At 40.6% G+C, this 72,089-nt stretch overlaps 1 long non-coding RNA gene across 1 annotated transcript; it reads right to left on the minus strand.

The window, feature by feature from the left end:
• Window positions 1–2,404: 2,404 nt before the first annotated feature.
• LOC125630603 (uncharacterized) lies at window positions 2,405–17,867 on the minus strand. The gene is made up of 3 exons (XR_007354717.2): window positions 17,668–17,867; window positions 17,335–17,490; window positions 2,405–2,532 (listed from the first exon to the last, which is right to left on the minus strand). It is a non-coding gene; the product is annotated as an uncharacterized LOC125630603 (long non-coding RNA).
• Window positions 17,868–72,089: the final 54,222 nt, after the last annotated feature.

Raw genomic sequence — 72,089 nt, forward strand, 5'->3', positions numbered from 1 at the left:
AATACCCCGCTGTAATCAAAGATGAAAAGGCTATACAGCTGCAATTTCCCCTCCCATGGACAACGCGCTCTTAAGTGGTAATCTGTTGTTAAAGTGCTCAAAAAAACTCCATAAGGTTCACTTCATGGGGCTCCTACTACATTTTCCCCCGAGAGATGGGAGCTTTCACAGGGAGTTGTGACTTCTTCAATCCATGCAACCCACGGACCCCTGACACCCACTTCTGCACTACTCCCTGCATCACGGTTCACTCACAAGTAGAGCTGACACTGCCTCTCCCACCACCATTCCACTGTCCCTCTGGGTGATGGACCAGGAGGAGGAGAGGAGATAGAAGTCGTAGGGGTAATCATGCAGCTAAGAGCAGTATGAGTTTCCAGATAGGTGTATGGATTCCATCCTTGATATATATATATGCTGATCTGAGTTCCATACATGGCATATAGAGCAGCTTACTCCAGTTCTAACAACTCCCATCTCCAAATCTCACAGAGTACAAATTGTGTGGTGCTCACACTGAGGGGCTTCCAATGCTCAAGAGGTGGTAGTGAAGAATCAGGCAGCCTGGTCAGACATTCTACTCACTAAGTAGAATACTTAAGGCCCCTTTCTGAATCAATGACCACTTTTTTTCTGAAATCTGTTGTGTGTGGCAGAGGGGAGACTATAGTCCAAAGTCAGTAATTACCTGAAAGTTAAAAGGGCACTCAAGGTGGGAGGGACAAAAACTTACCACTGTCTGTAAAGTCCATATAATTCTCTGTTTCTTTCCCTCAAAAGAAATGCTTGAATATTATTTATTTATTTTAAAATCAATACAAGCAGCCCAATGTTTATGAAAAAACTCTACAGGAAGAAATCAGACTCCACATGCAATGAATGCAAAAAGTTTTATAAGGGAGCAAGTTGGGTAATTTCAAGCCCATGTTGGGTTATAAGCAAGAATAAGAAATTAATGTTTGAAAAATTACCTTTGAGCTACCAGCAATGCTGGCTGTTCAATTTTCTCTTTCAGAAGGTGTAAGAATGAATAACTATATGTCTATTTTTCAAATATAGTTTTTTCCTCCTATTGTAGTGGTGTAGTATAAAGGAAAAACAACAACAATAATAATAATAAAAAAACACAGATGCTCACGTTAGGTAAGACATAGATCAGTAGCATTCTTCTGTGCTAATAATTGTCCCCAAACAACTGAGAGTTTTCACTGAACCATTGTAGGTGTAACCCTTCTGCCCGTCAGAGTTGACAGCAACAAGGGCCAGGTTCAATATCTAGGGGATTCAGTCCCTCCATCATAACAAAAGGCCAAGTACAGTTCCAAGCACAGTTCCCATAATCAGGATAATAACAATTTATTCTTCCTGCCCCAATAACAGAGACACTGGGGATCCCACAGCAGTCAAAGTGATCATTTGGGCAGCTATGGCCTCATTCTAGGCGGGGTGGGTGTGCCTATGCAAATGAGATTGGCCCCTGAAGTTCTTTTCCACAACTTGCCACACCTCATCACCAGATGTCAGGGTGGAGCTCATCCTGACACTGCTTACATCGGCAGAAGTGTTGTGCAGATTTCTGAGCTTGGTTATTTATCTGTGAAAAGAAGCCATGGGAAATATAAAGAGAAATCCAATTAAAATTTTTCCTTGGTGGAAGTCATATATCCAATGTCAAAGTGGAAAAGGAGAACCTCAGTTTACAATTTTGACTTAAACAAATCATTTGTTACTTGTTACCGATGTAACCTTAGCTGCTATCTGGAAACATAGTCTTCCAAAGAGTTGATACTGCAAATAACAAAAACATATTTAGGGCAGAAAAATAAGCCCTGTGGTTGATGTTTGGGAAAAAAGGCATATGCAACGCCAACCTGAAAGTTACCAGCTGTAACTTTGTGTATTCATGTTTCAGTGTTGTGATATGAAGTAACACCAAGACTATTGACACTGGCATCCCTAAAAGAAAGAGAGGTGGTCGTTTAGTGTATATCCCTGTAAAGTTTCTCTCTTTCATTGCCGATGTTTACCGGGAGATCTGTCCGTATGGATCTGTGTGTGTTTTTCATTTCTCAAATTTGGTTTGCGTTAACCTTCTTTTGTAGCCACACATTCCCTTTGGTGTAAAGCTCCCTTGTAGATATATGAAAATTTAATAGAAGAGAAAATTAAAGAAAGAAAAGCTTTCGATGTGTAACCATTCAAAAGCTATATGGGAAAATGTACCATGAAGAGCAGACTAATTACTTCCACAGTTCTGGCTTGCAAACTATACTGAAAAGATTTGCCTGAAGTGCTCACTTGCCTGGCAATACCCAGAATGCTCTATCTCATTGGCCTGGCTTTGGCAACAGTCCTAAAGTTTGAATTTGAGGATGTATAGTTTGCAGGTAATGCACACCTGATACCACATAAGCGACTTTCCTTTCTTCTTCAGCCAAACCACTTCCTTCACAGATTGCAAAGGCAAGTATTATTCTCTCTCCAGCCTGTGTTTGGTTCACAAATCAGGATGTAGGAATGTTCAAGATATGCCTGGTTAACACATACACAGAGATAAAAAACTATCACCACAAAGGCAAAACAGTCAGTTTTCCATAGTTCTGCATCACAATTCTAAACTAGTCATTTAATTTGATTGTAATTAGCCCTCTCTTTGACGATTTCTCTTCAGCCTTTTACATTGCTAAAAAAAGCATGTGAACAGTTGCATTGTAGTATAATTTACATTTCATTATAAGCTGATCCAAATGATACTCTGCAAATTGCCATTCTGATCCAAATAGCATTTGAATTTAGATTTCAAGAAGCAGCAGCTATTTAAGTAATTCATGACATCATAACACAGTCCCCTCTAGAAAGACAAGGAAGTCACATGAGTATCATCCTGGAATGTTTGTTTAGACAGACAATATCTGGTGAATGCATTTTATTAAAAAGAAATCAGCCAATCTTCTTACAAAAGACAGTATGTCCTAATTAAAACTCAATTTCTGCAAACAATTCTAATTCAGTATAAGCTTAGAACTTAAACAGGCTCAAATAACTAAAAGAACACATCAGCTGGAGGTCTACAACAATTTTTTTTTCTGCAGAAAGACATATTTAAGATGTGTGCTGCTATCCTAAAACCATAAAGGTACCTGCTAAAGCAGATTAGTCATTCTACACAAAGCCACTCAGAATACTAATATATTCCCCTCCCTACTCATATGAATTTTCTTATTATCGAGAGAATGAGGCTAGAATTTTCAATTGCAGCTTACTCCAAAGAATACGATGTCCTGAAAAATTACCATTGCTCAATGACCTGATTTGTGGTGTACCAGAAATGGAAAAGCCACCACAACACAGTGTATACACAAGAGACATCACAGTAGAAACAATTACTGATTCTCACCCTATTCCATTGTGCTTGTGTCAGAACAAGCCCCTCCATTGCTCAGAATGCACAGCAACAACAATAACCATATTATATGCACCATATTACTTCCAGGCCAATGGGGGCTGCGGGAAGCGGTGGCCAGCACATCCCTCGGCCTGCGCTGCTTCCCGCAATCCCCATTGGCCTGGAATGGCGAACCACGGCCAGTGGGAGCTGTGATTGGCCGAAACTGCAGATACAGCGGGTAAACAAACTGGCCCGGCCCACCAGGGGATTTACCCTAGGGGGCCATGTGCCAAAGGTTACCAATCCCTGATCTAGACCATCCCTGACAGGTGTTTGTTAACCTGCTCTAAAAAAATCTCCAATGAGGCAATTTATTCCACTGCTTAACTATCCTGACAGTTAGGAAGTTTTTCCTAATGTCCAATTTAAACCTTGCTGCAATTTAAGACCATTGCTTCTTGTCCTATCCTGAGAGGTTAACAAGAACAATTTTTCTCCCTCCTCCTTGTAATAACCTATTATGTATTTGAAAACTATTATCATGTCCCCTCTTAGCGTTCTCTTCTCCAGACCAAACAAACCCATTTTCTTCCACTCATCCCTCATAAGTAAGACTGCGATTTACTCACAGAGGTCACGGAAGTCAGACCTCCGTGACTGCCAAAGACCTCCGTGACTTCAGCCAGCATGGGCTGAAAGATGCAGAGTCTCCACCAGGTGGACCCCCTGCAGCTCCAGGTGACTGCAGGTGGCAGGAGGGTTCCCCACAACTCCTGCCATCGCAGGCGGCAGGGGGTATCCCCGCTGCTCCCAGCAGGGGAAACCCCTGCAGCTTGAAGCCACCAGCAGAGCAGGACCCTGGAGTTCCCAGCCAGCCCACACTTGCCCATGCTCCCCATTTTGTCATGGATATTTTTACTAAAAGTCAGGGACAGCTCACTGGCTTCCATGAATTTTTCATTGTTGCCCGTGACCTGTCCATGACTTTAACTAAAAAGATCCGTGACAAAATCTTAGCCTATAATTATTTTTGTTGCTCTTCTCTGGACTTCTTCGAATTTGTCCACATCTTTCCAAGAATGTGGCATCTAGAACTGGACACAATACTCCAGTTGAGGCCTAATCAGCGAGGAATAGAGCAGAAGAATTACTTCTTGTGTCTTGCTTACAATACTCCTGCTAATACATCCCAGAATGATGTTTGGTGTTTTTGCAACAGTGTTACACTGTTGATTCATATTGTGATCCACTATGACCCCCGGATTCCTTTCTGCAGTACTCCTTCCTAGGCAGTTATTCCCCATTTTGTATGTATGCATCTGATTATTTCCTCCTAATTGGAGTACTTTGCATTTGTCCTTCTTGAATTTCATCCTATTTACTTCAGACCATTTCTCCAGTTTGTCCAGATCATTTCAAATTTTAATCCTATCCTCCAAAGCATTTGCAACCCCTCCCAGCTTAGAGACTAACCAATTTATTTGAGCATAAGCTTTCGTGAGCTACAGCTCACTTCATCGGATGCATACTGTGGAAAGTGTAGAAGATCTCTTATACACACAAAGCATGAAAAAATACCTCCCCCCACCCCACTCTCCTGCTGGCAATAGCTTATCTAAAGTGATCACTCTCCTTACAATGTGAATGATAACCAAGTTGGGCCATTTCCAGCCCAAATCCAGGTTTTCTCACCCCACCCCACCCCACTCTCCTGCTGGTAATAGCTTATCAGCAGGAGAGTGGGTTTGTGTGGGGCGGGGTGAGAAAACCTGGATTTGGGCTGGAAATGGCCCAACTTGATTATCATTCACATTGTAAGGAGAGTGATCACTTTAGATAAGCTATTGTCAGCAGGAGAGTGGAGTGGGAGGAGGTATTTTTTCATGCTTTGTGTGTATAAAAGATCTTCTACACTTTCCACAGTATGCATCCGATGAAGTGAGCTGTAGCTCACGAAAGCTTATGCTCAAATAAATTGGTTAGTCTCTAAGGTGCCACAAGTACTCCTTTTCTTTTTGCGAATACAGACTAACATGGCTGTTACTCTGAAACCCTCCCAGCTTGGTACTGTCTGCAAAATTATAAGTGTTCTCTCTATGCCATTATCTAAATCGCTGATGACAAAGTTGAACAGAACTGGACCCAGAATTGATCTCTGTGGGACCCCACTCGATATGCCCTTCCCGCTTGACTGTGAACCTAGTTTATTTATGAGAAGGTCATATGAGACAGTATCAAAAGCCTTACTAAAGTCAAGATATACCACATCTACCACTTCCCCCATCCACAAGGCTTGTTACGCTGTCAAAGTCAGCTACTAGGTTGGTTTGACGCTATTTGTTCTTGACAAATCCATGATGACTGTTACTTATCACCTTATTATCTTCTAGGTGTTTGCAAATTGATTGCTTAATTATTTGCTCCATTGTCTTTCCCTGTCCTGAAGAGCCATAAACCAAAAATGCACATATGGGCTTGTTCTGCATATTTCAGTGATTAGATAACTCCTTAAACCCAGGGAAGAAGATTTTTTGTTTTGTACCTTTCATGGGTATAGTTTTTTGGGGGATGGGGTGGGATAGGGTGGGGTGAGGAGGAGAGAGACTGAGTTTGAAAGTATTTCTTCCCAGTGTGGCCATCTGTGTGTCAGGACCAGTCTGGACTCAAGTATGATCCCAAGTCATTTAACAAATTTGACAATGGGTCATTGGATCGATGCCCTTTGTTGATAGCAAGATCAGTGTTTGAGCTAGATTTTCAGAGTGTTTCCTACTTCCTACCATCATCACTTCTATCCTCCTGGGGTTCAGAGTGACTGAGCTAGTTACATTTTATCCATCTAATTCATCATCCATATTTTTTCTAGGCACTTGGATATGTTGGTGGTAGTAGAGGTTTTACTGATGGAGAATGAGTTCTGGAGCTGAGTGTCATTTGGCATACTATGGGCATTCCTGTCCATCACATATCGCAGTTTCAGTTTCTGGCCCTTCTTTGTCTCTGTTTCCTCCTTTCCCAAATCATCTTCCCTTCTGTCTCTCCAAGAGCAAAATCAACTCGTAAAGTGGGAAAAGAATCACAAGTTGTTGGTTTTTAAAATGTAATATTAAAAGGAGCAACAGTTTTTTTTTCCCTCAGCAGTTGTACAGTCCCATGTCTTTATGTTTAGTGTTTATTTCCTTCCCTTTTTGAGTTTTGCTGTCCGCTCAAGTGAGAGGAAATTTGATGTGATTTCTTTGTTGTAGCTAAAAAGTTTGGACATTCTGTAGGTAAAAACCCTGGACATTCTGAGTAGAGGCCCAAGCAAAGCAGAAGGGTTTTTGTAGTCACAATATGTTGTTTTTTATTGTGGGAGAGGGGCACCATATAGTAATTTTGCAAAGCCCTGTTCTCCCACTGGCAAATAATGGCTGTCAAGCAATCACAGTACCATATGGTTCCATTACTAAGAAATAGCTTTGTGGAGGTAATACAAATCAGACTCCACAACAAGAACAATGCAACTGGGAAAAAATGTACATGTAGGCATAAAGCTCTGTACTGCCCCCCTGCAGTGTAACTAGATTAGGCCATTCAATTTCAGTAATAATGCTATTTAGAAGGGAGGGATAAGGTTACATTATGTTGTTTTCACAATTGTTTAAATGTAGACTCTATCTCTTATTAACTAGAAAATCAGTTCACACAATCACATATATTTGCAGATTAGATACCATGGTGACTGGCCCTTTGTTTTCTAAAAATTAGCACTATTATTTAAATTGTGGCAGGGCTTAAAGGGCTCAACCAGTTTGGGCCCCAGTGTGGCAGGCAGTGAATAATGTAAACTATATTAATTGTGTCCAGTAAAGTGCAGGCAACTTCCTCAGGCAGTGTTCTGAACATCTGCAGGGTGTGAAGCCTTTGTCAACACATCAATCCTGTGAAATATATGTGAGAAGAAAACGTAGTTAAAAATTACATTTTGAGCACATTCTTGTCAGCGGCTATTTAGCTGAAAGGTACAACATTTGTGATTAGTGGCACTAACATCCAAAATCGGAGACTAAAAATGCATTTCTGTCCTTCTTTAGTTCTTGTTTAACAGCCAGATGAGGAACAGTAAATGTTTAATAGTTTAATTTATAAACACTGGATTTATTTGTCAGCGTGTTAGACTGGCATAAAAAAAGAAGAGCAACCAATTTTTTTTCTCTGACATCTTGCTCCCATACTGTCAGTGTCACAAGTAATGCCAGCTGCCACCAAAATTAAATGGAAACAGTTGGCTCATAAAAGCAGATTTTAATTAAAACATTGCTTTCAGATCCATTTATATGTGGCAAGAAGCTCAGCGCAAAAATTTCAGGCTAGCACTTTGAAATGAGTAGCAAGACATGAAAAGAAGGTAACAAGGAGCACCTCAGTAGTTCTAGCAACTTCCCAGGGAACAAATCAAACTCTAAAATAATAAAAAGAAGGAGTGAGAGCTACACTAATAAGGAAAAAACTAGACACAATGTTTCAAGGAAGTAATGCTCTCATTTTATTACCATTTGAAGCTGAGCAGAGTAGGCTGTCTGACAATCCACCCTGCCACCCACAGGGCCACACTGACAGGTGCAAGTGGCCTGGACAATATCTTTTGGACAGTCCACAAAACATTGAGGGAATGAAGTAAGCCTTTTTGGGGGCATACCATTGTGTTCTCACCCAGGGGTATCTTCCACAGGGAAATATGGGCTTTTCACTATGACTTGATATATTCCAAAGGAAAAAGGGGGTAGGGAGGTTTACTCCTCAGAAATCTATTTTATGAGTCAGAATGGAAGTTTTCCCTGGCACAGATGGAAGGTAGTGTACTCCTTTAGGGAAATACCTGCTTCATATTGAATTTTGGTGTAGGAGTATTAATCATGTGTGTTTTACCATCATTTTGAAATTTATTAAATGGATTTAAAAAAGTTGTTTCTCTCACTTATTTTTGTCTTCTCTTTTCCCCTTGACCAATTTTTCTTTCTGTTGTATATCTGACTATCTTTTCCTCTTTCATTTTCAGTGTTCATTCTTCTTCACCTCTTTACCTTCATTCCTTCATTTGCCCACATTATTTGGTCTCCTTTCTTCCCTATGCTCTTTGAGTCCCTTCCTCCATCTTTTATCTTCTTAGCCACAACAATCTCTCTCTCTCTCTCTCTCTCTCTTTCTATTCTCTTTTTCCCCACCCCAATATCCTTCTATCTTTCCACCCTTTTGCCAACCTTTCCCTCCATCTACACCCTCCTCAGTCTCTCTCTCCCCTTCTTACTCTATTATTATTATTATTATTTGTATTACTTAGAAACCTCAACTGAGATCAGGGCCCTGTTGTGCTAGCTACTGTACAGACACATAATAAGAGACAGTTTCTGTCCCAAAGAGCTTATATTTTAAATAGACAAAGCACAGGAGGGGAAACAGAGACATGAAATGACTTCCCAGCATCACCCAGCAAGCAAAAGGTAGAGGTGGGGTAAGAATCCAAGTTGCCCATCCAATGCCTTTTCTGCAGGCCCCACTAAGATCCTAACTGCACAACCTCAACACCACAATCTTGCTACTTCCCTTTACTAACCTAGCCACAATCCAGCACAGCATGTATACCCATGCATAACTTTAAGCGTGAGAATAGTCCCATTGAAGTCAACGTTGGAGACACTTATGTAACCCTCTGCCCATCAGAGTTGGCAGCAACAAGGGCCGGGTTCAATATCTAGGGGATCCATTCCAATAACACAATACAAACTGGCTCGAGCCCCCACCCAGTGACCTGGGACAAATATATACCACCCCCACTGGGCACTTCCAAGAGGCAATACTTCCCCTCTCGCAAGCACATAGTCTGAGTGTAGCAAAAAGCCTTTTAATAACAGAGAGAAATAATGTGGCATTATGTTGGGGAAACACCACCAACAGGATTCATAACACAACCCATGAGCAAAAAAACCCACCCCAAGCAAATTGGAGCATGCCCCTTTCCCTTTGATTCTTGAGTCCAGCAACCCGAAATCACCCAAAGTCCCAAAAGTCCAATGACCCAAAAGTCTCTGGAGCGGGTCAGGGCAGCCCCAGAGTTCGAAAGTTTATCTGCGGAGCTTTACCTCCCAACCTGGGTGGAGATGGGATGGGGGTAAGAGGCACCTTACATGATCTGAAGCTGACCGCCCCACAGCTCCATAGGCCTTCGCTCAGCTCCGCTCCGCAGCCCACAAGCAGCTCCTGCCGTCCCACGAACTGCTCCACCAGCCTGTCCACAAGGCACTCCAGCCGTCCCACAAACTGCTCCATAATATATCTTCAGGCTCCCCCACTACTTAACACAAAACACTCAGTGATTTCAGCTCTTAGTCAGTTCAGCTCTTTGGTGAATTCAACTTGTAGTAGGGGAGCCTCAGTGCTGGTGCACTGTTAGCCCAAAGTGAGCTCAGCAGCCTGTAACTAGACGTCTAATGAAATCAAAATTAGCTCTGATATTCCACAGTGGAAAGAGGAGGAAGTGCAATTAGCATGTAGGGCCGTCACCAAGGGGGCCCATGCCACCAAGTATTAATACTTGTCCCCAGCCTCTCTCAATTCACAGAGTTTTGGAACCCATGACCCTTGCCTAGCGAGTGCCACTTAGTTGATGGTGAGTCCTTCCATCATAACAAAAGGCCAAGTACAGTTCCAAGCACAGTTCCCATAATCAGGGTAATAACAATTTATTCTTCCTGCCCCAATAACAGAGACACTGGGGATCCCACAGCAGCCAAAGTGACCATTTGGGCAGCTATGGCCTCATTCTAGGCGGGGTGGGTGTGCCTATGCAAATGAGATCGGCCCCTGAAGTTCTTTTCCACAACTTGCCACACCTCACCACCAGATGTCAGGGTGGAGCTCATCCTGACACTGCTTACACTTAGGAACTTACAGACGAGTGGCAGAAAGGAGTCATAGTTCTTAGAATTCAAGTCAGGTGAACATATGCACCCACAGCTCTGCATAGAGTTTCTCTCCTCATAGTATCAGTACATTGCTAGTATGCATTATTTTATGATGGTAAAAGAAAGAGCCTAGAACTCAGTGTAGAAGATTCTAGAATTTAAGAGTGTAGACACTTTCTAATGTTATTATCCATTTAGAAAAAGTAATTGGTTAACATTTTCAAAAGTGATTAGTAAGTTTGGGAGTCTCAGTTCTTGTGTCCAACTTCAGATCAGTTAAAGGGGTCTGCCTTTGAGAGGGTGGGTGTTAAATACTATCTCAAAAACCCTTTAAGGTGTCTCAAGCTGAGCACCCACAAATTGGGGTGTCCAAAAATCACTAGTGCCTTTTCATGTTGGCCATTATACAGTAACCCCTCCCCCCAAAAAAAGATGTAAAATATTTTGATAAATCTTTAAAAGGCTTTTTAAACTGTAATAAAAATAGTAACATCCTCTGGCAAAGAGTTCTACAGGTTGACTGTGCATTGTGTGAAAAAATACTTTGTTTTGTTTGTTTTAGACCTGCTGCCTATTAATTTCATTTTGTGACCCCCTCATTCATGTGTTATGAGGAGTAAATAACACTTCCTTATTTACTTTCTCCACACCAGTCATGATTTTATAAATCTCTATCATATCCCCCCACCATTAGTTGTCTCTTTTTCAAGTTGAAAAGTCCGAGTTTTATTAATCTCTCCTCATATGGAAGCTGCTCCTCATTTTTGTTGCCCTTTTCTGAAGCTTTTCCAATTCCAATATATCTTTTTTGAGACCACATCTGCATACAGTATTCAAGATGTGAGCAAACCATGGATTTATATCGAGGCAATGTGATTTTCTGTCTTATTAGCTATCCCTTTCTTAATGATGCCCAACATTCTGTTCGCTTTTAGGACTGCCACTGCACATTGAGTGGATGTTTTCAGAGAACTATCTTCAATGACTCCAAGATCTCCTTCTTGAGTGGTAACAGCTAATTTAGACCCCATCATTTTATATTGTGACCGGGCAAGGCCAGATGGCAATAGAAAAGTAGTGGGAGATAGATATATTAGCTCCAGGCTAAACAAATCCCTGGTACCAGGTTAAGTGAAATGGAAGCTGCTCCAGGTCAATTAAGACACCTGGGGCCAATTAAGAACTTTCCAGAAGGCAGGGAGAATGCTAAGTTGATTGGGACACCTGAAGCCAATCAGGGGCTGGCTGAAACTAGTTAAAAGCCTCCCAGTCAGTCAGGTGGGTGTGCATGTCAGGAGCTGTGGGAGGAAGTTGTGCTGTTGGAGAGGCTGAGTAGTACACACCATATCAGGCACAAGGAAGGAGTCCCTCAGGTAAGGGTGAAGTGGAGCTTGAGGAATTGAGGGCTGCTGTGGGGGAAGTAGCCCAGGGAATTGTACATGTCATGTTTCTAAAAGGTCAGCTACCATAGCTGATACTATTAGGGTCCCTGGGCTGGAGCCCAGAGTAGAGCGTGGGCCTGGGCTCCCCCACACACACCTTTGCCCCCTAATTAATCACTGAGACTGGGAGACAACAGAGACTGTGCAAGGAAGGATAACTTCTCCTCACCTCCCTTGCTGGCTTATGATGAAAATGGCTCAGTAGACTGTGACCCTTGTCTCTAGAGAAAGAAGGGTTACATGGAGGGTCACAGTGAGCCTCAGAGGCTCGCGAAATCCGCCAGGAAACGCGGGACCCACGGAGGCAAGGACAGAGCTTTATCACAATATGTACAGTTGGGATTATGTTTTTCAATGTGCATTACTTTGCATTTATCAACATTGCAGTTCATCTGCCATTTTGTTACCCAGTCATCCAGATTTGTAAGATCCTTTTATAGCTCTTCACAGTCTGCTTGGAACTTAACTTTCTTGAGTAGTTTTGTATCATCTGCAAATTTTGCCACCTCACTATTTACCCCCTTTTCCAGATAATTTTCCTCTCTCCATTCTGAAAACTTATCATTTATTCCTACCCATTTTTTTTCTATCTTTTAACCAGTTTTTTGCAGGAGTGGGTGGGTGAGATTCTGTGGCCTGAGTTGTGCAGGAGGTCGGACTAAATGATCATAATGGTCCCTTCTGACCTCAGTATCTATGAATCTATGAATCAGTTACCAATCCATGAGATGACCTTCCCTCTTATGCAATGAGAGCTTACTTTGCTGAAGAGCCTTTGGTGAGGAACCTTGTCAAAGGCTTTCTGAAAATCTAAGCACACTGTATCCACTGGATCCCCCTTGTCCCCATGCTTGTTGACCCCCTCAAAGAATTCTAGTAGAATTCTAGTAGATTCCATCCTTTTAAATAAATTTTCTGTACAGTGACAGATTAAAGACATTTGTTGCTTCTGCAGTAATCAGAAACAGCATTTCAGCAAACGGACTAATGTGTTTTGACCACATCACATAAGTCTGTTGAAACTATAAAGTATTTATAATAACTAACAACTTACTACTGCTCCATTTGAGGCCAGCGGTAAAGCTGAGATCAACGGCTGCAGCATCAAGTAGTTATTTCCTTTTATAAATGAGTCATTTTACATTAAATATGAAAAAATATTCTTCCATGCAGACACCAGGCAGTTCTCAAATCCAATTCATTTGTTTAGTGGTTGCTTGCTTAAGCCTTGATTTAGGAAAGCATTTAAGCACATGCTTAACCTTAATCTTATTCAGCAAATTGCTATAGATGAGTGTGTGCTTTAGTAATTTGCTGGATAGGGATAGACTGAAGTAGGTGCTAAAGTACTTGGTGACTCAGTCCTGCTCCTATTGAAGTCAATGGCAACATTCACACACGTGAGTGGAAGAAAGATTGGGCCAGTGCTGAATGAAGATGAACATCATGAAGGGTGGATCAGTATTTCAGTGTATAGTATTTTAGTGTTTCATAGGGAATGTGGGACAGCAGCTTTACACTCTGAGTAATCCTTTTTTATGTGGTTAGTCCTATTGAACTCAGAAAGACTATGCCTGCGAGTAAAGGCTATTCAAGTAGAACCTGTAGAATCTACAGTATACACCAGTGGTTCCAATTAGGGCAGTTGAGGGTAGGGGGACAAAGGTTTTTGCACTTGCACAAAGTTCCACAGGCTGTCGAGCTGGGAGCAGGGAGGCAAGCCCGGGCTACATTTTAAGCAGTGGTCCAATACTAAATCAGCACGGCTCTGACCAGACTCATCCACTGAAAATCCGTTGCCTCTCTGTACTGAAGGAAGGGCAGCCAAGCCAAATTCCTGTTAGCGGCACAGTGATCTGGTGCCCAGCGTTACAACTGAACTGAGATTTGGCCTGGCTGCCTCTCTGTTCAGATGGAAGGGCAACTGAGCCAAATGGTGTTGAGACCTGGAGCACAGGAGTCTGTTCCTGTACAATATTTTAGAGCCCAAGCCATGAGTAATCCCCTGCATGACGGGTTGTCTCCCTTTAAGGTGCCACCTGATGTACTGGGATACCACTGAGCCTGCCTGTTCCGCCAGCCTGGGCCCATTTTACCCTGTCTTGCTGAGCCAGGCTCTTATGCCTCCTCTAGCACACATACAGGTAGAGCCACACCCAGCTGCAGAAAGATACAGACACTGAGATCAGCTCTGGGAAGACTCAGTTTAAGGGATTTGTCTCAGCACTCAGGTGCCCACCTCCCTTGGAGTACAGACCGAAAGCTGTATTTTCTCACACTGTATAGAAAGATCTGCACAGCGCAAGCTCATAAAAATCCTCCCGCTCCCTCAATGTGAGGAAAGCTATGCACAACTTCTTCATCCCACCCCACCCCAGATATGGATTGCACAAACTGGGTTATGTTATAAACAAGAAATAAGCTTATTAACTACTAAAGACAGATTTTAAGTGATTGTAAGGGACAGCAAACAGAACAAAGCAGATTACCAAGCAAATAAAACAAAACATGCATAATACGCTTCAGATCTTAAAGAGACTGATTTCAAGAAATAATTTTTCACCCTAAATATCGTTTTAGGCAAGTTGCTGAGTTTCTGTAGCTTAGACTTCCAGTTATTTCTTCTTACAGACTGGACCCCTGTCTCAATCTGGACTCACCCCGCCTTTCCTCTCAGATTAGTTCCTTTTTCTTTTCAGGTACTTTCAGCAGTCTTTGTTCTTGGTAGGCAATGGAGGAGAGTCCACATTAACTCCCTCCCCAGCCTTAAAAAGGATTTATCTAAGGCGGGAAACCTTTGTTTGATCCCCATCCCACTACAGAGGAGAAGTACCAGCAGTATCCATGGTGGTATTTTGTATCAGGTAAGCTTATCACCTGACCTTGCACTGTCAAAGCAACTATGAAACCAGGTTTATTTGCAATGTCCACAGGAAGGAACTCCAGGGAGATGTGAGAGCCACATCTTCAAAGACTCATTGTCTTTTTCCAATGGCCCATTAAGTCTGATTGCTTACTGTCTTGTGGGCGTTTCCCCAAGTACACATACAGTTGTAATTGCACAGTCAATTACATAGTCAATACTCTTAACTTCAGATACAGAAATGACACATGCATACAAATTGGATAATCACACTCAGTAAATCATAACCTTTCCAACGATATCTTACATGAGCCATCTGGCATAAAGTATATCTTAGTTACGCGATATTCATATCATAACCATATTTCTATAAAGAATATGGGGTGTAACATCACACCCTGCACGAGTCATCAACTGAGTTCAGGAGAGAGTTCCAACTGCATAAGGACTGCAGAATCAGCAATATCTTGTGCCGGGACAGGCTTAATGACAGCTCTAAAATATGACAGACAAGCTATACAAGTTATATGGAGGTAAACTGACTTAAATAATGTTAAATGACAAATCTAATTAACTGTCCGGTATTCACCTGCCATTTGGTACTACTGTTTCCAACTTGTTAGCTGTTCAGGTTTCAGCAGTTGCTAGGATGTCCTTGTTTGTTTCCATCCAGCCAGGAGATTACAAACTTTTCTTTCCAAGGCAGACTTTATAGCCATGACTCACTTCTCCCAGCCAAATGTGTTAAACTTTAGAACACAACACTCAGCTGCTGCCTTTTCAGGAGAAATGTATAGCCCAGCAACCAATTTCAACTTTTCTAACCACTCAATTGAGAATCATGAACAGCCCTAGATTAATTTTTTAAACTGACTTGCGAGTGTCTGTAACCAAAAAGGCCATTCATTGCAGCCTGTCACTTTGAGGATGGGAGGAGGGGGGGAGATGGTTTATAACTCACTTTTTCTTCTTTGCCCCTCATCCTTACCGCAACCTCAAAACACTGTGTAGATAAACCCCCAATTCCCAAACGGAGGGTCATTGTCTTTCCTTTCCCCCATCAGTGTTCCCCTGAACCAGATGAAAGCATGTGAAGAGATATTTATATTGTGTGTTTCAGTAATGAGTTCTTATCTATGCACTTCTGTCAGTAGGTGCATGGCTTTTAGGCACAACCCGCCAGTCACAAAGGCCCAGATCCTCAAAGGGACTAAGGTGTTGCTCAGCTCAGTGTTGCAATACCTGACCCCTAGGTAGCCTGCCCCCTTGTGGAATCCTCAGTCCTGAGCTAGACAACCAGGCTTCTCATACAATGCATGGGGAGAGTTATATGCCTAAGAAAGGGATCTTAGAAGTCACTAAGGTGAGCAGTAAGCTGCCTAAACCAGCTAGGAATAAAATGCCAAAGAGAAGGGCAGGAAGAGGAGAGGGGCTTAGGTGCCTGGTTGATGTACTAGAGATAGATACATCCCTCTGCTCAGGAACCTCAGTTGCAATCCCTCTCCTAGGGGTAGGTGCTTCAGCCAGGTCAGCCACTTAGGTAGCCTATGCCCTAGCAGCCAAAACCATGTATCTCTCTCTCTCTCTCTCTTTCTTATTCACACTCAAGACCGCTCTCATGCTCAGCCTACATTTCCCTGTGCCCTGGCTTTCTTTTGTGTAGGTGTTGTCCTCCCCCTCAACAGCGGCCTGCATCTGGCCCTCTGCTATGGTGTCCAACTGATATCAGGTTTTAGGCATGCTCAGAGAATGCCCCTAGAGGACTGGGCCCCACTGGTGGAGTACGGATTCTGCCACTTCATTTGAGGATCCCACTTCAGGGCCTCTGGGGCTCCAGCTTGACACAGCTACAAGCTGTGCATTAGCTTTGGGGCAGCATCAGGGCTCAGGTGGCTGTCTGAATGCCAATTGACAGAGACTTAGGCACTCTGTGATTAGAAGGCAGCTGAGTGACAGTTTTGAAAATGTTAGAGGTGCCTAAAATGGCAGACGTAAGTACCTAAAGAGGCAGACAGACTCCTAAATGTCTGGGTATTTGAGTATCTGGGCCAAAGTGCCTTTGGATAATCATTAAATATTCATCTTGCTCTTGTTTTAAAATATTCAGCCATCCAATCAAGAGGCAGATGTGATTCAAGTGATCAGACATACACCATTAAGGGCAAAGGGCAAATTATCAAAGCAAACTGTTAGGAAAAAAAACAGCATAATCCCCTCATTTCCTTCCTGAATTCTCGAGAGCAGGCAACATTCACCTGTGTGCCCAGATGCCTGATGTTGTTGACAGTAAAGGAGATTCTGAGTATCCCAGTGGTGATGTTGGATTCGTGGGAATCCTCTATCCATTGCTCTGCTGCTGCCCTTTTACTTATAAAAGAAATCAATCTTGGCAGAACCTCCACCTTGCTTGGCATGTACATGCTCACTGGCATGCCTTGAGAGCTTCCAGAAATAAACCTGAGCTAATCTATGCAATGGCTCTAACCCAAAAGTACCAATATACAAGCAATACACTCTTAGACTACAGTTAACACACCTTTATTTAACAATTTATGCAAACACGATATAAGACTGAGATTAATTAAAATGTCACAGCCACTTTGAATCAATAGGAGGCTCTTCAATAAATCAATTAATAAATGAAGTTTACAGTAGTAAATGAAAACCGACTTCCATATACACTGGCACCATTTACCTCACCTCTGAGTATGCACTCCTCATATTTCAGAGATCTAGATGCTTGCATGGGCACACTTGAAGATCCTGAAACCAGGACATCACTCTGTTGGTCCAGTAAAGTAGTCCAGCCTGAGCCAAGGCAATAAGGGGCAGAGCAATTCTAAGTTGGGATCATTTCTGAAGACAAGAGTAGTTATAACCAGAGGTCAGTAACCGTAGATCCTGATTAGCCGATAAGACCACTTTATCTATTCTCAGACTGAGGGAAAGCCCTTAAAGTCTCTTTGTTATCCCTGTTTCCCTAAAAGCATTTCCCCAAATAACAAACTCTTGCTGCCTTCAGTGCATACCAACCTCAGTCAGTTCCAGTCACCACAACAGTCTCAGCCCTGGTTCCAGTGAAGCCCGCAACAACAGCCTTCTTGATTCCCTGCTTGGTCAAGTCCCAGCAGTTTCTCAGTAGCACCTTCTGGCTTGGAGAGAGCTCCACAAAGCAATCTCCAGTCCCCTGACCAGGATCTCAGCTCCTCACAAAAATGGAGCCCATTGCATGCTGCCTCTGAATCCAAAACAAGGCTCTCCTCATCCCTGGAAGCAGAAATCTCTTTCTTCTCCAAGGCATCATGGGAGTTGTAGTCTCCAAGGTTGTATTGCAGCGCTCAGGATTCTCCCATCTGGAACATTCCTGAATAAAATCAGAGACCCCTCTAATAGAGGAGGCCTGTAATAGTCTAAAATTTATTTGCATAATCTATTTGGTGAACAATGTTATTAATAAAAAATAAGGTTGTAGAAATCATGGCTGGTTCATGAATGATTCAGAAACACAAAAAAGGGGTTAAATTTATAGGATTCTTTATTGACAACAAATAATCCAACCAGCTTTGTAGGAAATGATACATGTCTAAGATAAAAATCATGTATTTTGCCTGCTCTGGAAATGTTCAATGCAGGAACTGAAATTCCCAGGGAAAGAGCCCTTGTCACCATTGAAAGTTAAATAGATTTATATTTTTAAAAACAAAATCAGCTTAGAATTTGGGTTGCTTTCAAATGTAAATCAGTTTAAGTATTGAATTCATTATAAAAAACAAATAAGCAAGCACAAGAGAAAACCCTGCTTGAAATACTGAATTAATTTTTAAGTTGAATGAAATTACATATTGAACTGCTTTCAAATTGAGGGCTGTCTAAATTTCACTAAGTGAAAATGTATATTGCAAAAGAATAAGTTTAGGAAAAACAATATAGAAAACAAGAATGAATTACATAAATGACACCATAAAAACTGGATAATTTTGAGTTGATACTGTCAGTTGATCGTATGGCACCAGGCAAACACAGGCAAAACAAATATTGCAATGTGGTGTTCGATATTCTTGAAAAACCTCCCCATCAGTGTCAGTATCGAAATGTAAACTCTGGCCTAGTATAAGACAACTACACTGTTAATTTTCTTGGAGTAGATTTGACTTGTTTTTCAGGATTCCTTTAAACAACACATTGTCTTGATTTGTTAGAATCATCATTTTACTTCATTTATCATATTCAGACATGGGAAATACATTGAATGCAGAGTTCTCCAATACAACATTCATTTTGTTTAGATTCAACTAAGTCATTGTGGACTACTTTAATGCTTGCTAGCAGAAAACTTCAACAATTTCTGGGCCTGGTTCTAAATTTACCTAAAACAGGGTATATCCAGAAGTAAATATTGAAGCCAATAGTGTTACACTGAGAGTGTAAGTGAAATCAGGATTAGGGCCATTGAGTTTTAGCAGCTATTTAATACAAACATATATTTTACATAGAGCTTGTTCCTGCAAGGTGCTGAGCATCTGCCGCAGCAATGCACGTAAGAACATAGATTCATAGATATTAAGGTCAGAAGGGACCGTTATGATCATCTAGTCTGACCTCCTGCACAACGCAGGCCACAATCTCACCCACCCACTCCTGCGATAAACCTCTCACCCATGTCTGAGCTATTGAAGTCCTCAAATCATCGTTTAAAGACTTCAAGGAGCAGAGAATTCTCCAGCTAGTGATCTGTGCCCCATGCTGCAGAGGACGGCGAAAAACCTCCAGAGCCTCTTCCAATCTGCCCTGGAGGAAAATTCCTTCCTGACCCCAAATATGGCGATCAGCTGAACCCTGAGCATATAGGCAAGATTCGCCAGCCAGATACCCAAGAAAGAATTCTCTGTAGTAACTCAGATCCCACCCCATCTAACATCCCATCACAGGCCATTGGGCCTATTTACCATGAATATTTAAAGATCAATTAATTGCCAAAATCATGTTAGTAGTCTCATTGATTACTCATATACTTAGCATTATGCACATGCTTTACTGCTTTTCTGGATGAGGACCAAAAGCACCAAAAGGTGCTTTTCTGGACCAGCACTTTGCAGGATCAAGCTCACGGTCCCTAAGTTTCAGTAATGGCTTGTGTGGATGAACAGGTAGCACAAGGCAAGCTGGGCTGTGAATCTACAGTGCATTGGCCAGCTGCACACTAACTGTCCCAAGGGACCCTGCTACCATGCAGTAAAAGTTCCCTAGTGAGCACTGACGTGCTGCCATTCAAAGTGAAGTAGGTCAATGAACACAAAGGATTTTTTTGTGAGTGGTAGCAAGGTCCACAGGAACAGTTAATGCACAGCAAGATAGTGCAGGATAGATTTCCAACCCTACCCTCACCCTCAGATTGCCATGCACTAACTAACTCTTCATCTAGACAAGCCCCAAAGAGGTTGTAATATTCAATTATGTGAATATGGGCCCAAATGAAAACCTCAGGTTTTGGAAAATCTCTGACCAGGATTTGGAACCCAATATCCGTCCCCTTCTATCATTATACCCCTACCAAAACAACCCAAAACAAAACCCTGCCCCAAGCAGAATTTTTACCATGAAAAGAGAGAAGGGCCAGAGACACCGTGAAGTCCTCTGTGACCAGAGACTTCACTATTGTTATGGATTTAAGGTGGAAGGTGCTCAGATACTGCAGAGATGGGCAGCAGTATAAAACCCTAGATAAGTTAGCTTTTGATGAGGCTGACTGTTGATGAGATATGCCATTATCATCTAGAGGTAAAATTGTCAGAAGGCCAACCTCCATTTTACAAGTGACATTTGTGTAACGGGACTGTTGCTCCCTTACTAACATTCAGTGGGGGTGTTTTGGTTGGCTAGCTCTCAGTACTAAAAGGGGAAGGGTCATGGGAATCAGGACCCTGAGACTGACAGTCCCCAGGAACAATGGGGAGAGGCCGATGCTCCAGGTCAGCCTGAATGTCAGGGCGGGCAGGCTAATCAGGGAGTCAGGACTCCAGGGAGGTCCCATCCTCCCTGTGAGATGGATTTGCCTGGGTCAGACAGAGTGGGGTGGAGCTAAGGAGAAAGCAGGGGCCCAAGCTGAGCTGGGGAGCAGAGCTGGGCCAGATCCAGAGAGAGCAGGCCCTGTCCTGGGAGCAGAGTTGCAGCAACCAGAGCCAGAGGGGCTAGAAAAGCAGCCCAGGAAGCAGGTCAGTGCTGGGAGCAGAGTCACAGAAGCAGCCTGCAGAGCAGACCTGTCCTGGGAGCAGAGCTGCAGCAACCAGAGGCAGAGGGGCCAAAGAAGCAGCCCAGAGAGCTGGAGGCAGAGCAGCAGCAGCAGTGCAGAGACAGAGTGGTGGAGCTGGGGCTGGAGCAGTCCAGAGCTGGGTGCGGTGAGCAGCTGGGGAGAGCGAGAGGGACCCTGGGCAGCAGGCCCAGCACAGGGAGACGCCTCAGCCAAGAGGCTCTGCAGGCCAGGCTTGGATCGTAACCCCGACAGGGCGGGGGCGACACTGGGAAGAAGGGTCCTACCACTTAGAGCCTGAGAGCATGTGGCCACCACCAGAGCAAGTGTCCAACCCACAGCATCACTGCAGCACAGCCAGGGCCTGAGAAGAAGGCCTGGGACTTACAAGGAACAGGCTGGGAACTGCCCGGACATTCCAGAGACACTGTTTGTGATGTTCCCTGCCACAGAGCGGAGTGATGTGTTTCTTTAACCTTTCCCATTACTCCTTATTCTTTTTAAAATTTATTGTTGATTAAATAACTTGCATTTGCTTTAACTTGTATGTAATGGTCAGTGGGTCAGAGAAGTGCACAGTGCAGAGAGAGTACCCCAGAGTGGGGACACCCTAGCCCCTGTCCTAGGTGAGCGCAGCAGGGTTGGGGGTTGAGCCCCCCAGGAATCCTGGGCCTAGCCTTGTTGAGGTTATGAGGACTCTGCCCAACAGGAGAGTGGAAGGGGAGTCCTCAAGGGCAGGGAGGCCACTGAGTAAAGGAAGTGGGAGCGAGGACTCAGATCCTTTCACTAGCCCACTTCACCGGGGTAGTGCAGAAGCCAGGAAAGTTCCCCACAATAGCGGGACTACTCCCCCGCTTACATTTGCACTCATAATCTAATTGTAAGGCACAAATCTACAAGGTTTGCTTTCCTCAGTCTGGTAAGTAGGGGGCGTTGCAATTACCCTGATTTGTGTCTGGAACTCATTTTGAAGGCACAGACGTATGGGTATGTCTTCTCTAGCAACGTTAAAAGTGCTGCTGCGGCAGCAGTGCCCCAGCGCTTTACCGTGGCTGTTTGGTCGCGGCCCCAGCTCTGGGAGAGAGCTCTCCCAGCGCTGTAAAAAAATCTCCCCCACGAGGGGAGTAGCTACCAGTGCACTGTCTACACAGCCACTTTACAGCGCTGAAACTTGCAGCGCTCCAGGTTGTGTTTTTTCACACCCCTGAGCAAGCAAGTTGCAGTGCTGTCAAGTGGCGGTGTAGACAAGGCCTTAATCTCAAAGAGGGAAGAGGCAAGGACATTGATGTGTTGGCAAACACAATTAGAAATCAGGGCAAGGACTTTAGCTGCTCTCTCCAGCTTCAAATCTTCTCCACGAGACTTTGACTATAAGAAGCCAGACAATGTGAATGACTAGACTTAGGATCCAGTCAAGGTATTTGGCACTCTGTTCATAACAAAAACAAACAAACAAAAGTTAGCCCCTGTAGATTGATCTTCAAGATAAAGATTGTTGCTGGTTTTGTCCTAATGTTTGAAAATGGTTTTCAATAATGATGGGTTGCTACGGTTTGTGATAGGTGCTAATTTTGTCTGTTTTTATCAATCTGTACAAATAACGCTGAATTTAATGCTTCACAGATCACCTGTATTGGATACCCCCCATGCAAATCTTGGACCCATAAAGGCAATGTAGTTGGGACCTCATGCTCTTCCACTCACAAAAGTAGAAGGTGCTATTTAGCTCTTAAATTTAAAAAAACATTGTTGAGATAAAACAAAGGTGGTGATTGTTGTTACTAATTTTGCATCTTCAGTCCCAATATTCTGGACTGTTTTCATTATTTGAATTATAGTAGGAACCAGAGGCCTCAACTGAGATCAGGACAGCAATGTACTAAATGCAATACCTGTACTCAGAAGGCCTAATCCAGTGCTCAATGAACTCAGTGAGTCATTCCATTGACTTTAATGGGCATTGGCTCATGGCCAGAAAGAGGCAGTCCCTGCTCTGAGGACTTAAATGCTAAATAGACAAGACAGACAAAGAGAGAGTGGAAAAAAGATAAGTGCAGTATTATTATTTCCATTTACAGCTGTAACACTGAGGCACAGAGAGTTAAGATGACTTGCCCAAGATCACAGAAGAAGTCTGAGGCAGAGCCAGAAGTATATTCCAGTGCAATGCCTTAACCACAAAACCACACCACTGCCGCTTTTAACAAAAGGAAAAAAGTTTTCTTTACTAGGTCACCAAAAGAGCATTCTCATAAGTTCTGTTCTAACGGCTGTCAGTATAAAGAAATCGAAATCAAGTAGAGTGAATCCCTATGCCTTCTATACGGCAAACAGAACTAGAGTGTGACCTCATTGTTTCCCTTTCTTCCATTTTTTATTTCTGAATATCCAAGACGTTTCTGTTCTATCCATTTAATTTCACAATCAAAATCCTGTGTATTTAGATAGAAAGAGATTCAATTATTTCTCTACTAAGGACATGTTTTGAATGTCCTTCTGTTCATGCTCCTCTGCTATCTCTACTCCACTACTTATCCTGAAGTATTCCAGGTGGGAATACAAGGTGGGACGGTCCCAGAGCTCAGGCTGTAGCCAAACCCAAACGTCGATACTGCAATAAAACAGCCCCACAGCCTGAGCCCTGGGAGCTCAAGTCAACTGCCATAGGCCGGCTGCGGGTGTATAATTGCCATTTAGACACACTGTATATGTACAAGGTGCCTTCACCACACCACCAAGCACAGTGGTATCCATTTAGGTTTTTTTTAAATGGTGGGGGAGAGGGAAAGAGGAAAATCAATTACATTTTTTCCACTTTTGCCTGGTGTTTTACAACCAGTTTTCTGGCTGTTTCTGTGAACCAGCATCTCTCATAGCCAGCTGCTTGACAGCTCCTGATGGATACTGGGAATAATGATCTTTCCGGCCCATTGGGGTGTAACTCCTTCCTCCTCATTTTACTACAGCATCATGAGTAACACACTGCAGCAGCCCTCCTGGTAACACAGTGCTATTCTGAGACTACTCTTTTTTCATGGTCCCAGTTGCCTGAAATGTACCAGGGTTACAAAAGGTTATTTCAATCTTATGACAACAGTCCGTAGCCGTTGCCTCCAATGGCTACGTTTATAGGGGAAGGGCAAAACAGGTATGGGAGCTCCCACAGTCCTGAAACCACAGTAGAAGGGAGGAATGGGAAGATAAGCTATCCTCAACTTCCACCTTCTGTGCTATGTCCCAAGTTCATGAGGATCTCCTTAAATCATGGCAACTCCGTAATGAGGTAGGTAAGTTATGAGATAATTGTTTATGTTTGCCCTGTGTGAAAATTCATGCAACACTGGCTAGAACTACTACCAAAATCGTCTCCTCACAAACAGTGGGCAAAACCTGGGACAGAGTTTCCAGGGCCCTCTTTTTACTGAGTCCACAGTCTCCATCAGGAATCTGGAGGAGATATTCCCAGGACTTTGCATCCCATATGCCTATTTATTTGAGCATGGTTTTCACATTCATGAAATCTACGTAAACTCAATGAAGTCACACATACCCACATTCTGTCTCTAAGCAAGCCGAAAAAGAAGAGGACAGAGCTGCCAAGCCACGAGCTGCTCCCTCCAACTGGGCATGTTAGGAAATTAAAGAGATACTTGCATTTCCTCTCACAGTCAGGCTGGACAACATATTTAGTAAATAACAGCTGTTTAAAGAGAGATTTGGCTTGCAGTTAAAGCCTATATCCAACACATTTAATATACTTGTATAATTAATACAGATAAAATATCCATTCATTAGTTTGAAATGTCCCACTTCTTTGTCTGTTAAGATCCCACTTTCAAATCCTTCCTTAAAACACAGATATTTAATGAAGACTGCCAGTGTTAATCTCCCTCATCTTCTCCCTTCTTTTTCCTGTAGAATCATAGAAGATTAGGGTTGGAAGGGACCTCAGGAGGTCATCTAGTCCAAGCCCGTGCTCCAAGCAGGACCAACCCCAACTAAATCACCCCGGCCAGGGCTTTGTAAAGCTGGGCCTTAAAAACCTCTAAGGATGGAGATTCCACCACCTCCCTAGGTAACCCATTCCAGTGCTTCACCACCCTCCTAGTGAAATAGTTTTTCCTAATATCCAAACTAGACCTCCCCCACTGCAACTTGAGACCATTGCTCCTTGTTCTGTCATCTGCCACCACTGAGAACAGCCTAGCTCCATCCTCTTTGGAACCCCACTTCAGGTAGTTGAAGGCCGCTATCAAATCCCCCCTCGCTATTCTCTTCAGCAGACTAAATAAGCCCAGTTCCCTCAGCCTCTCCTCGTAAGTCATTTGCCCCAGCCCCCTAATTATTTTTGTTGCCTCTGCTGGACTCTCTTCAATTTGTCCACATCCTTTCTGTAGTGGGGGGCCCAAAACTGTATGCAATACTCCAGATGTGGCATCACCAGTGCTGAATAACAGGGAATAATAATTTCCCTCGATTTGCTGGCAATGCTCCTACAAATGCAGCCCAATATGCCATTAGCCTTCTTGGCAACAAGGGCACACTGTTGACTCATATCCATATATCATATTTGTCTATGTGAGTTAGATTATAAACTCCAGAGTCTGATCTCAAGTTGCTCCAATATAAATCTGGAATAATTCCTTAAGTCTATAGAGATCATCCAGATTTACACCAGTGTATCTGAGATTTATATTTGTCCCTCTGTCTTTTAAGTACTTGTAAAATGCTATGTACATGTAAAACCCCATGAACAACAAATAATAATATTATTCATATTAAACTAGAGTCTGATGTAGGAAAAATCAGTGTCACCACCTCTTATAATTTTATCTTCAGTCTTGTGATATCTAGTAATTTTCTTAAAGCTCCAGCTCCTGGAGTCATGTAATTACATAAGAATCTCAACTTTTTTTAAAAGTAAGTTTCCAGTCTAATGGCTGTGGACAAAATCTTGAAAATATACAACCTAACGGCTCAAACCCCAGAAGGCAAACAAAAGGGACCTAAATGTTATGATATTTTAAATCTCATTTTTCTCTTAGCATGATTCATGATATTTGAACACATCATGTTGCTGAAACATCAGAATGTGCAGCCCAGAAAAGGGGCACTGATGGTAAATATGTCTTTTAAACACCTTTGTGCCACATGGATTCTGCCTATTTCAGAACCAGCACAGCACCTGTTATAGGTTAGGGCAGCCAGAGGGACTGCTCTAACTTACAGCAGACTCCTTGTGATGGCCAGTGGGCTGCTTTATGGCTCCAAATGGTCCTAGCTCAGAGTGCTGTGGTCCCTCCCACTCCCCTCCATAGCCACACCTGTACTCCAGGGCCAATGTGGGAGGGCAGGGAAGCCTATAGCCACGTTCACCGGTTCTGCACAACTATGCCTATAATAAGGAAAAGCTCCTCCTGAGATACTGCAGCCTGTTTATGACAAGAGTGGCATACAGGACCTGGAGAGGAGCCAGACTGTGACCCATTATTTTATCTCATATAATTCAGGTGAAAAAGATAATAGGTTTAAAACATGAATTGCAAATTGACATGGTCCAGTAATAGTGGCAGCAGCCATTGGTCACCACCACAAACTTGCTTATATTGGTGGAGCAGAACCTGTTTTAGCAGTGGTGGGAAAAGTTTAGACAGGTCACCAGAATGTTAATAAATGATCCAAACCTTCAAAGCAAGCTGTGAGAAAGGAGTGTGTGCTTCTGCCTAACTCCTCTTTTTGCAGACTCCTGCTAGTCACTTTTTGTTAGCCTTGCGTTAATGTCACTTGCTGATTTGTAAGTAAACAACCCTGAACCCAGCAGCTCAGCTCAGTTCTGGTCACAAAGGCAGTCATGAAACCAGACAACCTCAGTCAGCAAAGCGGCCATTCATCTTTTTTTTTTTTTTTAAGCTTTGACTGAAGTAAAAAACTCTTTGTGAAATAATTACTGTCTGGACTCCTGTTGCATAGACACTCTCCGTGGAGGGAAGTGGGAGACTATGAAGCAGCTGCAGCTTAGGACCTCAATATACATTTCAAGTACACCCAAAGATCAACCCCCCTTGGCCTCTCTTGAATCTACCATCTTCTCTGAGAACTTTTAAGATCCTTCATTTTGCACAATCTGATATAGTAGAGACGAAAAAGGTATTTATCTAAAAGTAATTAAACAACATGGCTTATGGAAAACAATATCCTTCTGGTTTCATATAGTATGCAAGATCACGTAATTCTGTAGCATTACAGTGCCAGCTTTCTCAATGACTTAACAATGAACTGCTGATAAATGACTTCTCTCTTACCCTCCTGCTAATTGGTGCAACAAGAGATAACCCATTAATCTTTTATTTTAATCCTTCAGTGGTTTTCAGGAATCCACTTCACTGAAAGATTATTCAGTGTTGTAAATTGATTCCATATTGCCATTCTGTGCATAAACTAATTTACAACGAAAAGACCATTTTGCCTCTTTCATGTGAGACCTCTGTTGTGATATTACTTCTATTGTTACCACTACCTTGTTGTAAATTTTCTGAATGTACCGACATGTTGTGCTGCCTGCATGACAGCAAGCTGCGCTGATCCTGCATAGTTTCAGCAGCCTATACATGCTATATTTTTTGGCTAAAAGCACAAACAGAAGACTGACTGTTGATAAAGATGATTGTACATCATACTAGGTTGACCCAGGAACTAGTCAAAGCAAAATCAACACAGTGTTAGGAAGATAATGTTCAGGAACAAAAAACAAGCTGCCACTAGATCCAAAAGGCAAAAATAACGTTGAATGGAATTAATTGGGAATAAAAGTATTTTCTAACCTTAAATACTCTAGGTACTTGATTGAGAACAAATGTAAGAAAATAAATAATAAGTAGATAGATAAAATCAGTAAACTCAACAAAAAATTACTGATACTATAAGAACACAAAGTACAACTAAAGTTGAATGAAAAAAAGGTGAAAATTCAAAATTTCAAGATTGTTTCAATTTCAAGGGTTTGAAACTGATCCATTTTTCATATTTAATTTTTTGTGTGAAATCATTTTTTCAAAAAGTCATTGCAAATTGAAATCTTCATTTACTCGATACACATATTGATGGTTTCAGTACTGTTTTTGATTAAAAAATAATTTTAAAATGTCATTAAAAATGTCTTTAAAACAATTTTCTAAAATCTGCAGTGTTTTGAGGAATTCTTTATTTTCCAAAACAGCAATTTTTCAGTGAAAACAAATTTTGTTTGAAAAATTTCAACCAGCTCTATATACAAATAATGGAACAAGGGAAGATATTAGATATTTATTATTTTTCATAGTCTTTTCTAAGAAGTGTTCATTACTGTAGTATCTAAGCAAAACACAAACAAAACAGAATTTAGACTCAGAACCCATCTATATTATTATCCCCATTTATGGCCCATAAATTTTGAAGTTTCGAAGCATGTGTTTAACTTTAATCTTATGAGTTGTCCTTTTAGAGTCAATACACCTACTTCACTTGTATAAAGTAAGTAATTTATAGCCTGGAACCACAAAGGAAGTTAGGTGTTGTAGCTCTCAGTATTGCAGTGCCTGAACTTCAGGCACCTAGAAAATCAGTGAAACAACGAGATCCACAAAGCCTGTGTTTTCTGCCTAGACTTCCTATATCAGAGGTTGGCAACCTTCAGCACGTGGCCCATCAAGGTAATCTCCTGGTGGGCTGCAAGACATTTTGAGGACACTGACCACAGACATGGCCCCCCACAGCTCCCAGTGGCCACAGTTTGCCATTCCTGGACAATGGGAGCTGCAGGAAGCGGTGGCTAGCACATCCCTGCTGCCTGCACAGCTTCCCACAGCTCCCATTAACCGGGAACAGTGAACCGTGGCCACTGGGAGCTGCGGGGGGCCGTGCCTGCAGATGGTCAATGAAAACAAAATGTCTCACATCCCACCAGTGGATTACCCTGGTGGGCTGAGTGCTGAAGGTTGCTGACCCCTGTACAATGCAAGGGGAGAGATAGGCACTTAAGAAAGGGATCCACAAGCACCAGCATGCTAGGCAGAGAGCTGCCTTCTATAGCCAATGAGATATGCCAATGAGAGGTAGGCCCTGTCCCTCTCAGAGAGTTAGGTGCTTCAGTCAGGACTGCAAGGAGGTGCCTATCTCTGCTCGCAATCCACATCCTGGAACCCCTCCTCCAGCATTAGCAAGCTTAGGAACCTCAGGCATAGTTGCAAGAAACACTGGAGTAGGAGGCAGTAATGGTTCCTTTGTAACTTTTAGTCCAGTAGTCAGAGCACTCACCGATGAATCCCCCACTCTGCCTGCCTGATAGGAAGAAATAATCGGAAACGGGGCATTCTACTTCTGAGGAGAGTGCTGCTTTAACCACTGGGCTATTCTGATGTGGCTTTCTGTTAATCTCTCCTGTTGATGCTGTTCCACTTTGGAGCCAGGGGACTGGACCCTGGGTCTCCCAACACCCAAGTGGGTGCCCTCACTAGCAGGCCGTGAGTCATTCTGTCAGGTGCTCTCTCTAGCCCTATGACTATTTAATTATATAACACGCTGTGGAACAGCTTGAACAGGACAGACTGAGGGAGACTCATATCAGAATATCCCACAACTCAGTGTTTGAAGCAATCCCCTAAAATGGGTTGGGGGGAGACCCAAGTTCAAATCCTTTCTCCACATCAGGCAGAGGGGGGCAGTGAAGTTGGGTCTCCCACTTCTGGGTGCATGCCCTAATCATTAAGCTAAAAGTTGTAAGGGTGGCACCTCCTCCTCCCGCACTGGAGCTTGAATGGGGCCCAATCCACTAAGCATGATATATGAGGGGTTATTTGTGGTTTGTGGTAGGGTGGTTATTTGTCATTTTGGATTGGCATAATTTTGAACAGGTGGCATAATGAAATCTCCTTGGGTTACCCACTTAAGTTGCAAATTGGTAACTTTGTCCATTATTAATTATTCTTACTCTTTATATTTTAAATAATACTGTTCTCTAAAACAATTGTGCTCAGATAGCATTTTCTCTCCAAGGTTGTTTATTTCAATATGTATTTATTTCAGTTCTATACCCATAGGACTTCTAAGACAGGGGAACGTTTATATACAAATCCTGGGATTGGTGCCTAATTGTAATTGTTTTAGAAGCATAATTAGGAATGTGTAATTATTAAATAATTACAATTGTCATACATTTTTAATATGATGACTTAAACCTGAGCGTTTTCCTAATTGTCCAGTTTTATGTAAACCTCATCGTTTATGCTGGTTGAATGAGAAAACCAAAAGGGCTGTTACATCTTAGGATGGGGGGTAATAGGAGCCTATATAAAAAAAAGACCCCAAAATTGGGACTGTCCCTATAAAATCAGGACATCTGGTTACGTGTGTGGGGGGGAGGGGATGTTTGTGTGTTTGTTTTCAACCAGCCAAATTTGTAAAGAAAATGTTGTATCAAAGAAAAAGGCAAAATTAAATGTTTTGAAATGGTCAAAAGAAAACATTTTGACTTTTTTGAGGGGTTTTTTTTTCAGCCAAAACTATTAGTTGAATTTGACCCAAATTAGCGAAGAATTTCATAGGCCTAAAAATGCAGTTTTGGTGAAATTTCTATTCGCTGAAAAATTTTCACCCTACTCTACCTGAAATGCAGTGAATAATCCATGTTTGTGCTGCTAAAACTAGGCTGAAGGAGAACTCTGTAATCTTCTTCAAACTTTAGAGAAATGCTCTTCAGTGGTTCTCTCCACAGGACAACGAAAAAAGGACAGGGTGCTGGAGTGGCCAATAGGTCCACATACAGTAAGTGTTTATATGCCCAAAACTTAATGTACCTACATCAACCACACCTCCTCATACTTAGGAACTGTGAAAACAGATGTCTGTGCAGAAGCATCAAGCCCGATGTATATTTTGAGAGGAGGATCAGTTTAACCTATATCCCAAGTACTTTCTTTACACAAAGCCCGCTGTTACTCAGTCTTTACATGCGAGTTAGGATTTGGGTTAATGCAACTAACCTTCCAAGTTTTAGCATGTGACAATCCTTGACCCACTACGCTGCTATTAAGGGAAGAAATTCCAGATACAGAGGAAATGGATACAGCCACTTTTCTGTCGGCAATGGCAGAAAGTAGCAGAAAATATAAAGGCAGAGGCATGGAAGAATCAGGATCTCTTCTAAAGCATGTTTCTATTCAGAAATAGCTGATTGAAAGTAATATTTCTGTGCCAAATTCAGAGTGGCTGTAAATGTTTCTCCATCAAATTTACTCTATAATGTACAAAGCCTGCATTACGTTATGAATTTCGTTTTTCATGGTGACCATATATGATCTTTCATGTGCAATTGCCTGATTCAGATAGACCCTGAACACTTTTTGTTTTAAGTCGAGTACTAAGCCTCCCATAATCTTTGACTCCTACATAAAAGCTTTTCAGGAAAATCCCAGAATCCCAGTGCAACTAGTTTTCTTTCCATAGACCATGATGTTTAAAATGTAACCACATACCATTTATGAAACCGCATAGAAGACAAAGAGAAAGGTAGGTGAATACTAATTTAGACAAAGTGATACATGTCAGTCTGGCTCAGAAAAAAATCCTTCTGCACCATAAAAATTCTTAACATTCACAGACTTCAGATTGCCCTGGTTGCACATTCAATGGTTTGATAACAGATTACTTAAAAGAAGAATAAATCTGATGAAGTTGTTACCATGATTTGTGCTAGCTTTGCTAAATGCTATGGCCTGTAGAAATTTAAATAAAATATATGGTGCAGTGTTTTCAGTTGGATTCTTTAATTCTCTTGTCTAATGCTTAAGTTTATCTCAATGGCTGCTAGAAATTTGGGGCCTGGTTCTCCTTTCACTTACACTTGTGTACACTGATTCTCCTCTCACTTACACTAGTGTAACATCATTGATTTCAGTAGAGTTACTCCTGATGTGCATTGCTGTAAGTGACAGAATGATCCAGTGCTTAATGTCAAGGCCTTCTTTGGCAGCTGATGGTTAGATGAGAGGTCAGCATGACCCTGGGATGTGAGTATTAGTGTTGGTAATCTATACAACAGATCAGGGACGTAGCATGAGTTGGTTGAGTTATTTATGTTTTGAGGGGAATCAAACTTGTAACATTCCCTAGAGTAGAGTAACAGGTAAATTCAGGAAGTCTGAAAGAACTTCAATATGAACATCATCCCAGGGAGTAGGAATGGCTAAGCATGGTTCTTTACAGAAGCTTAGCTGTAGAATCATAAAGTATCAGGGTTGGAAGAAGGGACCTCAGAAGATCATCTAGTCCAATGCCCTGCTCAAAACAGAACCAGTCACCAATTTTTGACCCAGATCCCTAAATGGACCCCTCAAGGACTGAACTCATGATCCTAGGTTTAGCAGGCCAATGCTCAAACCACTGAGCTATTCCTCTCCCCCTCCCCCATTTGTATTTTTATTTCTTGTTGATGGTAGAAGGCCTGGATCTTTTATATCCTTTATACATTTAACACTAGCCCACTGACTGGGAGGGAGATGGAGTAGATGACCTATTAGGTCTTTTCCATCACTAACCTCTATGATTTCTATAGATGGACAATTTTGTCATTTTTCACATGGAAAAAACTGCTTTGAAAAGTTTCCATTCTTCATATTTTGGAATCAATTTCTAGGGAATTGACAGTGATTTTCATAACTATTTAAGGAAAACATAACTTTAGATAATATATTTGGACCTGAAAACAATGCAGAAACCTTAGGCCCTGATTCAGCAGACCATCCATGTTTGGCAAAGCACTTAAACTCACACCTAACTTTCAATACATGTTGTGATACATGAAGGGGAAGGGAGTAGCTCCCTTTGATGGTCAGCCAGCCAGCCAATTAGCTATAAAATCCCCCTTGGTCTGTCCTCTGCTTGCTTTACCTTAAAGGGTTAACAAACCCATACGTAAAAGAAAAGGGGTGGGCACCTGACCAAAAGAGCCAATGGGAAGGTAGAACTTTTTAAAATTGGGAAAAAAACTTCCCCTTTGTCTGTTGTTCTCTGGGCTGCAGGGACAGGGAGCAGCAATGATATAAACAGAAATGCTGTGTAAGGTTTTAACCAGGTATGAAAAGGCATTTTCCATACCTAGAAGAAATAATTTGGATTGGGAATGTCTAGTTAGATGCTATAAGGTTTATTTCTTATTTTGGCTTGTGGCTCTCCTCTGTGCTAACCCCAGATGCTTTTGTTTGCTTGTAACCTTTAAGCTGAACCCCCAAGAAAGCTATTTTGGGTACTTATTTTTGGAATTGCTTTTTTAAAATCTAGCAAAAGCCTAAGTTCCAGATGTATTTTCTTTCTTTTTTGTTTTTAATAAAATTTACCTTTTTAAAGAACAGGATTGGATTTTTGGTGTCCTAAGAGGTTTTTGCATATGCTGTTGATTAGCTGGTGGCAACAGCTAATTTCCTTTGTTTTCTTTTTCAGCTCTTCCGTGGAAGGTTGGGGGGGGGGTTGAAAGGTCTTGAGGGTACCCCATAGGGAGGAATTCCCAAGTGCTCCTTCCTGGGTTCAAAGGGTTTTTTTTTTTTTTTTTTTTTTTGCATTTGGGTGGTAACAGCGTTACCAAGCCAAGGTCAGAGAGAACCTGTAACCTTGGGAGTTTAATACAAGCCTGGAGTGGCAAGGATTAATTTTTAGAATCCTTGTGGCCCCCACTTTCTGCACTCAGAGTGACAGAGTGGGGATTCAGCCTTGACACATGTTTAAATCCCATTGTGTTTAAGTGGTTTGCTAAATAGGGATAGATTTACGTACAAGCTGAAATGCTCTGCTGAACTGGGGCCTTAATGAATACTCCCTTGATAATCTTGACCTAATTAATATAAATATATAATCTACTTTCTCTAGGGATTACTGCTAGATTATTTAGATTATGCTTTTTTCATGTACAGATGTAAAATGACATCCACTAGAGATTGAATGTAAACAATAAATTATGCCTCTGAGACATGAACTGAAGTCCAAGATAAGAAAAACTTGGGGTTTATGCACTCAGTCACCCAGCCTCTGGGGGAAGAAATACATTGCAGTTTGTATTTTTCAAAGTTCATATGACTTCAGTGAAATTTCCATCATTCATTTACTACCTCCTTTTCTTTGAGTAATTAGTTTCTTGGCATAAGCCACATTAATAACAATCAAAAGAAGCTTTGAAGCTTGCACTACAAAGGAAGCCTGGAAACAAGATTTGCAGTTTAAGAACTAAATGACACACACAAAATTAAGAACTATATGATGTGTTGCGTCCTTGCTTTTCTGGCCAGACCCAACAAGATCTGTCATTCTTTCCCCAAGAATGTTGTCTTTCTTTTTATGGATGTATACCTTTGTATTGATTCTTACAAAGGGGAAAACAGAAGCTAAAGCAAATGGAGCATGTTATTGCATATGTTCTCAAATATTTGTAAATTAGACCCATGCCAGTTGTGCCATGTGGTTTCATAAACTGATTAAAACAAATTGGACGAGAGACCTTAGAGGTAGGTTTCTGAAATGGGTGAAATCCTCTCTACCCCACCAATCTCAGTAGCACCCACTAATGAAAGGTGAGACAGCATCTTTGCACTCTTTCGGCCAACTACAGAGCAACACAACAGTGATATATATACAGTAACATATGTCACAATTTTGTGACTTGAATGTTTTAAAATTTTCTTTATACAGAAAAATACATTTAAAAGATAAAATCTTGAAATCATAATGTGACAGGGAACTGGGGTTGTATCAGCAGACTTAAGAGTAATAACCTAGCTAAAATAATTGAATTCTGTTTTCAAACAGTACTAGAGATTTCTCCCACACACGCATCCCCTCTTCCCCTATATTTATGACATTGTCCATATCCCTGCAAGTCTGGACTTAAGCCATAGCAGCTGAAAGGAAAACCATATGAGAAGAAAGGCATGTTCATATCTGAAAATAATAGCTAGTATCCAGTGGGTATTTAATTCAAACACAAAAGAACAATCATATCTGGAATTGTTTAAAAACATTAATTCTCATCTGCAACCAGTTGGCTGTTTAATTTTAAACATCAAGTATATAGGTGATGAACACACGTGCAGCAAAATCTTGCTAGTTATTCATCAAACATACCAGCTACATTATTCTTTGCTGATCTATGCAGCCTTTGAGAAATTGATTTTCACAGGAAAGATATTGGGCATGGGACAGGAAATAATACCACAGGGGGGCAAAGCTTAGAAACCAGAAGTGGGCAATGGGTTAAGAAAATATCAAAACCTAGCTGAATCATCCCTGTACAAGTCGGTCAAACTGATAGAGTAAAATGGAGCTCATTCTCCACTGCCCTATGCATATGTAGTCCTTTGCTATTGTATAAAATTAATGGAAAGTGGTAGTGAAATGCCACCAAATCAGATGGTAGTATTTTATCGCCACTTTGCACAATATTGAAGTGATTACCACAGTGCAAAGAAAGGGAGAAACAGGCCCTCTTTGACTGGGTTCAGCAGACTCAACAGCACAACATGATACTACTAGCTTTGCAATATCATATTGCAACAATAGCTCAGAGGGCCTCACAGAAAAGGAACCCATTCCAGCATGGATCATGTTTCTCCCCATGTGGTCGTCCTTTCCAGCCAAGTATGAACCTTAGTTTTGATTACAGAAATATGATTAAGGTTTGAAAACTGAGATAACCAGGGGTCTTTTCAACAGTCATTGTGCTAATGATCTGTATAGATCACAATTTGCATCTGTGATGGGTTGGATCACAGAAACCCCCTTGGAGGCTGCCAACTCTTGTGCCAAGACTACTTCTGCTCCTGCTTTCCTGCCCGGTCAGCTTAGGACTTCAGTGCCCTGCCTGGTTTGAGCCAGACCTGCTAGCCTGCTGCAAACGCAGACCCAGGTCTGAACCAGGTACCCTAACAGCTGTAGGCTTAATTGAAATCAACTTAGGAAGTTTTCCTGTCCTTGAAACACAGATGCCTAACTCCCAATGGGGTCCAAACCCTAAATAAATCCATTTTACCCTGTATAAAACTTATAAAGGGTAAACTCATAAATTGTTTGCCCTCTATAACACTGATAGAGAGATATGCACAGCTGTTTGCTCCCCCCCACCCCAAGTATTAATACATATTCTGGGTTAATTAATAAGTAAAAAGAGATTTTATTAAATACAGAAAGTAGGATTTAAGTGGTTCCAAGTAGTAACAGACAGAACAAAGTGAATTACCAAGCAAAATAAAATAAAACACCCAAGTCTAAGTCTAGTACAGTAATAAAAACTGAATACAGATAAAATATCACCCTTAAAGATGTTTCAATAAGTTTCTTTCACAGACCAGACACCTTTCTAGTCTGGGCACAATCCTTTCCCCTGGTACAGCCCTTGTTCCAGCTCAGGTGGTAGGTAGGGAATTTCTCATGATGGCTGCCCTCTTTTGTTCTGTTCCACCCACCCACACATCTTTTGTATAAGGTGGGAACCCCCATCCCTCTGGGTTCCCACCCCTCCTTCTCAGTGGAAAAGTACCAGGTTAAAGATAGATTCCAGTTCAGGTGACATGATCTCATGTCATTGTAAAACTTCATTACTCACTTGCCAGCACTCAGGTATAAGGAAGACTTACAAGTAAAACAGAGCCATCTACAGTCAATTGTCCTGGCAAATAGGAGCCATTAAGATTCCAAACCACCATTAATGGCTCACATTTTGCATAACTACAATAGGACCTCTTAGTTATATTTCATATTTCTAGTTTCAGATACAAGAGTGATACATTTATACAAATAGGATGACCACACTCAGTAGATTATAAGCTTTGTAATGATACCTGACAATAGACCTTTTGCATGAACCATAATTTAGTTATAGTATATTCACACTCATCAGCATACTTTCATAAAATCATACAGAGTGCAACGTCACAGCATCAATACGTGTATTTTATAATGTAAACTTATGTCTAGTAAAAGATGCTTGGGACTGGATGACAAAGAGGACTGGTAACAGGACAAAGAGTAGAGCTGTGGAAAATATTCAGCTAGAACTCTAATCTTTGTGCCCCCAAATCAGGGTTTGTAGTTCTAATGGAAACACAAATGTGTAGAGATGCCCAAAAGTCCATTGGATCTAAGGAGTCCCATGTCACTGTGCTAGGAACCTCGGGAAACTATTTGTCCCTGCTTTTAATCTAGACAGCACACAGCAATCCCATAATTTCAAGCTGCCTTTCCTCTCCATATCCTCTGAATACAGCATTGGTGAAGAGGCTCCTTAGGGCCTGCGGATGTTCAGAGTGTAACTTCCAATTAAACCTGTAGAAGTTCTCCTGTGATATGAATCCCTTGGGAAATGAAGTTTTCCACATAACCCTACAGCCTAGGTTGGTAGAAGTGACTGAACATTGATATGTATTAATCAGTGTTTGGTGGTCTATGTCAAGTGAAGTGGTCCATTCTCTGTTCATACTCTAGTTCTTGAGCCCCCATGATAAAAACACCAGGTTTGGCACACACAAAAATGGCACTCTTGTCAGCATTCAGCAACATTTATTGGGATTTAACTATTACTTCACTTCTAAAGTGCCGTCCTGCCAAATAATACAAGGCTCAATCCTGTGAGGGGCTGAACACTCAGGCCTGATCCAGGACAGCACTGAGCACATGCTTAACAAAAAACATGTGAACAGTCTCCTTGAAACAGGAGGAGAATTGAAGTTGAGGCAACTGCTCATGTGCTTAAAGCCCCTGTGAATAAAGGATTGTTCTTTTTGCTTATAAAATTTTATAGCCATGGAACTTCTACCACTTCCTTTTGTGAGACTTCGCTACAGTTTAATAGATTTGACCATTGGGACTTTTTTGTGATACTCAGCCTAAATTTACCTTTTCTTACTTTTATTCCATATTTCTAGTTATATCCTTCTGGTGTTTTTACATTTTACATACTAGTGATCCGTTTTCATTTGTCAACAGCTAGTCCCCTTAGTCATCATTGAGCCATGCTAAACTGGTTTCAGAGTAACAGCCTAAACTATTACATATTTACATGATGAAATTCAGGTGTGCTTTCTTTCCAAGTTCTAAAACAGCTGTAGACACATATACCCAATCACAGGAAAAATTCAGATGTGTTGGTCCCCTGCTCCCCTCTGATTTTGAGTGACAACTGTTTCATGTGATTTAGGATGACAGTTCTGAACGATAACCCAGAAAACACTAAGGGATTTCCTGTGTTTGGGAAGGAATTGAAACACACAGCTCAGAGCAATAAAGATACATTTTATCTTTATCAAGAAAGAAAGTGTGGGAAATTCTGAAACTCTTTTTTTATTCATTTGACATCTTTTTTCAATAGAAATGGCTTACAATAGAATGGAAATTTTGACCAAAAAATTGTCAAAAAACTGTGACAATAAGAAAAAAAAGTGTGTTTTTTTTTTAAAAGTTGTTTGGAGAATTTTAGGGTTTTTTTTTTTTCATCAGACTATTCCACAGGAAAAAAATATCATTTTCTGATCACCTCTATTTAATATCCTTGAAAAAGGCTGCACCTACTATCAATAAACTGTAAATCTTCCTGACCATTCAGAATCCAGAGCAAATACAACAATTGAAAACTCATCTATTCAAGATGATGTAGCCTCACATACAAAGAATATCTTAATAAGTTCATAAAACTTAGTGAAATTGAATTCATGTACATAATAGTCGGACATTTCAGCCAATATTAACCTGCAACAGGGAAGTGCCTTTATGTCAAAACTATTGTCTGGTTATCAAGCTGTAGCTTTTTCAGCAGTTTCTAAGAAACTACCACACATACAAAAAAAATTAGTGTGACGTGACTAGCTTGAGACTCTTTGATTAGAGATTATCAAAACTGGCTACATTTCAGTTAATTAAATGTCCCTGCTGCTAGCCAATTTTGTTTCCAGTGTTAAAATTTCACTACAGTTCTCATTTCTATGTCAATGCTATATTATGTTACTATTACAGTAATCAACGGTGAAAATTCCCAGATGTATTGTGGAGGAGAAAAGGAAGCCTTTTATCAAAAGCCAGTTCCTGCTTCCTGAACTTACAGCTTCTAAAGTTTCTCTCCAGATAATAGAGTGCAGTCAGAATTCAGGGCATGGGAGAAGGAAATCACAGGCGTGCGCGGATCCACATACAAACACACACTCACACAAGCACTCAAGCATTGTACAATGTCTTTATATAGAAGTGGAAGTAGCAAATGAGCTGCAACAGCTAAATGAAAGCTAAGGAAGATGATGTCCCAGAATCTGTATAACCTCTTGGATAAAGTCTGTAGTATAGAAATGTAATTCAATTACTTCTGGAAACAAGTGTGAAATTTATTTGAGTAAACAAACCATCAAAGGAGCAGTCATCAAAGTCATAGCAGTATTGTACCTCTGTACAATGGTAGCACGCATGTTAAGTTTAAAGGTCAAAGAGATGAAAAAAGAGAGTTGCACTCGTCTTGGAAATTTTATTCGGTTCTCTGCCAAACATTCTGATGAGGCTTGAATAAGTTCTGCTACAGTGCCGCTAAATTCTACTATATAAAATTAGATACATACAATAATAAAGAAAATGTGTTATTTTGTATTCTTTTTAGCTATGCCTTTCCCCCCCACATACACTTTTATTCATCTCACCTCTGAGACCTAAGGTAAACTCCAAACAGAGACCAAAATAGCAAATCATTTAATTTTAATTACTTCTCCAGGAAATCGGTTAATGGTGTTCATCCTGGGTCATTTAAAACTTCTATCACAAATCTTTAAGCCACAAACAAACTAGAAGAGGAAAGCTGTCTACTGCATATGGTGTGATATTGGCGTGATTCTTCCCAGGTGCCTATTTCACTAATAAAGAAACATAACTACATTATGTGGCAAAAATTTGGCCCATGAATTGTCACATTTTCCTACCTAAGTAACTCATATCCTGCACTTTTTCTATTGTTCTGTAACTCCATAAAACCCAAGTTGGTACACATAAAATGGATTAACGATTAATTAACTGTTTTCCTATCTTGATTTTTATTTTGAGATATCAAAAAAATTTCCCATTCCCAACTCGGACACACAAAAAATCTCAAATTTTCATGAACCAAAAAAAAAAGAAGAAGAAAAGAAAAAAAAAAAACCCACAAATCCACCTCAACTAAAATTTCTTATTTCAATAATTTTGAAACATTTAATTTTGATTTAGAAATTTTTGTCTAAATTTATTAAATTTTCAAAAAAAAAAAAGTTTTGACTCAAACTTTCTGGACTGAAAATGCTGAAACATCTCGTTCCAACAATTTTGAAACTTTTAGACCAAAACATTTTTGAGTCAGGAGATTAATTGAAACCAACAATGTTTCACAAACAGTTTTGGTTTTGATGAATCAGCATTTAAAAAAAAAGTCAGAAATTCCTGATCAGCTCTACTCAAAATTGTAAATGGGGAATCATCATCAAGCAGGTGTTTCTAGTGGGGTCACCCAGGAACTGATTCTTGGCCCTATTCTATTTATTTATCAGTGATGTAGAAAAAAAACATAAAATCACTATGGATAATGTTTGTGAATGAAAAAGACTAGGGGAGTGGTAAATAATGAAGAGGACAGGTTACTGATAGAGAGCAATTTGGATTGCTTGGTAAGCTGGGTTCAAGCAAACAATATATGCTCCAATACTGCAAATTTAAGGTCATATCTCTAGGAACAAAAACTGTAGGCCATACAGGATTGGGTACTCTATCTTGTGAAGCAGTGACTCTTAAAAGGACTTGGGGATCACGGTGGATAGATAGTTGAGCATGACCTTCCAGTGCGACACTGTGGCCCAAAAGGCTATTGTGATTGCTGGATGTATAAACAGGGAAATATCATAGGAGGAGGGAGGCTATAGTATCTCTGCATTTGTTACTGGTGTAACTGCCACAGGAATACTGTGTACAGTTATGGTGGATGTTTATAAACTGAAAACGGTTCAAAGAAGAGCCACAGGAATGATTAAATGGAAAATAGGGCATATAATGAAAGACTCACAGTGCTCAAACTGTTTAGTTTAACAAAAAGAAGGTCAAGGAATGATTTGATCACAGTCTATAAGCATCTACATGGAAAACAGAAAATTTGATAATACAGGGCTCATCAGGCTAGCAGCCAGATGTATAACACGTTCCAATGGCAGGACGTTGAAGCTAGACAAATTCAGATTAGAAATAGGTGCAAACTTTTAACTGTGAAGGTAACTGACCATTGGAGCAATGCTCTAAGGGTTGTGGTGGATTCTCCATCACTGAAAGTTTTAAAATCAAGATAGGGTGTTTTTCTAAAAGATACTCTCTAGTTCAAACTGTAATTAATTCAGGTATGTCCTATGGCCTGTGTTATGCAGGAGATCAGACTAGATGATAGCAGTGGTCACTTCTATCCTTATAATATATGAACCTTACAGAGACAAGGTGGGTGAGGTAACATCTTTTATTGGACCAACTTCTGTTGGTGAGAGAGCTCGAAAGCTTGTGTTTCTTTCCAACAGAAATTGGTCCTATATATTACCTCACCCACCTGGCCTCTCTAACACAGATGCTCACCAGGTTACACCAGACCCGACTTACACAAATTCGCACTTACGGAAAAAACTCTGTAATCCAGAAATAGACTTTTCGAGTTGCGGAAATTTTTGCATAACGTACAGGTGTATGTTTCCGACTTACGCAAAATTTGAGTTACACAAGGCTTTCCGGACAGAACGGTTGTGTAAGTCGGGGAGCATCTGTATCCTGGGACTGATGCAGCTATAACAGGGGTGGGCAAACTTTTGGTCGGAGGGCCACATCTCAGTATAGAAATTGTATGGAGGGCCAGCTGGGGCAGGGGATTGGGGTGCATGGAGGGGGTGAGGGCTCCGGCTGGGAGTGCAGACTCTGGGGTGGTGCGGGGAATGAGGGGTTTGGGGTGCAGGAGGATGTTCTGGGCTGGGAGGGGTTCGGAGGGCGGGAGGGTGCTTTTGGCTGGGACAGGGGATTGGGTCACAAAGGGGGTGTGTGAAGCTCGGGCTGGGGATGCGGGGTTTGGGGTCCAGGGGGGTGCTCAGGGCTGGGATCAAAGGGTTTGGAGGGTGATCAGGGCTGGGGCAGGGCATTGGGTTGCGGGAGGGGTGCAGGATCTGAGCAGTGCTTACCTGAAGCAGATCCTGGAAACAGCGGCCTGTCCCCCCTCCGGAGGCGGGGCCACACCACTCTGCGGGCTGCCCTGTCCGCAGCTACCGCCCCCGTAGCTGCTACAACAACACTGCATACAATCTGTGAATCTATGAATTACCCTTCCTTTATAGTCTGTTGGGCCTTCTTCAATCAACAGGTTTATTTTACATGAGAGAGAAGGAAATCAAAGCACCAACTAAATTAATGTGAGACTCTCTCAATTATATATATTTTCATTTAATAATAAATGAAAAGCAACATAAAAGGAGAGTGGAGAAGAGAGATCTGGTTATATAGGTCAATCACAAGATGACTATAAGCTACCAATGTGATCTGGTTGTGAAAAAGGAAAATGTGATCCTGGGGTGTATTACGCAAGGCATTTCCGGTACAGATAGAGATGTATTTATGCCATTGTTCAAGGAATACAGTGTACAATTCTTGTCACCCACGTACAAGAAAGATGAAGAGGTGCAGAGAAGAGCTACTAGGATGATCAGGGTAATAGAATTTTAGTTATAAGCTAGGGACGCATCAACTAGAAGTAACGGAGGAGGAAAAGGACCTTGGAGTATTGGTTGATCATAGGATGACTATGAGCTGCCAATGTGATATGGCTGTGAAAAAAGCTAATGTCATCTTGGGATGCATCAGGAGAGGTATTTCCAGTAGGGATAAGGAGGTTTTAGTACCATTATATAAGGCACTGGTGAGACCTCACCTGGAATACTGTGTGCAGTTCTGGTCTCCCATGTTTAAGAAGGATGAATTCAAACTGGAACAGGTACAGAGAAGGGCTACTAGGATGATCCGAGGAATGGAAAACTTGTCTTATGAAAGGAGACTCAGGGAGCTTGGCTTGTTTAGCCTAACTAAAAGAAGGTTGAGGGGAGATATGATTGCTCTCTATAAATATATCAGAGGGATAAATACCAGAGAGGGAGAGGAATTATTTAAACTCAGTACCAATGTGGACACAAGAACAAATGGATATAAACTGGCCACTAGGAAATTTAGATTAGAAATTAGACGAAGGTTTCTAACCATCAGAGGAGTGAAGTTTTGGAATAGCCTTCTGGGGGAAGTAGTGGGGGCAAAAGATCTATCTTGCTTTAAGATTAAACTCGATAAGTTTATGGAGGAGATGGTATGATGGGATAACATGGTTTTGGTAATTAAATATTCATGGTAAATAGGCCCAATGGCCTGTGATGGGTTTTTAGATGGGGTAAGATCCAAGTTACCCGGGAAAGAATTTTCTGTAGTATCTGGCTGATGAATCTTGCCCATATGCTCAGGGTTTAGCTGATCGCCATATTTGGGGTCGGGAAGGAATTTTCCTCCAGGGCAGATTGGAAGGCCCTGGAGGTTTTTCGCCTTCCTCTGTAGCATGGGGCACGGGTCACTTGCTGGAGGATTCTCTGCTCCTTGAGGTCTTCAAACTACAATTTGAGGACTTCAATAGCACAGATATAGATGTGAGGTCTTTTTTAGGAGTGGTGGGTGAAATTCTGTGGCCTGCATTGTGCAGGAGGTCAGACTAGATGATCATAATGGTCCCTTCTGGCCTAAATATCTATGAATCTATGAATAGAAGGTCTATTTATGAGAGGAGACTGGAAGAGCTTGGCTTGATTAGTCTAGCAACAACGACGGGTGAGAGGGATATGATTGCTCTTTATAAATACATTAGGTGGGTAAACACCAAGGGGGGGGGGTGAAGAGTTATTTAAGCTAAAGGAAAATGTTGGTACAAGAACAAATAGATATATACTGTCCATGAACAAATTCAGGCTGGAAATTAGAAGAAGGTTTCTAACCATCAGAGCTTTGAGGTTCTGAAATAGCTTCCCAATAGGGAGGGCAATTGTGGGGGCAAACAATTTAATTCGTTTTAAACAAGAGCTAGAAAAATGTCTGAGCACAATTATTTGACGGGGTTGCTTGTGATGGTAGGGGAGAGGGATCAACAGCCATGGAAGCAATACTTCCAGCTTCTGTTTATGTTCCTAAAGATCATACTTCAGGGTTTCAGGAAGCCATCAGCAGGGTCTAGGAAAGGATTCCCCACAGTGTATTCTAGGAGTTTTTTTATCTCCTTCTGAAGCATCAGCGTTGGTCACAACAAAATGGGACATTGAGTGCAGTGGGCAAAGTCTCTGAGGTGGCACCAAACATTCTCTTTCTCAGGTGTTTGGCTGGCTAGTTCTTGCTGATGTGCTCAGGGTCCCTAATTAGCATCACATGTGGGGCTGGGAAGGAATTTTCCCCAGGTCATATTGGCAGTGACATTGGGGGGGGGCGGTTTATCTTCCTCTGTAGCGTGTGGGTGCAGGTCAGCTGGGTATATCTCACTTAATCATTTCCCTGCCATTGCAGGTTCCTTGTGCATTGGTGCACCTTGGTCTCTCCTATTTTCCACCTGTGGCATATATTAGTCTAGTTTCCTGTGGGCTGTAATACTCATTTCAGATGTAGGGTTTAGTGTGAATGTCCTGGTGGTTTTAGTGGCCTATGATATACAGGAAGTCAGACTAGATGATCTAGCTGTCCCTTCTCATTTTAAACTCTATTAGTATAAGTAATTCTTCTGTTCTACTCATTGCTGATTAGGCCTCAAGTGGAGTATTGTGTCCTGTTCTGGGCAGCACATTTCAGGAAAGATGGGACAAATTGGAGAAAGTCCAGAGAAGAGCAACAAAAATTATTAAAGGTCTAGAAAACATTAAAACAAATAAAAGGAAGTATTCCTTCACACAACGCACAGTCAACCTGTGGAACCCCTTGACAGAGGATGTTGTGAAGGCCAAGACTATAACAGGGATAAAAAAGGACTAGATAAATTCATGGAGGATAGGTCCATCAATGGGTATTAGCCAGGATGGGCAGGAATGGTGTCCCTAGCCTCTGTTTGCCAGAAGCTGGGAATGAGTGACAGGGGATGGATCACTTGATGATTACCTGTTCTGTTCATTCCCTCTGGGGCTAAGTCCCTCTGGCCACTATCGGAAGACAGGATACTGGGCTGGATGGACCCTTGGTCTGACCCAGTAGGGCCATTCTTATGTTCTTGTGTTCTTATGTTATGTTCGTATGTTGACTATTTAGGGAATATTGAAAAAAAAGGGTTTGTTTAGTATGGAGAAGAGAAGACTGAGAGGGGACATGATAGTAGTTTTCAAGTACATTAAAGGTTGTTACAAGGAGGAGGGAGAAAAAATGTTCTCCTTAACCTCTGAAGATAGGACAAGGAGCAATGGGCTTAAATTGCAGCAAGGGCAGTTTAGGTTGGACATTAGGAAAAACTTCCTGTCAGGGTAATTAAGCACTGGAATAAATTGCCTAGGAAGGTTGTGAAATCTCCATCACTGGAGAGTTGCAAGAGCAGGTTAGACAAATACTTTTTAGGGATGGTCTAAATCAGTGGTTTTCAACCCAAAGCCCACTTGCAGCCCGATCAGCACACAGCTGCGGCCCATGTGACATCCTCAGGGCCAAACAGGTAGTATATATTTTGTGTGGATGTGGCCCACATAACACAGAAAGCAGCATATGCAGCCCACAATGGTAAATAGGTTGAGAACAACTGATCAAAATAATACTTAGTCCTTCCATGAGTGCAGGGGACTGGACCAGATGACCTCTCAAGGTCCCTTCCAGTTCTATGATTCTATGACTATTTTGAAAGACTCATTATTTTCCATAGTTGTTTGCAGTGTTGTTGTAGCTGTGCTGATCCCAGAATATGAAAGAGAGAAGATAGGTGAGATAATATGTTTTATTTTTACCAACTTCTATTGGTGGAAGGTACCATCTTTCAAACTTCACAGAATTCTTCGACCCTAAGAGCCCTCAGTGCCAATTGGCAAAGGGCCTACTGTATGTTACTGCATATCAGACCTGACATTACCCCCAAAACATTGTTGTTATATTATGTATCTAACAGTTGTGAAGTAAGATATCAGGTAACCTGGGGACATGCTGATCATGAAAATCATTGTGTGACGTATGAAGAATTATGCATGTGTGCTGGAAATAGGTTCTTAAAATGTGTTAGGAGGTAGTACATAAATCAAGTCTGTCCTAAACAAAGGATTGTGGATTTACCTGGCTTCCCAGCTTGATTACAGGCAGGGGACAATGAAAATACATTCACGCATAAGGTAAACAAAGCAATCAAGCTAACAAACAGTGAAGGAAACAATTTAGTTAGCCCACCCGGGGTCTGAATCTGCACACCCAGGAGGTCACCCTGACTCTCGAGACAAAGACAATGGACAAGGGTCTTGGCAAATGCTCCACAACTGACAATTTTAAAATCAAGATTGGATGTTTTTCTAAAAGATCTGCTCAAGCTATTATTTTGGGGGAGTTCTATGGCCTGTGTTATATAGGAGGCCACCCCAGATGATCACAATGGTCTCTACAGATCTTAGAATCTATGAATAGGGGAAAGCAAAAAGGCATTCCAGTTATCTATCTCTTAGGAGACAACAGGAACAGCACCCGCTGATTCTGTGAAAGTTGGATCCCTTTGGTAACTTGAGGTAAGAGAGAAAACTGTTTATGCAAAGATTATTTGCTAAAATTCAGTGTGATTTGTTTGTGTGTGATTTGTTCATAGCTGTACTTAGTTCTATTTCTCTTACTTAGTATCACTTAAATTTCTGTTCTTTATTAATAAACTTATTCTGAGTTTTACTATTAACCATCTAGGTGCTGTTGTATTGAAATAAAGTGCGAGTCTTCAGCTAACCTAACAGGCTGGGATGTACTTTGTCTCTTTGGAGGCACTGAACTTAATTTCTGTGAGTGTTCCTGGAGAGGAACTGGACAATACAGAAAGATGTCTCTAGGGAGCTCAGGAAGTGGGGTTCACTGATGATTACCTGCAGGGCAAGGTTAAGACTGGCAGAATCTCAAGGAGTTTGCTAGTGAAGTAGATAGACTGGTGTGGCAGGGAGCTGACACACCGTCTAATCTCAGGCAAAACTGACTCTTGCTGAGGAAAGAGGTAACACAGTGGATTACGGTTGTGGGATATTTTGATAGAGATGAGTTTGCAAAACTGCATGCTTTGATGGAACATACTGTCTCAGATAAAAGATTATGTAAACTATGTAACTAATTCTAGCACTGTGCATTAAGCTAACACTTTTCATATGAGGATCTCTACAGTTTTTTTTTTACAAATATTAGTGAATGAATGTGAGGAATTAATAATTTGCCCTTTTACTATAAAGTAAACTGAGGGGAAAAACTACATTTAGTGACTTGCCCATTATCACAAATATCATTAAAACAGCTGAACAGTCTCTTTACTTTCTAGAGTGCTTGGCACAAACCCAGAAATTATAGGCCATCTCCTCATTATTTACCATACTGGCCGCTTATTGGGCTTAACAAACATACTACCAGTGTCCCACTTTCATGTATTTCTTGCATATATCCATTGTGGCTGGACATATTGCAACTATATGAGGCATATAGACCAGTAATGCAGAAGACCTAGCCAATATATACTGCAATACTGTATAGGCATCTTCCATTCTGCTGTGTTCTTTCCAGGTAGGATACTAAAACAGTGAAATAAATTGAAGATACGAATTTAATGTCTGCCATGAATGAGAAGACAACATATTATGGATCAGTATGCTCCATTCACAGGGGTATTAAATCCACCGGGGAATGTCATCAATCCACAGATTCAAGAACAATGGCCCTCTGTGTTCAGAGACCATGGAATTACAATCTTAAGAAACTGTGCTGTGTTTTCCAGAATACAAACTTCCATTTAAAGTCAAAATGAAGTGTTCCTACTTCTGATTGCAAAGCCAGCCTTTGCATTATGGACAGAAGCAATATAAATGATGCATGGCTGTTCTGAAGCTAAAAGACAAACAATACCATGAAGAAATGGGCCACTAACTTTAGAGATTTATTATACTGGAGAGTGTTATAGCCATATAATCACAGAAACAAGGGACCACACTGGTGAATCCACTTAGAAAAGTGAAGGGGTTTTTTGGCACTACAAAATTAATGCATTTTATTTTTCAAATTATAAAATGTACCTATTAAACAAACCTCCTCACATATAGAATGGTTGTATTTAACACATTAGTTAAATAACCATATTAATTGACCAATATCAATAAGTGGTTTCAACAACAACAAAAAATTAAAGAACTTAATAAAGGTGGAAGAATCTGAGTGGCAAGCCAAGAGGAAAAGACATACCAGAATGAGAAGATCTTACTACTTTGAACTAAAATTCCTGTAAGTTTCCCCGTTAGCCACTTCCAACTTCTTAATTTATAAGGAAAAATCATTGTGAAGTCAGGAGGACACCTAAAACCCAGTGGGGCAAGACTCTTCTAGAACCCTGCAGGTGTAGGTAGAGGAAGAGGAATCTGGCAGATTTGCCATCTTACAGATCTGATACAGCTGTCTGCAGGCTACAGAGCTCCCCGAATTGGCCAAAGTCCAATAACAGTGTCTAGCAGAAATTGAAAAAAATTAGAGCTAAGACTCTTTGCAAACTCTTGTTGTGTCCATAGATGCCACATTGGTTGGTTTATTTACCAGGGTCTCTATCCTGGTAAAAATATATGAATACTTCATAGGATTTTTAGAATGAAAATGAAGTTAAGAAGCAGGGAGAGAAAATAAGGAAACTCATTACACCTAGCATCAGCCAACACAGATATGTTATATACACTTTACAATAATAGATATTATGCACATAACATTAACATTACTGTTGTGAGTGTAATATGGATGTGGATAAATTGGAGAGAGTCCAGCAAAGGGCAACAAAAATGATTAGGGGGCTGGAACACATGAGTTATGAGGAGAGGCTGAGGGACCTGGGATTGTTTAGCCTGCAGAAGAGAAGAATGAGGGGGGATTTGATAGCTGCTTTCAACTACCTGAAAGGGGGTTCCAAAGAGGATGGCTCTAGACTGTTCTCAATGGTAGCAGATGACAGAACAAGGAGTAATGGTCTCAAGTTGCAGTGGGGGAGGTTTAGGTTGGATATTAGGAAAAACTTTTTCACTAAGAGGGTGGTGAAACACTGGAATGCGTTACCAAGGGAGGTGGTAGAATCTCCTTCCTTAGAGGTTTTTAAGGTCAGGCTTGACAAAGCCCTGGCTGGGATGATTTAACTGGGAATTGGTCCTGCTTTGAGCAGGGGGTTGGACTAGATGACCTTCTGGGGTCCCTTCCAACCCTTATATTCTATGATTCTATGATTCTATGATGTGTGTCTCTGCGTGTGTGATGAGAAGTTATGTCAATTACTGTATTATGCTTACCCACAATTCTGTTCATCCATGTTAGGTATCCCACAACACTTTGCAAAGCTTAAGTCATCTCTGGCACTAGCAAATACAAAACAAGTCAAATACAAGACATGTGAATGTCCTGCCCGGGTACAAGTTGGGAAATTTCACTGAAGAGAGAGGGGAAGTTACACTCTGGATCCAGAAAAACAAGGTAAAAAACTGATAGGTAAATTTAGTCTTGGATGACACACAAAGTGCTTTAAGTTCATAAAGAGCTATAATATAAATGTAGTTATTTTGAGGGGGCATACTTTGGTGCACATCTTCTGTGTAAGTTGAACTGTATGCTGTTAGAAGCAGCTTCCTGGAGGGAGTAGTATGTATAACTTCTTTTCGTACTGTACTACTTTGTCTTTAAGCAATGCGTTGGCTAAACTTGGTTATTTAGCCTTTTGAACTGCAAGTGTCATCCAAATCAATTGGCTATACATTTAGCAGGAGCACAAATAGAAGGAAAGAAAGTGCTTTAAGACTGAACTTTGAAAAAACTAAGTATGCAACAAAAGTGTGGCTGCTGGGGGGTTCCTGTGGGTCTAGAAGGGGAGAACTTAATTGCATTTCCTCATCTTCTAAAACATAAAGTTTGAAATAAATACAGATGATGAAGCAATTTATATAGGGAACCTACAGACTCCCACCAAAGGATTCAGTGTAGAATGACGGAGAAAAGGAAGCTATAATTTTCACAGCCTCTTCCTTTGATATACTGAGGCTCTTGGTTGCAGCTAGAAAACAAGAAGAAATCATGTATTAAAAACAAAAGAAAACCAACAACAAACAGTTCTATTTCTTTCCAGCAATATATAGAATTAGCCAGATAAAAGACAGTCAGTCAAATGTTCCAGAAGCTAATTATATGTAGCTAAGAGAGACAAGGTGAGTGAGGTAATACCTTTTATTGGACCAACTTCTGAAGAAGAGCTTTGTATAAGCTTGAAAGCTTGTTTCTTTTACCAAAGGAAGTTGGTCCAATAAACCTTATTACCTCACCCACCTTGTCTCTCTAAAATCCTGGGACCAACATGGCTACAACACTGCAAACAGACAAAAATATACACAAACTCACAAGTTTTGCTGGAAAGTGCAGATGAATTTCACAGGGCAACTTGTTATCTGTGATTATCATAAAGTATACATTAGAAATCAAATTTTGTCATAAGAAAACAGTTATGTGCATGCTCCCACTGGCATTGCTTATGATTAGTTGCTTTTAGTAAAGTTTGGTCTTAATGATTACCCTAATTAAAGTTTAAATATTAAAATGTGTATATAAAGTAAAGAAATTGCTTGAATTATATTAAATATAAGTTGACACAGAAATTGTAGTTTGCAATATTGTTAGATATGGAGATTTATACAGCCATTTAAAATGTTACCATAAAGTAATAAAAGTAAACACTAGTAGAACCCCCAAGCAAAGTCTACCAGATAGTGGAATCTCGGAAACTGAATCTGGCAATTTAGTTCACCATTAACCAGTGTCTTCAACAGTGAATCTCAGTGCTAGATTTTGCACTTGGAACTCTGAATTAGTGGAAAGATTTTCAGAAAGCTATGTAGTCAAACAGCTCCTTCCTAGTTACACATCTGAGGAAAGCCAAGTCTATATATGAATGCTTCCAAATTCAGCTGTAATTTATGATTACTAAACTGGTTCCCATTCCACCAACTGCAGCTGGCAGCATAGCATAGGAAATATTAAAGGATTTTGCTATAAAAGCCCAGTTGGGCCAGACTGCATCCCTTCCAAATGTGCAATCACCACAGGAGTGGAGAGCTTCACTTTGTGTAGGATGGCAAAAGAGCAGCCGGTTGTCAGTTAAACCCAAAGGTTCTCACATTTTACTTCGTTCACAAACTTACGTCACTGAGGTACAATCCTTCTCACTTCAAAGACAATAGTACAGTTTGTATAAGTATCAACAGGAGGATGATAAGGCTCAGAGTATGGGCCCAAAAGGAGAATTTGGACTTTTGTATAATCCCCAAGGGACATCTCTGCATACTCTGAGCTGTGCAGCTCTCGCTTACGTTATGAAACAAAATCTTTATTTGCTGATATGAAAGTCAGCTGGAAAAGGTTTTACTGATCTGCATTTTGAAACAAATAGGGCTACATCTTGCTTGCTTTACTCATGTGAATTCAATAGGAGAACATCCAACAGTTAGGTGTGCAACTAACTAATAGGTAGGCTCGTCACTTGTGCTACAGTTAAACATCGTTATTCATTCAAGGTGCCTCTTTCTGTCTGCTAATCCTAGGACATATTCTGAAGTGAATTGGCTTCATACTGATCATCTTCCTAACATCATATAGCATTTAATAAAACACATAATTAGCCCAATCCTTCTAGGTGCTGAATACCTACAGGGAAGCACTGATGAACATTTCAACATCCATTATTTCCCATGGTAGTTAGGACAGGCTTTTCTTACACATTTGAGCTTTATATGAGATAGCATTTGTATGCTGAAAACATACTTCTCTGATTATTTCAGATTTTGTTATTAAACTAACAGTCATACCCTTGATCATACCATCTTTTTCTGCTTGCAAAATCAAAGATAATATTGATTATTAAAAAATACTCCAAAATCCTTCAGTGCACATCACAATTGTTATGTGTAATTTTAAAAGCATGCAAAATAATATACTGAAGATAGTAGACTGTACTTTGCACAGAAATCTAAGCCATGTGCATATAAATCTGGAAATCACTGAGACACAACAAACATGGAACCTCTCGATGCCACCTTTGCAGAGAGACTTAAGAGTCAAATTGCACCTTAATGCTTACCCACATACACACTTTAGTATGTGTGATTCTCAAGCAACGGGTACTATGAATGCTATGAAGAGTGCATTGGAAAATATAATGTATCAGGTTTTATTGAGCCTGTGGGAATACTGCATAATTTCTGTTCCATTTCTCAAAACATAAAGTTATCTATTTACGTTCATCAGGGAGCAATGATGAGGATACTAAAAAAAAGTTTGTTCAGTCAGCTCCCAGGAGTTTGGGGCTCTTTCAATAGGTAACTAAAGACCAAAAGAAATCTTTGAAATGCTCATGAAAATGATCGTTTAAAAGATTGTACGTCAAGACAGACTGGATTTAGTCAAATATATTGTGATTTGGAAAATATTATTGTCAATGCATGCTGAGTTTAGGCTTGCTGTATATGTTAATATGGATTTTTAACTATTAGGATTCCCTGAAAGTAATTCCTGTAAAGAAAGAAATTTGTTTAAAACAAAATAGTAACTGACTCCATGTCTGGATTTGGGACAAGCTGCTAGCAGCTCCATGGAAAGGAAATGGACAGACTTTTGGATTGAGATTGTCAGAAGCTGATATTACCTTTTCAAAACTATTTTAAGTTATGGAGTCTAATCAATCTTTATTTTTTGTAATTAACCCTCCTAATCCATACCCCAGAAGTTTCATAGTTTGCAATAGGACTGCATAGATATTTTTCGTTTAAATTAAACTACAAGAAAAACCATTGAAATAGTAACAAATATTAAATTTTTCCCATTTTCTAATTTGCAACTCAATGAAATTAAGTTTAAACGGTTTTCTTTACTTTGATCTGTTTTTCACCCCTCCATTTCTTAAGTAAGCATAATTTTGTTCAAATGCAACTAGAATTCAGATCTGATGTATTGTTGGGGAAAGAAGTCCTGAACGACTATTTTGGAGGATAAGAAAAACTTTATCCTCAGGAGAACAGAGAATGGGTGGGGTTAACTAGCTCACAGGTAAACCAAAGCTACAGAGAGAGGCCTGGGAAGGGAGGAAGTTGCTTCCTATCCATGCAAGGTGCCACAGATGGTGGGTGAGAATTTGTATTGGCAAAGCACCTTGGCTGAATCCGCACCTAACTTCTCGGCATCTAGAAAATTACAGAGACCACATTCATTGTACAGGGAGCCTCGGCACTGAACTTGAGGATGTGTGGATTGCAGTGTTAAGAGACTGGCATCTAAGAATGTGATCACTAAAAGCTAACACACTAGGTAGGAAGCTGCCTCAGTTTGGGAGATGCCAACCAGAAAGGGGGTGAGGGTGCTAAGCCCCACCCCTTTCTCAGAGCTAGGTGCCTGTGTCTGGGTTGCAAGGAGATGCCTAGCTCTGCCAGTGATCCACAAAGAGAAACCTCTGTAGTAGTTTTTTGCAGGAATGAGTTAGGCACCTAGCTCACTCCACACAAAACAGCCAGTGGAAGAGATGGTGCCCACCTTATAACTTTTAGCCCAGTGGTTATAATACTCACTTGGGATGTGGGAGACCCAAGTTTAATTCCCCACTCTCTAGCAAGTGGTGGAAAAGGATTAGAACTGATCTCATCTCTCAGGAGAGTGCTGTAATCCTTAGCAATGGGATATTCTGATGTGAGGCTCCCTCAGCCCTGGTCTACACTAGGACTTTAGGTCGAATTTAGCAGCTTTAAATCGATGTAAACCTGCACCTGTCCACACGATGAAGCCCTTTATTTCGACTTAAAATCTTAAAATCGATTTCCTTACTCCACCCCTGGCAAGTGGATTAGCGCTTAAATGGGCCTTGCTGGGTCGAATTTGGGGTACTGTGGACACAATTCGACGGTATTGGCCTCCGGGAGCTATCCCAGAGCGCTCCATTCTGACTGCTCTGGACAGCACTCTCAACTCAGATGCACGATTGTTTGCCGTTGCTCTGACGCAGGGAGGGGCGACTGACGACACGGCTTACAGGGTTGGCTTACAGGGAGCTAAAATCAACAAAGGGGGTGGCTTTACATCAAGGAGTATTTCAGGCAGGACTTCAGGGAGGGTTCCAATAAGAAATGGTGCACCTAAGTTATTATTCTTATTGGAACAAGGAGGTTAGTCTGGCCTCTGATTGATACATGGCTAGATTTACCTCGCTGCACCTTCTCTGTGAGTGACTGCAGTGTGACCTAGAGGAATGAGTCCCCTAGACGGGGGTAGGGGGTTTGCAAATGAGTACAAAACAAATCTGGTCTATATCTTGTTTTGATACACTCCATCTATCTTTTACATCTTTGGCTGGCAGCAGATGGTGCAGAAGGACTGAATGCCATCCACATCTCATGGCTGCTTGGCAGAAGATGGTACAATAGGACTGCTAGCCATCCTCATCTCTTGCCTGCCCGGCAGAAGATGATGCAATAGGACTGCTAGCAATCCGTATCACCTGCCTGCTCACCATAAGATGGTTCAATAGGACTGACTGCAGGACTAAAGAGAATGACTTGATCAAGTCACTCCAAATTTAGTCCCTGCGCCCATGTCTGCCCAGGCGCTCCTGATTGACTTCACACAGGCGACCAGGAGCACCTCGGACATGATGATGATGGCTACCAGTCCTATTGCACCGTCTGCTGCCACAAGGCAATGGGTTGCTGCTGCTGTGTAGCAATGCAGTACCGCGTCTGCCAGCACCCAGGAGACATACGGTGACAGTGAGCTGAGCAGGCTCCATGCTTGCAGTGGTATGGCGTCTGCACAGGTAACTCAGGAAAAAAGGCGCGAAACGATTGTCTGCCCTTGCTTTCACGGAGGGAGGGAACGGGGGCCTGACGATATGTACCCAGAACCACCTGCGACAATGCTTTAGCCCCATCAGGCATTGGGATCTCAACCCATAATTCCAATGGGCAGCGGAGACTGCGGGAACTGTGGGATAGCTACCCACAGTGCAACGCTCCGGAAGTCGATTCTAGCCTCGGTACTGTGGAAGCACTCCGCCAAGTTAATGCACTTAATGCACTTAGAGCATTTTCTGTGGGGACACACACACTCGAATATATAAATCCGATTTCTAAAAAACCAACGTCTATAAATTCAACCTAATTTCGTAGTGTAGACATCAGTTTTGTCTCTCCTGTTGAATCTGTTCCACTGTCGATCAATAAGGAAAGAGTGATTGGGCCAGAAAAAGAGGGAGGGAATGACCCTGTAGTCTAGTAGTTAAGGTATCTATCTCAGGGACAGGCAACTCTGCGCTCTTTCATTATTATCCACAGCTTTACATGAGAAATGAAGGGAGGCCCACATCAGAATATCCCATTGTTCAGTGGTTAGAGCACTCCCCTGAGATGGAAGAGTGCCCAGTTCTGATCCTTTCCTTGCCATGGAGGGGGAATTGAACCTGGATCTCCCACATCTGAGTGCGCTAACCGCTGTGCTAAAAGATATAAGATTGGCACCACCTCCTGCACTGGCTATTTTGAATGAGACTTGATCCAGTAGACCGCTCTGAATATGCTTTCTGGATTGGGTCTGTGGTTGAACACCTGGCTTTCCCTGGTTCTTTAATCACTCTGGGGCTTAGGTGGGAGATAGATGTCCTGATGCCTAGATTGAGGAAGCAGTGCGCATGACCAGAGACAGAAACTTAGGCCTTAGGGAATTATTATTTAAAAAAAAAAAAACTGAGGTGCATACAGGTTTGGTCAGGAGTTTTATGGATAGCAGTGTGGGACTAAGGCACTGAAAAGTGGGATTTAGGTGACCAAATCTGGTTTAGGCACCTAAGTAGCTTTGTGGATTCCACACCCTGTGATTCTGAGGCATGGGGACACATTGCTATCGATACATACACTCCCTTCCCCCAAGCAGTATTGTAAATATGACTATGATGCAGATGCTCCATATGCTCCTTCCCTTAAACCTCTCTAAGGTTACTTGTAATTTTTGTAATGAAAAAATTGTGTGTGTGAGTGTGTATAAGAAAAATGCATTAGTTAGGAAAAAGGGAGAATATGGATACACAATAACTGCCAAGGCAAAAAAAAAGTTTCTCATAAATTAACTTTTCATGTTACATGTACTGTACAATCAAGGAGCTGAAATCTATTTATAACCTTTTCCTAAAGAAATTGGGACGTATGTCACTGTTAAATATCATAAGTTTAATCAAGGTTCCCTTTTAGCCAAAGACATGGCAATCTCTAAGCGGTAAACAAGCAACTGTTTCTGATAATGAACAGTTAATCTCAAATCAGTTCCTAAATCAATGAAGCAAGCTACTGAATCCATGAAGATCTCAGGGGCAGACCCTCAGCTGAGATAAATTGTCCAGTGAAGGCAGCAGAGCTGAGGATCTGCCTCTGAGAGCATTTTTTTTCTTCAAATAGTATATCTTATTTTCTAATGAACATCTGACTTAGTTTTGTTAATTAAAGAAAACAAGGAGAGAGGTGGGGAAATGGACACTTTCCTGGTATCATATTGAACGGTGGCAAACCAATGACTTTCTTTTGAATATTTTAATTAAAATCAAGCTTAGCATAATACACAGGCATTGTGGCTGTAAGGAATGGAGCACAAGCATAAGCTAGCTATTGCTAGTAATAAAGGCTGTCGTTTTAGTGAGCTAATAGATCCTGTACAGTTAACTCTGTGTAATCAAGCCACATTTTAATTAAGCAAATAAATAAAATAACATTCACTGGTTTTAGAATGAAAACCGTACCTAAACATATGATAAAATACTTCTATCTTTTAGAGCTCCATAAATTAGTTGGTAACTTATAAGGGCCTGTTTTTAAATGACAGGATTTAATTCAAATCAAGATATTCCTTGAAGAAATGTAGATTTATTTATGAAAAGCTTTGGTTTGGATAAGCAGAATTCCATGCATTGGCCAGGACTCTCGTCCAAGGATCTTCGGAGCACAGTCCCCTTTACTTGTTGATGCCCTCTGCTGGAAAGCACACCGATGGGACCTGACCCAATGTCCACTGACTTCGTGAGAGCTGTCACACAAGCTCATAGAGTCCTGCAGGGCAGGGTGGGGTGGAGAGTAGGCTTTGCCGCCTATAAACTCCAAGCCCTACTTAGTTTGGCTTAAAACACTTCCAGGAAAGTCTTATCGTTTTCCTATGGCCTGCCCCATGTAGGCAAGTTTCTCCATGGGAAGCAGGGGCATCCTGCCTAGAGCTAGAAAAGATTAGAGCTAAATTTTCAGAACTGCTCAGAGCTAGATTATCCAGTGCCAGCACCAATGACTCCGGCTCAATTTTTAACAGAGCAGCACCCATTATGACTCTTCTGGCTAGAGTTTCAAAAAGAACTTAGAGCCTAACGTGCTGAGCTTTTTTTGACAATCTAACCCCAGCAGAGAGGGGGTCAACTTGTGAAGGGAGTTCCAATCAGCACAGGTGTACTTCCTGGTGGCTGCATCTGGGAATTAGCTCTCCCCCCATACAACACCCCCTTTCATCAATTACCTGTGCTGGAGCCTCTTTCTCTCCCTCTGTGGCTCAGCCCTCTGACCAGGTCACTTATACAGTCCCCACCTCCAGGGTAACAAGGTCCAACGGAACAAGCTGTCCAGATGGTCTTCAATTCCAAGTCTCCATCTCCTATGACATGTTCCAAATGGCTGGCAGGAGAACCTGGGCCTCCCCACTACTCTGGGTTCCAGCCCAGGTACCCTATGACTAGCAATCCTGCTCCTGTTTTCCTGGGCTCCTTCCTATCTACCTCTCTATCTTTTTTGCCTATCTCTGGGTTTACCACTGGAGATTCCTCTGCTCCCCATGACTACTCTACTCTTCTTGGCCTCTTGCCAGACTTCCCAGGGCTTACTCTTCTGCTGGATCACCTCCTTGTCCCTGGCAACTCCCTTTCTCCTAGGATTGACTACTAGATCTCCTCCCGTCAGCCCCTTCCTGGTCCCACTTCCTGGCTTTATTTAGTCCAGATCCTCCCCCAGCTGGGCTTCATCTGCTATTAGGCCCTATTTATCCTTGGTTCCCATCCACGTGCAGCATCTAAGTGTAATTGGTCCCTTCACACTAACTCACTCAAGGCTTGTGTGCGGTGGACATAGGGCTGAACTCTTTGAAACATCAGGGCAGTGGTGTCAAAATACCCTGAGTTTATATACCCATGTATGGCATTTTCGGAACAAAATGTCATCATTCCAGCTTAACAAGAATAGTCCAACAGAGTGCATACTTAATATAATTATTGTTAATAATTTGGCATCTAATAGTGATGAGGCACCTCATAAGACATGAAGAAGCAGTCTTTGCTCCATAGAGCTTATGTAACCCATACACCTTCTGGGTGAGGTGTTCTGTCCTACCTAGTGGCACGGAGACCACTTAGAGATTAATGAGTCTGTTCTATAGCCTTAGATAAGAGGCACTTGGCTTTTAGTTCATGCAGTAGAGGCTCATGCACTAAGCTCCAGAGGCCCCAGGTTCAATCCCACCAGCCGGAGACCAGGGTCTCTTGGTGTTACACTCACAATCAGCTCAACTGCTTGCTCATATTATTCTTCCTTACCTACCAAATGTGTATTGTTCACTACGCTTATAGTACAAATTATTCTATATTAAAAAACAAAAAAACCCAACAGAAATAAAGGCAATATCATGCTTTTTTGGAAATGTCTTTGGTGACTTCATTTTGTTTTTTCCCTCTAGCCTAGCAAGTAATTTGATACACTGGAAATACAGCACATGTTCATCTTTGGTTTAGGTGCTTATTAAAAAGGATCCAACTGAGAAGATTCCTAATCGTCAGAAAGGTGACACACGGATCCTCAAGGATTATGGACCAGCAAATCTCACTTCAATTTGGGGGGGAATAATTGAGAATATAAATAGGGATAGAATATTACAACCTGTGTGAAACATCAAACTCAAACCTCCTCAAATGTAGGATCAGCTTTGATTAGTGCATCACCTGTATTCACAAACCAGAAACAGTTCACTTGTTTTTGCGAATACAGACTAACACGGCTGCTACTCTGAAACTTGTTTGTTATTGTTGTTCTTCATTTCTATGTATTTTTATCAAAGCTTAATATATATGTTTTTCTCTATCTAGGTATCACTGAACATTTTTGAAGCTCTTGTTCTCCAGTGAATTTCAAATTCATAATTCCTTGGAAAGTTTATAAAGTAACTTACACAGTATTTCTCCTTCGTCAACAAAGTAACGGAAAATGTTTTCATTAATATAATTTGGTTAAATTAGCCCATTTCCATTGAGCCTTTTTGAATATGCCCTGAAAAAAGACCTGATCCGGTTCCCACTGAAGTCCATCATTTCAGTGGACTTTGGATCAAGCCCAGAGAGAGTAACTTCCTTTGCACTAGATTGTTTTATATGAAAATTAAGAACAAGCAGCTGGAAATAAAAGAATGGTCCTGACAAACAGTGCTCTTAACCTGTAAAACACCTCATCAACAGGAGAGCATCTAAATATCTAGATTTTTTTTCTTAAAAAAAGATAATTTTACATTCATTACTAACATTTGTTGCTATGCAAACTTAGACCATGATGTGGGTAATCAAATTTCTGGTTTCAGGACATAAACTGATTGTCCTGAAATTAGTTAGTAAATTATTTGTCCTTTCATTTCATAACACTGCACATTTATCTAGATGTACAATGAAAAGGGAAAATTGTCTTCTTCTGAAACATCAGATACTGATCAATCACTCACAGATATAATATTAGAACAGACAGAATAATAGTAATTCCCATAAAGCATATCCTTCTCTTCAATTTTATGCATATTACCTTAATGATTTCAATGGAAAATTTCTTGCACAGGTGAATGGATAGATAAGGCACTAGACTCTTAAATATAATTGTGTTATACAGTTTATTTTGCTATAAATTGCAGATTATAGAATCCAGAAACCATCATTAGAACATCCTGGCTGCGAAAATCCAAAGCTTTCTAGATTTTTTTTCCAATTTAGGAAGGAAAACAAAAGGAAAAAAAGACATTTTTGATCTTTGGAAGAATCATTGTTTACCAGAAAAAGTTTTAAAATATTTTGCAAATGTTCTGGGCAACTTGTCCCAAGTTCTTCTGTCTTATCTACAGAAATTTATCAGCTATTCTGAAGACTATTTGTTAAAAAAAGGGAAAATATAAAATATATACAAATATAAATTATGAAAAAGGAAAAGGATGATGTACCCATTATCCACTTCACTGAATCCAACCAAATTTCATTGTTGGTTCATGCATTCCTTCACATACATTCTTGTGCAGGATAATGCATATTTACTATTCAAGAATATTCACAAAATAAGGACTTCTTGTGTGTCAGTAACAACTATATACTATTACGGTTAGAATGAGAACACTGTAGACTGGATGTACTCCAGTGATATGTATTACATAAAAGGTTGGCTTTTTACCCTGCTATAGTTATATTTTGACAGCTTTGTCAGACTTTTGCTTTTCGTATTGCATTGAAATTGCAAAGGGAAACCTCTTTCTTTTGAATATTGTTTGGTGTGATGTGAGAGGGAAGCAGAAGAGTTTTTGTATTGACCTAAAAAAGTGAGAACATCTGCTAGTTTCCAAAGTGACCTTTTGTCTGCATTCCACAGCTGGAGGCCTTACAATGAAGAATCTCCACCCTTCCACTAATGCAGATCACTGCCATCAAATGGAATTATTATCGCTGATTCAAAGGTGATATGGATAATCCATCATTAATGAAAATAAATATAGTGGAAAATATTTAATTCGATATAGTTCAGGAAAACAACCAACGTAAGCTATTTCTAGTCCTTCGGTAAAGTTAGTCTGGTACTTTCTAGCTGCTTTTATCTAGAAATGTTATAAACATAAAACCATGTTATAATACCAACTATTGAGATTGCTTCAAAACCCAGGTGCAACTTTTGTTGTACGGTCAGTCCTACAGTACTCTGCAAGCATATGGTATTGTATAACCAAGACCAGAAGTCCCAAGAATGGCTATTGAGTCAAGTACAGGTCAAATAAACTTTATAATGCTAGCACATGAGATGGTCTGGTCCAGGTGTGCACATAGTGAAAATGTACAGCATAGAATGATGTTGCAATAAAATATTTTTTTCTTCTTCCTCGAGGTTTCTTTTTCTGCAGTTGGCCCAGAAGAAATTCTAGATCATTGAGTTATGTGTCTTGTCTCTACTTTGCAGCTGCTTATCAGTGTTAATTTAGAGAGAGACATTTCAGAATGCATGTTGATTAAAAAGTATTATTAGTTTATTTTTTTCTGAAAATGTTTAATCAAGTTATGCACTGATTGCAGGCAATTATCTATATGAAGTGATTTAATATAAGAAACAGAGAATTTCTGAACCAGCATGCTTTATACACCATATTATTTATTTCTTAATTTTAAACATTCTCAATCCGCCTGCCAGAGTACTGGAATTTGACCAGAACACCAGGGTTGATGCTTTTATTTTTATGAAAAATGCTATGAGATTTCATTCTAAAGCTGGGACTGCAACATAAAGAGTTCCACCCACTGGATCACCAACATCACTGCCTACATTCAAATACTTTCTGGCCCAACTCTGAGATCACATGAAAGGGCTGCAGGATTCATTAAAAATGGATTTTAAAGGAATACTGTGCATATTAAGGGGGATTGGTGTGAAGCGCATAGGCGCTGACTTCTAATGGCGCTGGTGGGTGCTCAACCCCCCTGGCCCCCCAGCCTGGCCCGGCCCTGCCCCGACTCCGCTCCTGCCCTGCCCCCTCCCACCGCCATTCCAACCCCTTCCCCAAAGTTCCCGCCCCAATTCCACCCCCTCCCTGCCCCTATTCGACTCCTTCTCAAATTCCCTCCCCGGCCCCACCTCTTCTCACCTCTTCCCCTGAGCACACCATGTTCCTGCTCCTTCCCCCTCCCTCCCGGAGCTTGCTACAAGTATTTGGCGGTGGCAAGTGCTGGGAGGTAGGCGGAGGAGCTGGGACGCAGCGCGCTCAGGGGAGAAGGTGAGGTGGCGCGGGGGGAAGGGGCGGGGAGCTTGGCTGCCGGTGGGTGCAGAGCACCCACTAATTTTTCCCCATGGGTGCTCCAGCCCCCGAGCACCCATGGAGTCGGCACTTATTGTGAAGTATACAAATTCATCCCCACAGCAGTTCCGTCCTGTGCACTTAAGGAGGCAGGGGCCATTCAAGGTGAAGATTGCTTTGCAGCTGTCCTTTGCCAACAAAAGTCAACAGTGTAACTGCCATCAGCATCAATAGGAACACGCATCACACAGTCTGGCTAGAGTGGAAGCATGATGTCTATGGCCAGGAATATATAGAAAAATGAAAAGGAGGCCGGGGGGCTGGAACAATTTGCATAGTGAAGGTGCTGAGAGACATTGAACCAAACTGTAAAGCCTGTATATGATGGAATTCACTTCAAGCCAGAGGGTTCAGCAGCACCCCCAGCACCCCTAGTTCTAGCACCTATGAAAGGAGGAAGGGTTTTCCAAAACAATCAGGCAAAAATAAAGTAAGCATAGAAAACTCTTCTGACTTGAACCAAGTAGTAACATACAAATGTAGACAATAAACCAAGGGAATATGTCAAAGCCCACTGAAATCAGTGGAAATAACTGCCCTGAGTTCAATGAGCTCTGGATCAAGCCCCACTTTCTCTAGCAAAGGCAGTGAATGGGTCGTCATAAACATTTGTAAAGCACCCAGCACAATGGGGCCCTGAGTGGAGTTTCTGAGTGATTCTGTAACATAAATACATAAACTCACAGTTTGTTTAATTTCTTTGTCTTTGCTGCTACTGATGGGCATGAGCTAGCTTTCTTTACTCATTCAGAACACCACAATGATTTAATGGGAGTATTGTGTGAATAATGCATGACTGTGTGCTTTTTGCCTTCGTTTTGCATTAACAAGCTGGAAAGGTTTTTCACACTGCACTTCAAAGAACATATTTAAGTGTAATCTGAAAAAAAAGAAGGAAATGGCCAAGGATAGACCTTTGTCCTTGTCTGAAAACATCTTACATGCATTTGAATTAATACTGTTCCAATTCTGCTTATTGTTACAGCACCTGTGATTGTGGCAGACATCAAGTTTGAAGGATACATGTGAGGTAAAGAACAAGAGAATGAGATTTTTTTATTAGGCTTTTTAAAAATATCTTCTTTCAGGCAAAGTAATAAATATTTTGCCTTTTTATTCAGTCACAGTACATATATATCTCCCCTTATAACTAACTTTGAAATGAATTAAATTAGGCCTGTCCCATTATATTTCTCGTGATTTACTAGTCACAGTGTATCTGATAATGCTTTAATAAGGTTATTAAAAGACAATACTCATCTTCTAGTGTAAATGATTCTCAAGTGCATTGTTAGCTAATGCCTAATGATGGTAGGGCTTTGTAATACCTTTCCTGTAACATTTTGTCTCAGTCAGACATGAGATTTAAATATAGTGTTGCAACTACAGTGTGTTACCCATGCAGGAAAATTTTCTGTTTATCTTGCACAACAGCAGGAAATCCCTATTCAATTTTCTTTCCAAATTTCTGAAAGTGATTTGAAAGACCTGTAACAAAGAATTCCTTTGGGCACCAAAGCTAAAAAGGCTCATTCTTGCTATATTTCCATATTAATTGCTTTAGCTATTACAAATAGCAGTTATAATTGGCTTTTGAAGACTTTTTGAACTTTAATAATTAAGTCCATAAGGTACTCTTAAAATTGTTGGCTCTAACTTGCTGTCGTCCCCTTGTCTGCCCACACATTGGATAATTCATGCAGAATCAAGACTTTGTACAGTCCATCCCTTCATTTCCAGTTCCCTCTTTGGAATGAGTATTTCTATCTCTCATAAACAGATCTACAAACATAGAAAAATCCAGGGAGGATTTGGATCTGGAGTTGGATTCATATCCTGAGCCATCTGTTAAAAAGAAAAACCTTTTCTAATTTTGTAATAGCTGTCTGCCCCTCTCTTCTTTCTTCCACAACTGAATTATTGATCCTTTTCTTTTCCTTGTTAGTTAGTGTTGGTAAAGCTGTGTAAAATGTTTACAATGAAATCCCAAACTTTACAAACCTCCCCAGTAATATATTTTTTTAACTAAAAACCCAGACAATATCAAAAGGTTCATTACCCTCTTGTGCGAATCCAGTCTGATTTATATTTTTTCATGGAACTCATAGAAAATTTGGCCTTTTGGACCCCAATCCATCCATATTCTGCAAAGCACTCAAGTAAGTGCTTTATCTTTGGACACATGCATAAGTCCATTGAGTTCAAGTGCTTTGCTGAATAGTGATTAATTTAAGTGCATGCTTAGATGGTTGTTGAATTCGGACATCCAATTATTACAGTGTGAAATCAGGTAGAACGCAATAGTTTCAACTAAAACTAATTTGAAATTATGGACTTGTGAAGTTCTAGAAATGTGAACTCACGGAGATCAAAACCAGAGAAAATGAGCCGCAAATTCTGGTGAAGAGAAACCAAACTGATGAGTTTTGTATAGTTCTCACTTAAGTTTTTAGGGTGGGAGGTAGTTTTTGCTGCAATTGTGATTTGCTGTTTTAGGTCCAGCTTCAATAATGACCAAAAACAAAAACAAAAAACTGCTGGGACCTAGAGCACAGAGAAGGACACAATGCCAACACTTGAAATTTTGCTTGAATGAAATCTGACCTCTTGTTTAATATGGAAGAAGAAAGAACTGACCAGAACAACCAAGTTTATAAGAAGTCAGCCACAAATGATTTTATTTTCTTTTAAAACATATTTGCAGCAGTGGTTCAAAACCTATAAGAAGTATCTGTGACCTGAGAAACTGCCAGAAGATGTCACTTTGTGACAGACACAAAGTAATCTCTTTGGTCCAATTTGTGGAGCTCACATTCATGTTCCTGAAATTTAGTCACCCAGTGGAAGTGAATGAGATTACTCATTTTAGTAAGTGCTCGCTAACATGAGTTAGAGTTGCACAATCTAGCCCTTTATGAACAGAGCTTTCAGACACAGAATCAGCACTTTATCACATTACTGTAATTTTCATTTAAAAATTTAAGTTGTTCAACCTAAATTCTGGTGCTAGAGACATGCTGGGAGATGACAGATAATGGAGGAAAGGAGAGGTTCTAGAGTGATTCTGTCTGTGCATGGCTTGTACAGATAGGATGGTACAGGGCGCCTAGGATAGCACTTGCAGCAGCAGGTTTACTTCTGAAAGATGCAGTATGTGATCCCCCACCCTCAGGACCAACTGCCAGAAACAGCAAGAAGAGCCTGACCACATTCCAACCACGCCAATCACATAGCTGATCCTGCCCCTCTCGAATCGGGTGGCAAAACTCCCATTGACTTGTACAGGGCAGAATCAAGACCCCATGTGACCTTGAATCTAAGCAGGCTTCCTAAATTAGGTTAGTTACTCCACAGTGCTCCAGGGAATACTAGCCTTAAATTCCTGGTGCATATAGTATGGGTGCACTGTAGGAGGAAGAAATTCTCTGCATTTTTCTCCAGTCCATGCTGTATACTATTTCAGGGTAAGCCATAATTTAGCTCTTTATTTATAATTTCACCTGCCCAGCTATGATGGATTTGCAGTTGCCTGTAATAATTCATGAATACTGTGCCATGACCAGGTTATTGTGGTGTGTACTATATGCATGCACGGAAGTGATTCAATAGCAGGGTTGTCAGGAAATGTTCCCAGGAAATGGGAGGTGGATCCAGATACACCCTTCTCAGCAAACACTAGAGGCAATGCAGGAGCTATTTGCTTTGAAGTTCTGGCAGGGCTCACCAAACTGACTTTGGGCAGCAACTCCAAGATGTGAGCAGAGAGAACAAAGAACTTTGGCTGGATTTACAGACAGTCTCTCAAGGACAGGAGGAAGAGCTAAGGGGAACCCAGATTCTAGAGTTTAGTGGTCTGATAGGCTTGCTTAGAACTCTAGGCATGATAGACATGCATGCAGACTCTCCATTGTTTTAAAGTCCTTTTTCTTTGATGCTTTCTCCTTTGCTTTGTTCTTATTCTTCATTTTGTTAAGATTAAGCAATACCTTGGTTTAAAAAGGCCATCTGGCACTGTATTCACCTCTAATCATAGCTCCCAAAGGGGAAAATAGCAAATGCTGAACTCAGTCAGACCTGCTGGGGTGACACATAGGGTACTGTGGCCCAGGACCTGGTCTAAGAGCTGGAAAATTGTGGGATTCCACCTCAAGAAAGATAAAGGCATGTGGAATGAGACATGAGAAGTGCATGCAGAGAGAGCAAAGATGCAGCTATCCCAATAACTGTGATACCAGCTATTACCCAGTTAAAGAAGACCAGATAAATGATTGAGATTAAAGCATTACTGCTGGACAGAATGAGAAATCTAATAGCAATGAACTGATAAATTCATTGAGATCAGATTTAACAGATTTTTTTCCCGTTATGATAAAATTATATGGAAATGTTTTCTCCTCCAGACTTATTAATTTCTTTGGTTCAAACCTAGAACCTTTCTTTACCCACATGAAAAATCTGAGTAAGAAATATAGGATCAGACTCTCTAGTAGCAGCCTAAATATGAATCAAATGGAATTCATGCTAATTTCCTCTCAGAGTTTTTATAACACCTCTTGTGATAATAAAACACCACCTTCTGCATAGGAGTTAAGCCACTTTTCCTAAAACTTTTTACAGTTCTACACAATTTTAACCTAAGTAACTCCCATCTATCCAGTTCAGGGATTTAAGTATGAAAACAGTGTGTTTGGGCTTTAGAAGTTATACACAGGATCATGCTTTTTAGTTAATAGCTGTAAAGCATGAGGCAAATGTATGAAACTTTGAATGTATTTATCAATCAAAATATTATATACCCATACAAACATTTTATATGCCATGTATGTTTGATACATAAACAGTGGATATATAGATGGATATATAGAAATATACATTCACATATGCACTGTACCAAGTTACAATCTAATGCAAATTAAATTAAAACTAGCTGAATAAACCCATGAAAAAATTGGGTTTATTCTGAAAACATTCCAACATAAAAATATAAATATACCAAATGTAATCTGAAAGATTGTACAAATTAAAGACTATATTCTCAACTGAATATATTCGGAGGCATATGGCCATAATTTAAATGAAAGGGGAGAGAAAAAAATACAAAGAACTGAAAGGGATGTCAAACTGTTGAAAGGTCAATTATATATTTAATAAAAGGTTAAGGAAATCTCTTTGTCCTTTCTTCAACCCCTCTCCCTCTTCCTTTCCCACTCACTATTTCAAAGAAGATGGTTGAAAAGTGAGATAGGAGGAAAAGATTTGTTTTGCTTATATTTTCTTCCCTTTGTGTAAACCTTGAAGATTTTTGCATCGACTGAAATAAGCTGATGTAAAAAAAGCAGGAGAAACTGAGGCAATATCTTTGTTGCCAACTGAAAACTGTTTTAAGATTTGGACTCTAGGAGCTAATCAGAACAGAGAGATTATAGAGCCAATTAGAGTGCAGAGATTTGTGTAAAATTATTCAGAAATACCTATTAAATTATTATGTAGAGCCAAGCAATTGAATTAGTCAATGTCTGCCAACCAGAGTCAAGGGATCTGAATACCATATAGTGGTAGAGAAATAACCATATTGATATTATGCAAATCAAACTCTCACAAATAGAGTACAAGCAATTGCATAAAAATAATACCTGTACACATAAATATTCCCTTTCAGCTACAGCTGACCAAGCTTTATACAAAAGTGGGTGAGCATTTATTACCCCCAATTTTATATGTGGGAAAACTTGGGCACAGGATGGTTAAGTGACTTGCTTGAAGTCACACAGCCAACTGGGGGGAATCAGGAACAATAGGCTTTTACTCCCATTAGATCTCAGCCACATTTGTAAAGTGTTAGAGCAGTAATAGTGCAGCACTCCTGGACCCTGATTGGATGAGACAATTTCATTCCACTGAAGTATGAACAAAATATTAGTTTCGTTACTACTCAATGTTAGCAACTCACTGTTAACTGAACACTGTCAGTCTGTTAGCACTACCCCATTTTACAGGTTTCCATAATTTAATAACTCTCTATGCTACCAGACCTCATTCAGAGACTGTCCTCTCCACTTTTGGATGCTATTGAGAAAGAAGTATTACCTCTCTCCTGGAGCTGAATATGCGCCTTTCCAGCCCCTGCTAGGTCAAGGAATGAGAGATGTGGGCTGAAATCCTGTTCCTATTAAAATCAGTGGCAAAACTCCCATTGGCTTCAAAGGTGCCAAGATTTCACCTTAGAAATGAAACACAGTCCCAATCCAGCAAAACACTGAAATACATTCTCCACTTTAATCATGTAAGTAACCTTATCAAATTCAAGATCAGGGACTACGGGTTAGATTTACAAAGGGGATTTATGCATTGCAATGCTCAGTTTTGCACTGACTACTGTTTAGGCAGTTGGCCAACCAGTGGAACTCACAACCCTGAATTATGGGCCAGGCTCCCTATGCAATGCAAGGGGAGAGTTAGGCACCTAAGAATGGGATTCACAAAAGCCAGCACACTAAGCAGGGAGTCATCTAAGCTAGCCAATAGCAGATAGCTAGCAATAGCAGTAGGAATATGTACTGTTTGACTAGATGAAAACTCTCTAAGGCAAGTACCATTTTTTTATTAAATACAAGTTGATGGTCTGATCTAGATCATACAATTGAAAAGAATATTTCTTTAATATTTAATATGGCAAAGGCATGAAATAGAATAACGTGATTTCTGCATAGACTTATTCTATTTCTGGGATCAACGTCACTTCGCGTCTCTGATGATTTTTTGTCATTTGTGATAGATCTAGGAAAACCAATGCTATCTACTTGTGAAAAAAAATTCAGTCTCTGTCAGACAACACACAAATCTAGCAAAAACATTCGAAAGGAAGTTCATATTTTTTGGAACAGAAACTAAGACATCTGCAGTCACTGAAGTAAATCCTGAAGCACTTTGGAAAATGGCAGAAGGTTTCCTGAGAGACACTTTAAAAAGTAATAATGGGATCGGAGTCATCACCAATATCTAGATCTTCCTTTAAACATAGTTTAAACAATGGACAATATAAAGCATGATAACCCTGAATAATAAATCAAAAAATCTTCAAAGACCCACCTCAATAATACAAATCCCAAATAATTTGCCTATACTTATGACATCAAAACGTTACTATAATTTAACAACACTGAACAAAGCTCAGTGGAGTTACACCAGGGATGAGTTTAATTAATACATTTTTAATATCTTTAATTGTAAATCCATGTGATATCTATATCTATCTATATATTGGGTTTACTTAAACTGAATATTGAATATTGCAGGCCCCAGTTTAGCAAACCATTTAAGCATGTGGCTGCCTTCAATGGGACTTATACACCTCTTAAAGCTAAGTATCCAGATACTTAAATGTTTTGCTGAGAAGGGATGGATTTTACCATAGGCTTAAAGGAATATTCTTAAATTTGTTGCCTCAAGCCCTAGAGTGACTAGTACTCAACTAATGATAAAACTAAGTATTGAAACACTGAATTGAAATATTCTGTAGTTGAGATAACTTTTATTTGTAGTTAATATAAAAACAAATTATTATTAAGCTTTGAAAGTTTGTCTTGTTTTTAATTGTTAAGATATTCATCGAGTTCCAAGAATTCATGTACATCAATAAAAATTATATGGAAAACTATCCCTGGGAAATTAATACATGAATAAATTAATTCTGATTGGTGGATATTAACAATAAATACTTCTCTGAGTAGTTTTGATCACTCTCTATATTAGGGAAGGGCAGAGAATCTAGGGTAGCTTTATAACCTTCCAATGAGGTTCTTTCAGTTTACAGTTTTCCTCAAATAGTAGCCAAGAACTTCTAATACACTCTCCAAAATTATTGGGAAATATATAAAAAAGGAAATGATAGAGAGAAAAAAAAAGATTTCTCTAAAGGCCATATTATGACACCCTTTCTCATTCTGAGAGTACCTTACATCAGTAAAAGTCTCACTGAAGTCAATGTGACCACTCAGAAAGTAATGTATTATTCAACATGTTGAAACATATCACCATCTGGCCTTTCAGAAGGTGTACATTAAAAGTTGAATATGTCATCCATTAAGATAGGAAAGGAAAAATATATGTGAAACTATATGTTGGAGTTGTCTCATTGAATATAATGGGAGTATTCATGCACATACAGTCACACAAATGGCTTAAAGGTTGCAGGATTGGGGCCACAGAGGTTCTAAGAAACAAAAAGAAGGCCCATTCTTACCAGTAAAATTAACTCTGACAGAATAACCCGTGGTCAATGAGATGAAGCTTGTGATTCTCCTGAATTTTTTGCTTACTTCCTCTAGAACATAATTTGTCAAGTAACAAAGAACTAGATACCCTCTGGCCTACCTGGATAAAAGGAGTGGTGGCATCACTGAAGGTGAGTAGATAAAGCTGATGACAAAATAAATGTCAGGGAATGAAAAATGGAACAAAAGGTTTTTGGGGGGAGTGGGATAGAAAAAAAGGGTGAAATCCTGGGTCCAGTGCACTCATGGGAAGTTTTCCATTGACCTCAGTGCAGTCAGGATTTCACCCCTGGTGTTTAGACCTTCAGTACAAAGGTAGATATCATCAGAATAATAGGGATACCAGAGGAAAAGGAATAAAGAGGCCCACTCTTTGTATTCCATATTAGGGTAATCCTAATTGCTCTTTGGCACTGTGTTTGTCGACACTGAAAAACGTTTGACAAAGGTGATTGGGATTATCTATTCAACACAATAAATGGTTTGAGTTTGGTAAAAAAAAAAAATCCATCATTTACTAGTCCTCCTGTAACACTTTCTGTAATTCTAGGACTCAGAACAGATATTTTTCCAAATTGATTGAACATAGAAGAAAAATTGATTAAGCCTTTTACCATTAGCCTAACACCAGCTATTTTGCTAGCATAGCAGGTATTGGATAGTTTATCTCAAGAGCTACTGATCAAGCTTATAGTAAGTGGAATACAACATCCAAAGTTAAACTTGGTTTCATTATTGAGGCACTTTTTGACATATCTCTGTCCCATGAAAGACATAATTTCATGGGGATGATTGGTTAGAGGCAATTGTTGCCAACATTTGTGGTCTTTTTCCAACTAATACTTTAATTCCTTTCAAAGAATTATAACAGAAGTGTAATTTATCAATCAAATTTTTATTTAAATACTTGCCATTACAAAGCTGTTTATCTTGGAGCTTGAAATAAAAGACCATTAATATTGGCCATGCTGATATTATGATAAAGTACAAGAATTTGTGGCAGTCAGCCACACAGCTTCTCATGTTTATATATTGTTACAAGCAGCAGAATTTTCTGACTGAACAGGAGTAGAAAAAATATGGGATTGAACACACTATGGGCCGCTATTTAATAGACAGAGCTACACTTAACAGAATTGATGATTTATGTTGGTTTTGATTCCATACAGGAACCCCTGCACATACAGCATGATTGTCTTTAGTCATGTCAGGAATTTTTGGTGTTAGGTACAGGACTTTATCAAAATAACCTAAATTGATAAAAAGTTTAAGCTACACTGTAGAATCATAATAGTGAAAGCAGTCACCCTGCTTTATGATTATTTAATTAAATTTAAAAAAACTAATAGGGATTTTTTCCAATTATATTCCCCTTAACTAAATATTAGGATATGGCAAAGTTTTCAAAATTAAGCATGGTACAACTTAGTCTCTTTAGAACACAAATTTGAGGTTATGACTAAGAAAGAGATGTAAAATATGTTGTTATTCTGCAATAA

The sequence above is a fragment of the Caretta caretta genome, chromosome 1 (genome assembly GCF_965140235.1).
Source record: "Caretta caretta isolate rCarCar2 chromosome 1, rCarCar1.hap1, whole genome shotgun sequence".
Lineage (NCBI taxonomy): Eukaryota > Metazoa > Chordata > Testudines > Cheloniidae > Caretta > Caretta caretta.